This window comes from Apium graveolens, chromosome 3 (assembly GCF_009905375.1).
Source record: "Apium graveolens cultivar Ventura chromosome 3, ASM990537v1, whole genome shotgun sequence".
Classification (NCBI taxonomy): Eukaryota; Viridiplantae; Streptophyta; class Magnoliopsida; order Apiales; family Apiaceae; genus Apium; species Apium graveolens.
In genome coordinates this window covers 83,608,814-83,680,902 of record NC_133649.1, presented here as the reverse complement: position 1 = coordinate 83,680,902, position 72,089 = coordinate 83,608,814, and the positions used below count along the sequence as shown (strand labels likewise).

At 38.1% G+C, this 72,089-nt stretch overlaps 4 protein-coding genes across 6 annotated transcripts; 1 reads left to right on the top strand and 3 right to left on the bottom strand.

Moving 5' to 3' along the window:
• Positions 1–13,788: 13,788 nt before the first annotated feature.
• Positions 13,789–17,400, bottom strand: LOC141714403 (uncharacterized). Its single transcript, XM_074517924.1, has one exon. It carries the CDS (start codon positions 17,398–17,400, stop codon positions 13,789–13,791), a length of 3,612 nt encoding a protein of 1,203 aa, XP_074374025.1.
• A 19,090-nt stretch (positions 17,401–36,490) lies between these two features.
• On the bottom strand, positions 36,491–40,111 carry LOC141714402 (uncharacterized). Its single transcript, XM_074517923.1, has 2 exons — positions 37,299–40,111; positions 36,491–37,205 (listed from the first exon to the last, which is right to left on the bottom strand). The coding sequence occupies exons 1-2, from the start codon at positions 40,109–40,111 to the stop codon at positions 36,491–36,493; spliced, it is 3,528 nt and encodes a 1,175-aa protein (XP_074374024.1).
• Positions 40,112–40,972: 861 nt separating this feature from the next.
• LOC141712536 (remorin 4.1) lies at positions 40,973–42,663 on the bottom strand. The gene is made up of 2 exons (XM_074515506.1): positions 41,830–42,663; positions 40,973–41,423 (listed from the first exon to the last, which is right to left on the bottom strand). The coding sequence occupies exons 1-2, from the start codon at positions 42,463–42,465 to the stop codon at positions 41,232–41,234; spliced, it is 828 nt and encodes a 275-aa protein (XP_074371607.1). The 5' UTR covers positions 42,466–42,663; the 3' UTR covers positions 40,973–41,231.
• A 24,031-nt stretch (positions 42,664–66,694) lies between these two features.
• LOC141710805 (late embryogenesis abundant protein D-34-like) lies at positions 66,695–69,651 on the top strand. Of its 3 annotated transcripts, none has more exons than XM_074513335.1 (5): positions 66,695–66,825; positions 66,918–66,972; positions 67,184–67,319; positions 67,754–68,015; positions 69,108–69,651. In XM_074513335.1, the coding sequence occupies exons 2-4, from the start codon at positions 66,947–66,949 to the stop codon at positions 68,003–68,005; spliced, it is 414 nt and encodes a 137-aa protein (XP_074369436.1). In that variant the 5' UTR covers positions 66,695–66,825; positions 66,918–66,946; the 3' UTR covers positions 68,006–68,015; positions 69,108–69,651. The 3 variants fall into 3 exon arrangements, with proteins under 3 accessions (XP_074369436.1, XP_074369435.1, XP_074369434.1); XM_074513334.1 differs by having other exon boundaries at positions 69,186–69,648; XM_074513333.1 differs by having other exon boundaries at positions 69,189–69,646.
• The last annotated feature ends 2,438 nt before the right edge of the window (positions 69,652–72,089 follow it).

The window sequence follows — 72,089 nt, the reverse complement described above, 5'->3', positions numbered from 1 at the left end:
ACGCGCCTACCTTAGCAAGGATGTGTCGTTGAAGGTGAAATGTTGTGCATGATGGTTTAGAGGAGACGGTGCAAGTCTAATAAGGTTAAGGACGCGCCCTATATTTAGGACGTGTCATGTGACTTTACATGTTATAAGGAACGATTAAAGCAGGGTTGGATTTGTGGAGGTTAGGACGCGCCCAATTGGTTAGGACGCGTCCTGTGTTTGATCTGTATACTTTTGATGTTGAATTCAGGACAAAGCTTGCATGGAGAGGAGCAATGGAGGATTATTTTTACTAATGTATTTGTTGCAGGTACTCTTTGAAGAATTCCCTCCTTGAGACGGTCAAGGAGGGGGATGTCCGTGAAAAGCTTGAAGGCCTCCGGGGGTATGCTTGATGATTGAAGGCCTCCTCCTGTATTCAACGGGTGTCCTCGTTGGGGATGTGGGGTTTACTTTGGTGTGTGCTTTGGGAGCTCTGTTCTTGTATTCAACGGGTGTCCTCGTTGGAGAACTTTGGAGTCATCCTGCACTTTGCACCCAAGAGCTTGGGATCACCTGTCCTGCTATCTTGTGGGTTATCCTCATTCGGGGGACAGGGACGCGTCTGGCATTTGGGGTGAACCGTGGCTATACCTGCGTTCGTAAATCAAGGGAGATAGCTGTAGCGGAGTGTTATCCTTGCGCAGGGAGATGCACTATCCGTGAAGTCCTACGATTACGGACGAGCCTTGGGCCTTTGCGGTTGGGCCTCATAGTTGGACATTCCTAAAGCTAGCGGAAGATGGATATCGGATGAGCTTCTACTGGGCTTAGGAGTAGGAAGTCTAAATTCATTAGACTTCCTGTTCTACGAGAACTACGTCAGGCTTGATCCCTATATAAAGGGTACGTAGGCACATTGAGAGGGTAAGAAGTTGAGAGCTGAAAAGGGAGCCACCACTTACTCTGATCAATCTCAGCCTAAAACAACCACAATCAACCACACACCACTTAAGTTTCCGGTAAAGAACCACCGTCACAGATCTTAGTTCCGGCGAGAAACCTCCGTCAACAAATTGGCGCTAGAAGGAGGGGTGCTAATTAAGGTCGCAATCTTAGGAGGAAAAGATGTCTTACAATCGTGATGGAAGTTCTTATGATGGAAGTGACAGCAGGTCTGAAGGAGAAGGCGGGGGGCGCTCTACTCGCCACGAACCTTACGTTCCCAGAAACATGGCGGATCCACCGAGGGCTCCGGATGTGGGGGGGACACCTCCAGTTCTCATCAGCAACGCTGATATATTGGAGCAATTGTATCGCATGGGGGATACTCTTAACAGTTTTAACTCAAGACTGAACACGGTGGAGCGCCGAAAGACGAGGAGAGGTCGTCGTTTCCCCCGTCATGGTCATGCCTTGGGGAAAGCCCCTGTAGTTGAGGGAGATACCCAGGGGAGCGGGGATAACCCGCGAATCACTCCGCGGCGTTTGCAGTATTCTGATGATGTAGAACCCATTGTGGAGCTTGCGGATGAGGACACTGAAGGCAGAGAAAGGCCTCGCCTGGGCAACCAGGTAGTGCCGCACCCGCATAGGTCTGGGCGTACGATGGCTGAGCGTCGTCGTGCGGAGAACGCTCAAACCAAGATGAGGGAGGAATGGATCTTTCAGCCTTGAAAAGGAGGCTTGGCATAAGGTTGGAGGACGACGATTTGAGGATGTTGCTGGTAGAATGTCAAAAGGAAGGAAACGCCGGAGAAGTGAGGCTCCGTGATACGACGCGTGTGCCCCCCGCATTCCAAAGGGATGACGGGGTGCGGCACTGCGAGCACGAGCGTTCCCCTCCGCGAGGAAGGCCCGGGAATTACTACCGGGGATATCAAAGGAATGGACGAGGAAGAATGGGATATCAATACGGAAGAGCCCCTTACAATGGTAGAATAGGTGGAGCACATTCCGCTGGAGAAGCCCCCGCCGTTATTCCCATAGCTTCCCACAGCGTTACTGGTAATGGGTCTGGGGCGCGTCCTCATGACCAGGACGGCGGGCGGATTCAAGTAAGAATGCAGAACAATGATGAAATTCCGCAACGCGGTCAAGATGAACCTCGCGTATGGGAAAATATACAGGACCAAAATGGTAACATGCCACCGCTGCAGCCTCAGGGCGAGGGGCGGCGAGATCCTCCGCCACACCCGGGGGGTAATCAAGGGGAATTTCAGCAAGTCGCAGAGCAACCCCAACAGCCTAATGTTCAAACCATTCCTGGGGTAGGGACGTTTAATGTGAACGACCTCAAGAGATTGCTCAACCATCTTGAGGGAGGAAGAGTAACGGCGACTGCGCAAGCTCCTTCTCCTTTTGCTGCTGTTGTGAGGGAGGCGCAATTGCCCGCGGGATACAGGAACACAACCAATGACTTGCGTTTCCACGGGAACTCTGATCCTGTGGAGTTCTTGGGGCGTTTTAACATTGAAATGGATGTATATCAAGTACCTGATTTGGCTCGATGCCGTCTCATGGCAACTACTTTTAGAGAGGGCGCTCAGCATGGTTCCAAAAACTTGGTCCGGGTGTGATTTCATCCTGGGAACAGATGAAAACTTTGTTTTTGACACAATTCCAAGCCGCGGTGAAGTATACACCACCTGTTACTACGCTGGCTAATGTGAAACAAAAGGAAAGAGAAAGTTTGACTTCGTATTTCAAGAGGTTTAATGCAGAATCTACTTTGGTGAGGGGTGCCACTGATGAAACATTAAAAATATTGCTTATAGCTGGGTTGCGTGTGGGGACGGATTTCTGGAAGCACCTGCAAGGGAAGGACCCAGTGTCGCTAGCTGATGTGCTTGCGCAGGCGGAGTCGTTCAAAGCGATCGAGCAGTCGCTTGCAGAAACAAAAAAGAATGACAATACCCATAACTCCAAGGGGCGATCCAAGAGAAGGGACAGATCCTTGAGCCCAGATTATCGGCGAAACTCCAGAAGCCCTAACAGGGTAAATACTGTGAGCTCGCGGAGAGAATGGAGCCCACCATTAAATTACGAGAGAAGAGTTAGCAATTATACACCGCTGACGGCGTCCATTGATCATATCTTCGAGGTAAATAAGGATAGAGGAATCTTCAAGAAGCCCGACCGTTTAACTTCATGGCAGAGCAGAGACAAGAAGAAGTATTGTGACTACCATGAGTCTACTGGCCATGACACCCATGAGTGTCGCCACTTACGGGATGAGATTGAGGAATTGATCAAGGCAGGATACCTAGGAGAATGGATTGACAAGGTGAAACGACGCAGGGGACTTGACGACAAAGGTAAGGATGAAAAACTGACCCCGCGGGCGGAGGATGTCGAAAAAATGGCAGAGGTCAAATTTCAGAGGGCTGGTAGTATCAGGGCAATTTTTGGAGGACACCCTTTTGTTGGTGATAGTAATCGAGCACTGGAGAAAAACGCGACATCCACCGCTCACCAACATCCATAGCTTGGAAGATTGACCCCCGAAGGTCTTTAAGGGGGAGTCCGCTGATATTACGTTCAAGGAAAAAGAATCTAGGTGGGTGCATCATCCCCACAACGATGCGCTGGTAATTACCATGCTCATTGGGGCGATGAACGTACATCGAGTCTTCTTGGATAATGGGAGTTCTACAAACATCTTGTACTACAGCACCTACAAAAAGCTGGGTTTTCCAGATAGTGACATGTATTTCGAAGATGCGCACGTCTATGGCTTTACTGGGGAAGCAGTGAGAGTCATGGGTTCTGTCAGGCTTCCCGTCACACTCGGGGAAGGGGCCTTGTCGGTTACCCAAATGATAGATTTCAAGGTGCTAGATCAGGATTCCGTGCACAATGTGCTAGTTGGCAGACCTTGGTTGCGAGCATTCAGGGTGATAACCTCGATACACCACCTGATGATAAAGTTCCCAACGCCAAACGGGGTTGGCAGTCTGAGAAGGTCACAGTATGAGTCACGCGACTGCTATCATAAGGCTGTCAAGGAATTTCGTAGAAGAAGGTATGAAGGGAAAGGTCTCCCATTTGAGGATGCAGAAGATATTCATGTCAAACCAAGTGGAGAGGTTCATGCCCACTATTTCGTTGAAAGCCCCGGGAAGGAAGAAACCAATGTCTCTGGTAATTCTTTTTTGACGCGGGGGCGTATTTCGAGGATCCGTAGCGTAGAGGAAGTGGTGGTGAACCATATCGAGGCAATCATACAGAAAGAGGTTAACGGGGAAAAGTTGGAAGGAAGAAGTGAGATTTTGTAAGGTCTCGGGAATAACCTCAAGGTGGATGCTCCTCAAAATAAGGACGCGCCCTTGAATGAAATTGAGGTTGATGCTCCTCCAAACAAGGACGTGCCCTCAGATGAAAAAGTGGAAGTCGAAGACCCCCGAGACTTTGATTTCGATTTGGATCCCAGGATCCCTATGTCCACCGGAAAAATGGGACCGGCCGAAGACACAATATTTATTCCAGTTGATAAAAATGACCCGAGCAAGATTTTGAAAGTGGGATCTCAGTTGGATGATGAGATGAGAGGAAGTCTTGCCCGCTTTCTAATTGCAAATCTTGATGTTTTCGCATGGAGTCATTCAGATATGATAGGAATCGACCCGGGAGTAATGTGTCACCGTTTAAATATCCTCCCGAATTGCAAGGGCATACGTCAGAAACGCCACCCAGTAAGTGGAGAAAGGGCGATAGCATTAAAAGAAGAAGTAGACCGGTTGTTGGAGGTGGGGTTGATCAAAGAATCGTTCTACCCCGAATGGCTCACAAATCCAGTGCTGGTGAAGAAACCGAATGGGAAGTGGAGGACATATGTAGATTTCACGGATCTCAATAAGGCCTGTCCAAAGGATAGCTTCCCGCTGCCAAGAATCGATCAGTTGGTTGACGCGACGGCGGGGCATGCGTTGTTGAGTTTTATGGATGCATACTCCGATTACAATCAAATTCCGATGTATGGCCCCGATCAAGAACATACATCCTTTATTACGGACAGGGGGTTATACTGTTACATAGGAATGTCGTTTGGTTTGATTAATGTTGGCGCAACCTACCAGCGGTTGGTAAACATGATGTTCAAAGATCAAATCGGGAGAACTATGGAAGTGTATGTGGACGATATGCTGGTGAAATCTGAGGTGACGAGTGACCACATCAAGCACCTGATGGAGATGTTTAATATTCTGAGGAGGTTTCGTATGAAATTAAATCCGCAAAAATGTGTGTTCGGCGTGGAGTCGGGCAAGTTTCTCGGGTTCATTGTCAACCACAGGGGAATTGATGCCAACCCCGCAAAGATCAAGGCATTATTGGATATGAAGTCACCCACCAATGTGAAACAGGTACAGAGTTTGACTGTGAGAATCGCCGCGTTAAATCGATTTGTTTCCAAGTCGTCTGATAGATGCAAGGAGTTTTTCAAGGCGATTAAATTAGCTGGGAAAGACTTTGTATGGATGTCCGAATGTGAAGAGGCTTTCAAAAGAATCAAGGAGCAACTGGGACATCCTCCCATGTTGTCAAAGCCGTTGGATGGGGAAAATCTAATACTGTACCTCGCAGTGTATGAATATTCGATCAGTGCAGTTCTGGTAAGAGAGGAAGATGGGCATCAATCACCAGTGTACTACGTGAGCAAGCGGTTACACGACGCTGAAACTCGCTACACAAATATGGAGAAACTGGTTTACGCCCTGATTCTTGCGTCAAGAAAATTGCGGCCGTATTTTCAAGCCCATAGAGTTGAAGTTCGTACAGCGTACCCGCTGCGACAGGTCCTGCACAAACCAGAGTCATCAGGCAGAATGCTGAAATGGGCTGTGGAGTTGGGACAGTTTGATTTGGAATATGTGCCTCGAACGGCGATAAAAGGGCAAGCCTTAGCCGATTTCTTGTTGGAATTTGATTCTGAAATTGATGATAAAGCTTTGGTAATGCTACATCCACCTCATGTCGAGGAGTCTTTGGAGGAGTTTCCGCATCCTTGGTGGATCTTGCATGTGGATGGGGCGGTTAACAATGGAGGAGCAGGTGCGGGTATAGTACTTGTATCTCCGGAAGGCCATCACCTGATGAGCGTAATTCATTTCAAGTTTTATGCAACTAATAATGATGCGGAGTATGAGGCGCTGATTAATGGCCTGAAAATCGCTTTGGAAATGGGGGTGCGAAACTTAATTGCAAGAAGTGACTCAGAGTTGGTAGTGAATCAGGTGAATGGGGGATTTCAAGCGCGAGGCCCGCGAACAGAATTATACTTGAGATGTACACAGTGCCTGATTGGAATGTTCAAAGAAGTTAGATTGGAATGCGTTCCGCGGGAGAAAAACAGTAATGCGGATGCTCTGGCAAAAATGGGGTCGCAACAAGAGGCTGTATTGTTAGGATCCATCCCTCTTGAAATCCAGGAGGTTCCTAGTATCCCAGAGATAGAAACTATGCAAGTGGATGAGGCTCCCAAGGAAACATGGATGACGCCCATTCTAGCTTACATTCGCAAGGGAACACTCCCCGAGGATAAGTTTATGGCTCGTCGACTCCGTTATCAAACCGCAAGATATGTGATATACGATGAAGTCCTATACAAGAGAGGGTTCAACCAACCTCTGCTCAGGTGTGTTGAAGAAGAAGAAGGAAATTACATCCTAAGAGAGGTGCATGAAGGAATCTATGGCAATCACTCGGGGGGTAGCTCGTTGGCAATGAAAGTGTTGCGCCAAGGGTATTATTGGCCCACAATGAGAGAAGATGCTACAAATTTCGTCAAGGCATGTGATCGCTGCCAGCGCTTTGCAAACTACTCGTCTATGCCGGCTACACTCTTGACGCCTATGGCAAGCCCATGGCCGTTCGCCATGTGGGGAATTGATCTTATCGGAGAATTGCCGAAAGCTAAAGGAGACGTCAAGTATGCAGTGGTTGCGGTCGATTACTTTACTAAATGGGCGAAAGCTATGCCACTGGCTACTATCACCGCAAAGAAAATCAGGGATTTCGTTTTCAACTCAATCGTATGCAGGTTTGGAATCCCTTACAAGCTTGTTTCTGACAATGGAAAGCAGTTTGATAGCAAGGAGTTGCGACAATTATGTGAGGAATTGAAAATCAAGAAGGAGTTTGCAGCGGTTTATCATCCTCAAAGTAATGGACAAACAGAAGCTGTTAACAAGATAATAGAGCATACCCTCAAAACCAAGCTGGAGGAATGTAAAGGGAATTGGCCTGAAGAACTCCCGAAGGTGATGTGGTCATACAACACTACGCCACGATCTACTACGGGAGAAGCGCCGTTTATGCTGACTTACGGCTATGAAGCTATGGTCCCCGTGGAAGTTGGATCGGGATCACTTCGCAGAGATTGTTACAGGAAAGAAGATGCTGAGGTTAATCAAAGGCTTCATTTAGATCTCTTAGAGGAGACGAGGGAAAATTCTCAGCTAAGGCTAGCGGCGTATCAGCAACGCGCCGCAAGGTATTATAACAAGAAGGTAAAGGGACAATTGCTGAAGGTGGGAGATTTGGTACTTAGGAAAGTGATGCCCAACACAAAGAACCCCCAACATGGAGTGTTTGGAGCTAATTGGGAAGGACCGTACAGAATAAAGTCCATTCTGTGGAAGGGGACTTATCACCTTGAAGATATTGAAGGAAAACTGGTTCCGCGAGCTTGGAATGCGGAACATCTCCGAAAGTATTACCAGTAAGGCGCGGTTTTGGCCCCTTACGTATTTCTTTTATTATTTTAGGTTATGCCCGGATTATAGGCTAGAATTAAATAAATTCCTCCTAGCCTAGGGGGGTAGTGCATGTACTACTTACCTTGGAACTAGTTGAAGGATCATTTTTAGAAATAATTTCCCCACAGAGCATAGTAGTCGTGGGACTGGTGCACTTTTGACACCAGAGCGCATTATGAATAAAATTTTGAAAATTTCCAAAAGGATATTTGCTCAGTTTGTTTGGTTTCATAACGCGTCCTAAACGTAGGGCGCGCCCTAAGCTAGGGTTTTATATGAACGATAACTGTAGTGGTTGTCAAAAAGGAACAATGAAACTCAAGTAAAATGTACTATTTTCAAGGATGCGCCCAAGTTATCTTGGTTGATGCTCCTTTAGACTGAATGTTACTGTAATATTGATAACATAATTAAAAAAAGAAAAAGTCCTTGTTAAGGACACGTCCTGCTTGAAGAATGATGTAAGGCGCGTAAAAACCATAGGACGCGCCCACTTGTGCCTTATGCCTTGGTTAAACACACAAGATGCGTCTAGCTGGAGAGGACGCGCCCACAGTGAAATTTGCTTAATGGAGTGAAAAATAATAACGATGAGTCAAAGGTGACAAGCCCTTAACACAAGGCGCGCCCATATAAATGACCAATTGAGTAAAAAAAAAGTGCAAGTGAATGTTCAAAAATAGTCTTTACAACTTGCAAGGCTTCAAGGGGCCCGCACCCTTAAATAGTTCAAGTACATAAAAGATAAAAGACGCGTCCTAAGTAGGAGGCGCGTCATGTGGCTTGTCTTGGCCTTCTGCAGGGGGAGGCTGAGTCTGAAGTGGAGCAGGATCAGGGGACGCGTCCTCTGCCTCTAAGCCCAGAAAAATCCTCTTGTTCTTGATGGATTCTGCGGCCCTGACCCTGAAATCATTTACCCATATCTGAGTATCTGCATCAAACTTAGAGAATGTATACTCTGGGTCGTTGGCAATGAACCCAGAGCACCATTCTTCAAATCCAGCCTGGAAGTCGTGCTGATAAACCAGTTTTTTCTCCTCTGTCCATCCATGCAGCCTATCATCATTCAGGGTGTCAAGCTCCAGTTGCATGGTGGAATTCAGGGTGATGACGTTGTCCATTTGCTTCTCTATTGCGGAGACATTGCCTTCCAACACAGCTTTTTCCGTTTCTAGACGCGTCCTCTCCCCCTCTAGGCGTCTGATTTCAGCATCTTTTTCTTGAGTAAGCAGGGCAATGTGTTTTTCCAGAGATTTGACCTTGTCTTCGGCCTGGCTCTTTATAGTGTCAGTAACGGCAAGACGCGCCCTAAGCCTTGCAGCCATATTGGCACTCTGCCTGGCATGAAGGTGAAGCTCGGCTGCAGCCCTGGCCATAGCCTCCTCTGTTTGTTGCTCAGTCCTGAAGGTCCAACCTCTCACTTCGTCCTCAGAAAAGTCACCCACTGAGGACGCGCCCAGATATCTGAGGACAAAGGACTGGTCATCAGGGACAGTTTTTTAACGCTTTGAGGGCGCGTCCTCTACCTCCTCAGGAATGTCAAACACGGTAGTGTCTATTATCTTTGGTGGAGGAGAAGGAGTTGCAACAGGAGGTGGGGTTTTTGCCTTTGGATCAACTTTTGTAGGAGCCTGTTTCCTTGCCCTTAGTTTTTTGGAAGCCCCAATTGCGAATCCTTTGGGGAGTGAGGCCATATCTGCGATATAAACATAAAAGGGGATTAGTTATGTACAAAAAGACGCGTCCTGAAAGTAGGACGCGCCCATAACATAATATAAAGGTCTACGTGCATGACAGATATAGATGAATGCAAAGATGTATAAATGGGTGTGAGAATGGCGCGTCTTAAAGATGTGATACGTCTTACCTAAGAGACACGCCGGGGGGGTAGGACGCGTCCAAGGTGATAATGCATATATAAGGTAACGCTTATAGGTCAGGCTAAACTAAAGGGAAAAAGTGAGCATAAATATGACGCGTCCTAAAGCCGTGACGCGTCTTATGTATAATAATTTCTTACCTTGCTCTAAATCCACCTTCTTGTTGACGTCTGGCTGAATAATTTCTGTGGCTTGGAGCCCTTTGGATTTTTCGGAAGCGGTGAGGATGGGTTTCCCATTGTGGAAATCACGAAATTGGCAGAGAGAACCCACTCGTGGGGACAAAGCTCATATTTTCTTCAAATTCTCCTCGGTAATCATGTCTTTGAGGTTGAAATGTTTTTCAGGATACTGCAGAACCTTCTCTGCTCTCTTCTTCTTCTTTCCTGTAAGCTCTTTCTGGGTCCTTTTATCTAAGAGAAGGGAGGATAGGTTACAACAAGGAAAATAAAAAAAGGATTATAAAAGAGAAGGCGCGTCCTGAAAAAGAGGACGCGTCCAGAGCATTGAACTCACTTGGTTCCAAATTGAAGCGAACGCGCGTCCTTTTGACGTCATAAATGTACAAAAATGGTTCCTTCCAGTCTCTCTCGTGGCTGATTTTGCCTTCATTAAATACCTTGTTGTTCAACCATTTGTTGACAACCAGAAAATGGTATCCGGGAATTGATTTGCTGATGCTGTAAAAAAGCTGAATTCTTTCATCGAAGGCACGCCCAGCCTCAAGTTATGGTACATAATGTACAAAGCCCATGCTAGTTTGTATGAATTTGGTGATAGTTGGACTGGAGCCACGTCGTACCATTTCAAAATTCTCTTAATGTATGGATGCAAGGGCGCGCCCACGCCTAGGGAAATCAGCTTTGGAGTAAGCACCATTCGGGGGATCCTTTGATTCCCAATGTTAAAAATATGTGGCCTCATGGTTCGAAGAGGGCGCGCCCAGATGCCCTCCATGTCATAGTACTTCATGTGCCATTGAATTTCCCAGTCGGTTGCAGTTGAGTCAAGGGCAACACATGCTAGCTTACTTTCTTTCTTCCTTCTGGCATTTTTCTCTGCCTCAGTTAAGGTGCCAAGCCTGGCCCAGTCACAATCCACTTCAACATCTGAAGGATCCCAATGATCCAGAGGAGAATCAGATTTCTGAGGGGATACAGGATATGTCTCGGGGTCAGGAACCCTCCTTTCGAATTCACTTACGCTAAGAGGTGACGCGTCCTGAGAGTAGGACACGTCCTCATCTGAAATAGCTGTTCCTCGGGGTTTTTGTCCTGTGGTAGGAACAATTTCATCGTCCGTCCAATCTTCAATGGCGGCCCTAGTATAGAGAACCGGAGTTCTTTGCCTCTTAACTCCCTTCTTTTCCATTCTTGAGCTTATGGGAACATGGTCCATGGAGTCGGAGCTGGAATCAGACATTATAGAGTTTTTTGATTTGAGGGAACGAAAGACGCGTCTTTCTGCTCTAAGGAAGGAATTTGTCCTGTGGATGTTGGGAAAGTCGGGTTTAAAAGCTATCAGATGTGGGGAGTAGATTCCGAGGTGTTTGTTGAGGGCTTTGAATGGATGAAATGGTGAGAAGGAGGACGCGTCCTCCAGCTGCAAAAGAATGAATAAAAGTTTGAGGACGCGTCCATTTATGTAAAAAAAAAAAGAGAAAAAGAAAGATGGAAAAAAGGATACAGGAAGGGCGCGTCCTAAAAATCTACCGCAGGGGGTGTGCTACAATGACGCGTCCTAATAAACCTTTGGCCCTATATTACCTTTGTTTGGGACAACTTAAACATGTCTTAAATTAGGAGATACAGGACGCGCCCTATCGGGAAGACGCGTCCAACATGATTACAATGGTGGAATGTTAATCGACTGTTAACAATTTGGGGGAAATATGATGAAATCCTAGAAACATGTAGTTGGGAGATCAGGGAAGCAAAACATGTTATAGTTACAGATATATACACATATACATATAAGGAGAGCTAAGAATGGTGCATGGAAACTCGAAGCATATAAACGGGTTTTTGCTCATTAAACTTGATTTACTTAATTAAATAAGAAAGTAAAGGAAGATTTGTATACCTTGTGAGTTGGCGGTTGGATTGAGCTAAAGAAACAGGGAAATGGCTGGATAGATCACCGGAATTTGGACCTCGAAACTCCTGCTTGAAAAGGCGGCAATGGCGGTTGTGTGAGAGAGAAAAAGAGATGGTGGTGGTGGTATGGTGCAACTAGGGTATTTATAGAAGAAGGACGACCCTAAGGACGACAGCTGTACACCACATGCAGAAGGTGAAAGTAAGACGCGTCTTCCTGTCATGACGCGTCCACATATTTTGAGCCAAATTTCGTTTGGAAAGAAATTCCAATTTTGTTTTTAACTGCAAATAGAATTTGGGGGGTAGTTTTTATATCCAAAATTTGGCATTAAATTGACTCGGGTCAAACACGGGCTAGTTACAGTCACACTCGGCATTGAGTTGTGGGAGTTAGGACGCGTCCAAGCCTACAGGGCGCGCCTACTTGAGAAGGGATATGTTACGAGGTGGGGAGAGTGCATGGTCAAGAAAGGACGCGCCCAGGCGTTATGAACGCGTCAATGTTTATGAAAGTGCTTGGCAGATGAAATCTTATGGTGATGGACGCTCTAGGACGCGCCTACCTTAGCAAGGATGTGTCGTTGAAGGTGAAATATTGTGCATGATGGTTTAGAGGAGACGGTGCAAGTCTAATAAGGTTAAGGACGTGCCCTATATTTTAGGACGTGTCCTGTGACTTTACATGTTATAAGGAACGATTAAAGCAGGGTTGGATTTGTGGAGGTTAGGACGCGCCCAATTGGTTAGGACGCGTCCTGTGTTTGATCTGTATACTTTTGATGTTGAATTCAGGACAAAGCTTGCATGGAGAGGAGCAATGGAGGATTATTTTTACTAATGTATTTGTTGCAGGTACTCTTTGAAGAATTCCCTCCTTGAGACGGTCAAGGAGGGGGATGTCCGTGAAAAGCTTGAAGGCCTCCAGGGGTATGCTTGATGATTGAAGGCCTCCTCCTGTATTCAACGGGTGTCCTCGTTGGGGATGTGGGGTTTACTTTGGTGTGTGCTTTGGGAGCTCTGTTCTTGTATTCAACGGGTGTCCTCGTTGGAGAACTTTGGAGTCATCCTGCACTTTGCACCCAAGAGCTTGGGATCACCTGTCATGCTATCTGGTGGGTTATCCTCATTCGGGGGACAGGGACGCGTCTGGCATTTGGGGTGAACTGTGGCTATACCTGCGTTCGTAAATCAATGGAGATAGCTGTAGCGGAGTGTTATCCTTGCGCAGGGAGATGCACTATCCGTGAAGTCCTATGATTACGGACGAGCCTTGGGTCTTTGCGGTTGGGCCTCATAGTTGGACATTCCTAAAGCTAGCGGAAGATGGATATCGGATGGGCTTCTACTGGGCTTAGGAGTAGGAAGTCTAAATTCATTAGACTTCCTGTTATACGAGAACTACGTCAGGCTTGATCCCTATATAAAGGGTACGTAGGCACATTGAGAGGGTAAGAAGTTGAGAGCTGAAAAGGGAGCCACCACTTACTCTGATCAATCTCAGCCTAAAACAACCACAATCAACCACACACCACTTAAGTTTCCGGTAAAGAACCACCGTCACAGATCTTAGTTCCGGCGAGAAACCTCAATCTTTGTTGTTACCAGATTCCTCCGTCAACACTTTGATTTATGGATGTGAGAGGAAAAGGACTGCATGCAGTACTGCATCTTTATATATTATCATGGAAGTATGACTATAAGCTCTAAAATTAGTTGTGTAACTGTGTATGTGTGGGTGAGAGAAAGACTTCTCTTCGCTCCTGATTAGTAAGGCAAAGATAACTACTGCACTGATTATATCTTAATTTAAAGGCCAGGTGATGATCCAATAATATTATTAGACTCTAATTATAGGAGATTGTCTTTTTGTTATAATTTGTCAATCCCTTCAAATGGGATTGTTCTCTTTTTTTTTTTTTTTTTTTTTTGCTAAATTTATGTATATATCAACAGAAAGGAAAAAAGGAAACAGAAGGGATCAACCCAATGCTCTATGACAAGCCATAGAGAGACTATCTATAACCAATCTAAACAAAGATTGGAGATAGAAAGCAAAGAAAATAAAACCAAAAAATAAAAGGCCTACTACAATCTAGTGCAATGAATTAAATCAGGTCTACTCTCTATGGCTTTAGAAAACCAAATGGAGCTGTCGAGTCTAGCAACAAAATCCTTTTTAATGCCTTCTAGCAGTTTCCTCGGACCAAAGATGCCCATCTCATGAGCTCTCGCATTACGCTCACGCCATATATGGTAGCAGAAAATCTGAGTAACACAGAGTGCCAAAGTGCTTTTGGTTGTATCCTGAAGATGGATAATAGAGCTAATAAAATTGTTCCAGGATTCCCCCTGAATGGTGATATCAAAGGAAGACAAGAGGCTTCGAAGCACCCAATTGCTGTATGAGCAGTGTAAGAAGATGTGGGACTCTGTTTCTCGGCCACAAATACACAGAAAACATTGTTGGGATTCCACCAGGCCAAATCTGTGAAGACGAGCCAAGGTATGAAGTCTTCCGTGGCAGGCAATCCACTGATGGTGAGCATACCTATTTATTCGAAGTTTATGCCAAACTCCCTGATACCAAGGAACTCTTTCTGCTCTAAAGCGAATGGAATCCCAAATGTGCCATGTTTTGATTTTCTTAACATCAAGACCATTCCATAGAAGTAAGTCTGGACCTGAATGCAACGATGGGTACTCAAAATTTTCCAGCCAAGACAAAAGCAGAGGATCAAGGTGGTGACTTCGAGAATTTGCTGTTGGAAGTGACCAAGTCCCATTTCGTATAAGAACATCTAGAGTATCTCTATGATGTAGGCCACTCTGAGAAATGATGGGCGAAGACACCGAGGAAGCTAGACAAGAGTGCTGCCACCAAGGATCGAACCATATGGAAATAGACTCACCATTTCCAATTCTGTAAGACAGAAAATTCATGGCTAAGGGACGAAGCTTTAACACTTTTCTCCAAATCCAGGAGCAGTCCGAAGGAATTTTAGTAACCCAGAAATGCTTACCTTTTAGCACTGTTTTGTTAACCCAAGAAGCCCACAGGGTGTTAGACTTCATTACTACCTTCAGAAGATGGCTAATAATCTGAGATTTGTTCCACTCGCACATATTCTTTAGACCGAGGCCTCCTTCCTCACGGGGAAGACTTACCGTTTGCCAGGAGATTTTAGCCCCACCTTTTTGGTTAATATTACCTCGCCATAGAAACCTTGTAAGGAGGGACTGAATATTAGCATGAACAGTGGTTGGGAGAAGGAAGTGATTACACCAGAAAGCTTCAAGGGACAGAATAATCGATTTAATAAGCAGGGCTCTCCCAGCCAGAGATAAGAGCAACGAAGTCCACGAGTTTAATTTGCTCGTTATTCTGTTGATAAGTGGCATACAATCATTTACACAAAGTTGTGTTGTGATTAAAGGAACTCCAAGGAATCGAACTGGGAACGTGCCTCGAGGAATTAACAGAGTATCGAACCAAGTTGTGAAGTTGCTGTCACAGTTACACAAGTAGCTGTTGCTCTTGTTGATACTTGGGGTTAAACCACTCCATGTTGAGAATTTCCTGATGGAATTCAAGATATGCATAACTGATTCCTGAGAGCCATGGCTAAAAAAGAGTACATCGTCAGCAAAAAACAGGTGAGTTAATCCCATTTCTTTACATCGCCAGTGATAGTGAAATTCCGGGGGAACTTTGTTCAGGAGACTGGATAAAATTTGCATGCAAAGAGCAAAAACATAGGGCGACAAGGGGTCACCTTGACGAATGCCTTGAGTCCCTTTGAAGTAACCATGAATAATTCCATTTAACTTAACCGAAAACCTGGTTGTAAACAAGCAAGCTTTTAACCATTTAATCACAATGTCCGGAAATCTGAAACGGATTAGAACAGCCAAAATGAAGTCCCAACGAAGTGAGTCAAAAGCCTTGTGAAGGTCGATTTTCAAAGCACATTTAGCAGTCCCCGTTTCCCTTTCATAGCCTCGGAATAATTCCTGAGCTAGTAAGATATTATCTGAAATAGATCTTCCAGGTATGAAGGCAGATTGTGCAATATCTATAACTGTGGGCATAATCAGCTTGAGGCGGGAAGCTAAAATCTTGGATATGCATTTATACATGACTGTGCAGAGAGATATAGGACGAAAGTCAGCCATAATAGAAGGGGAGCTCACTTTAGGGATAAGAGAGATGAGGGTAGAATTCACTCCTGAAGGAAGAAATCCTGTGTCAAAAAAGAATTTGATAGAATCACAGAAGTCCTTTCCAGTAATGCCCCAAGTTGCCAGAAAGAATTCTGCATTAACGCCATCAGGCCCAGGAGATTTGTTTTTCTTCATTTTCTTTAAAGTGTTGTAGATTAACTCATCATTAACAGATGCACTAAGAATGGACGCCTGCGAATCTGAAATGACTGTACAATCTACAGCTTCTAAATCAATAGTTGAGTGAGTAATTTGGGGACCAAGCAGTTGCTGAAAATATCGAACAGCTACATCAGCACATTGCTGTTGGCCATGCACCATAGTTCCCAACTCATCCTGAAGCACCAAAATTTTATTTCTATTCCAATGAGCTTTACATTGTTGGTGAAAGAAAGAGTTATTACCATCACCAAGACCCATCCATTTGACCCTCGACTTTTGCAAAAATAAAGATTCCTCCTCAGCCAAAGCAAGATTTAAATCTTTGATTAATTTGTTTTCCACAGAAAGGAGAGAAGCATCCGTAGTGTTATTCATGTTGAGTTGAAATTCTGCAAGGTTGGCTCGAGCATTTGAGACATTAGAAGAAACATTACCATGGTCCTTGTTAAATTGACGCAGAAGAACCTTCAACTCCTTGAGCTTACAAGAAAATTTAGCATAAGAGTTTCCTGTACAAGGCTTTGACCAGGCTTGAGCAACCAATTCAAAAAAGCCTGGAACTTCAACCATGAAGTTAAAAAATTGAAATGGTTTCCCGAATCTGTGAAGCTGCATAGGTTCAATAAAAAGAAGAGCATTGTGATCCATTATGCTGCGAGGCTTTATAAAAACATTCCCTTCAGTAAAAAGATTAAACCAGGCTCCATTCGCTACCATCCTATCCAAACATTTAAAAACAGGAGTAAGAAGACGTTTATTAGACCATGTAAAAATATCCCCCACAGTGCGTACCCTGCCCAAACCACAATTAGCAAGACAATCTTGGAAAACTTGCATGTCTGGAGTGAAATGCTCCCGACCCCCTGAAATTTCACTAAGATTAGTTACACAATTAAAGTCCCCAAGGAGGCACCAAGGAGAGGAAGTAGAGCTCAGATTAAAGCAATAATTCCACAGAGGAGCTCTATCAACAGCATCATTATGAGCATAAACAAAAGAGACTAACAAATTCATATTTTTTTCTAAAAAAACTGCATTGCAGGTAATAACTTGGCTAGTCATGGAATGCAATGAGATATCCCAAATATCAGGGTTCCATCCAACCCAAACTCGACCATTGTAATGGTGGGTATAGTTAAATAACCACTGCCACTCTTTTTTAATTTTCTTCGAAATTATTGAAGCTTTATCACTCTTAACTTTGGTTTCTAAGATTCCCATGAAGTGCACATTATTTACAGAAATAAAAGATTGCAACTCTTTTTGGTGAGGGGCTTTGTTGATGCCCCTGACATTCCATGCTGCAATATTCATTGCAACCTTCTGAGACTAACTGGCTGCATTGCCAGTTTGGGATTCCGTTTTGCAGGACTTTTCCTGTTGACCACCAAAGTAAATCCATCTTCATCCACTAAGTCTGCCTTAGAAGCTTTTAAAGCAATTACCACAGGATGGGGTTGTTGTTTGGTTGCAGCAGCCACAGTAGTAGATGCTGTAAGAGTATGGTTACGGGTAGAATCTTGGCTACGCCCACGTCTACGTTTCTGACCTGGGGATTTAACTGGCAAATCAACCTGATTATCAAAACCTGGCTGAGCTTGAGCTTCATCAGAGCATAAACTATCCAAATGTTCCACATTCTCCACTTGATCAGCCAAAACAGTCCTATCTAAAACCAAGTCGCCATCTTGATTCAAAGCATCAATTGGGACAGTGTTCAAATCTTTATTCAAAACATCATCACCATGATCCAAACCAACCTCATTGGCTGGCTGAAAATCTTCTATTATCTGGTCTTCATCTAACACCAAATGGACTTTTTTCTTACAAAGTGGGCCTTCTTGGGCTTTACATAATGTATTACAAATATTCTAACTATAATTCATTTGGGCCGTCTTGTCCTGGTCCAACATTTGCCCCCTCCTTGTTTTGCGCAATATCTTTAGATTTGCGTTTTCCTGCTTTTTCGCCCTTGCGTTTTGAATTTCGAGATTTTTGTTTCGATACCTGAATAAAGTTAGTGGCCGGATAGGATAATAAAATGAAGGGAAATAATAGAGAAAAAACGAATAAACAGAACAAAAGAGGAATAAGAAATAACTGTAAATTCGAGATAGGAGTCAACTGTGTGTGCCTGAAAAAAGAAAAGAATTAAACGTAATGCTTTCTTGTCTTGTTGCTGTTCTCTTTCTCTCTCTCTTATCTTTTTCCCTTTTTTTTGAAGACATATATATCCGTTCATGTGTGTTTTTGAATTTGTTTTCTCAGGTTTCTTTGCAGATTGGCGGGCTAACATCCTCGGCTTCCTCCCAGGATACCTAAAAAGCGTTTGTTGTACGTCCTTGGTTCACATTGTAAGTTATCCTCTCTCTCTCCCTTCTTTTTCCTTTTTTATCTGCGGGTCGGTCGTGTTTGTCTATAGTTTACGAATTTATAATGGCCGACTTTCCTTCATCGTCGTCATCGCATAGTGCCTCCAATCGAGACCCCGGGAAGCGACCATTAGAGGAGGGTGATGAAGAGTCTATTTTAAACTTGGATAATCTAGAGATCCCGGATCTAGGTCAGTGTGGACCTTTTGAATTCTTAGGGAGCGACGAGTTTTTGAAGGGGATTCCTACCGGACCCTTGCCTTCTCCTCCCCTAAGCCCTCGTACCCTGGAATTCAGAAACAGAACGGTCGAGGAAAGTCTTTGGTTAGGTATGATCGAATTTGAGAGCAAACCTAGTCTAAATTATCTTAGTTACTATATCACCGTCGACCCCCCGTGAGTAAGTTGGAGAGTTACATCGACTTATCTAACGGTTACCGATATCGAGTGCCGACAGCAGACGAGAGGGTTTGGATGATGCCCGAGTTCGGGATGCATGGGGTTGCGATGATTATGTTTCAGTTTGGTCTTCGTTTGCCGATACATCCTTTCTTCCTGACGATGTATAAGGCTATCGGTTGTGGCCTAGGGCAGTTGACACCGAATTCCATTGCTTAGTTTAGTGGTTTTGTGGCGTTGTGCTGTGATAAGGGTCGATCGTCGACTCTGAAATTGTTTTTCTCTATTTATGGTGTGCGGTATTATGGTGGTCAAGTATATTTCGACTCACGACATAGGAGGATGAAGATTGTTAGCGTTAGATCATCGAACTCCGGTTACCACTCCCAATGGTTGTTCGTTGGGGGTCCTGATTTAGAATTTGTAAAGCCTTGCGGGAAAGTTAGTCAGGACACGATTGATTATTTAAATAACTTGGAGAAGCACGACACTGCTTATCTCGATGAGTTTCATGGGTCGAGGACGTGGTATACGCATTTAGATTTGAAGGACTCTGGTTTTTTAGAGATGCACGATTGTAAGGGGGGTGTTTTATTTGTTATTGCCTTTATTTTGTTTATGCACTTTAGTTTTTGTAGCTGCCATTGTTGACTCTTGTCTATCTATTTTCGTATGTGTCTATATATAGGGTGACTGATTTGTTTTTTTTTTATCTTTGTGTTGTAGTGGGAGGCGCTTCTTTGAAAATGGTTTTAGACGGCGGGGTTCGAGGAGAGATGGATAAGGCAATGATGTTGTTGTTGTAACGTGCCTCGAGGAAGCCTTCTGATGCGGCCAGGCCTGGACCGTCGGGGGTCCCTCATTCGGTTTTAATTGAGTTGCTCGATGATCAGGGGAACAAGGTGATTGAAGACAATGAGAGGGTTGTGTCAGACCTCGTCCGCGTGGAAGGTAACCCTCGAAAGCGGCTTCGGGGGGAAGATGATGAGGTAGTTGTTGGTGGACGGGAGGCTGATGTCGAGGGAGTGAACAAGACTGTGACCGTTATTGGGAATAGGGTTTATATGGGAAACACTGTCGACCCTCGTTCTAAGAAAGAGGTGGTGAGGGTCGAGATTCAGCCTACGGAGCGATGGACGGGTGGATCCACCGTGCCCTTGAGAGCACTTAATCTTTTTAATTTACCTCAGGATTTAGTTGCTTACGATGGTCGGAGGCGTGAGGACCTTGTTGACCGGTGTAAAAGCCGGGCTGGGCGAGTATGTGCATTCTCTTCTCTCTCTTTTCTATGTGCATATATTTTTGCCTTCATGTTCATTCATCATCATTCATTCAACCCCCCCCCCATTTTTTTTTGAAGTTTCTTTCCGATTTTATGCACATATTGGAGGATTACAAGGCTGATGTCGATGGTGAGGCTTGTTCTAAGCTCGAAGCTGAGGTTGCTGCCCTGAAATGGGGAAAAGAAGAAAATCGCGGCGGGTTTTGCAGAACTCGAGCATAGAGTGGGTGATTTGGCTAAGGCAAATTCTGTGTTTTCAAGGAAGATTGCTGAGAAGGCATCGAGCGACAGGGTGCGAGAACTCGAGGGTCGACTTCTCGAGGTTCAAAAAGAGCTTGATGAGGAGAAGAGCAAGCGCCAAGGCTTGGATCGACAGGTCGAGGGTATGGATAGCTCTTACAAGTTGATAGTAAAGGAAAATGAAGACTTGAAAAAAGAAGTAGAGAAAGCTGTTGAAGATATCGCTGATGCTTTGGGCGACGGTTACGGACGATGTCTCCGAATGATGGAAGAGGCTGGTTTTGCCGTCGAGGGTCATGCCTTCGATGATTATCTTCAGGATCTAGCGTCGAAGGGTGATAATGCATGAAGGCGGGGTATGCCCTGTGGATCTTTGTAACTGGATTTGAACGTTTTTATGTACTTAAGAGTTTTATTGATAACACCGGATGATGGATTTGTAGCAAGTTTTGGATACGCGATTCATGGTCAAGTTTATTTCCATATTTTAAGTAGTTGCATATTGGCTGGTTTTATCATCTACTTGTCTCGAGTCTGAAATATTAAGTTGTTTATCAAGTTTGTGGTCGAGTGTTTACACTATGAGAGAGATTTTATAGCCCAGCTCGTCGACGTGGTGAGGCTGTATAAATATTTGCCTGGAGATGAATTGTAATAACCCCAAAATTTTCAACTTTTTGTAACCCTTGTGAATAGTGTTTTAGCTGAATGAGAAAACTTTTCACGCCACACTATGTAGGGGTTCTGTTATGGATATTCTGGGATATTATTAGTACTCTATGTAGTATATAAGTGTATGTAAAGATCGTCAGAATCCAATTCCGAACACTTTGGTTTTTCCCGGAAATCCACAAGATACGGAGAGAATTGAGTATAAGGTAACAGGATAAAAAAAAGGATTTAAATTAAAGGATTACAATAGAGGATCATAAAAAGGAATATAATGTATTGAGAAAGGTTAAGGGAACCTAAGTAATAAGATCCCGGGTATGATCCTTCAAACGATAAACGAGAACGAAAGTTAAGCGAACCGTATAACAGATCAGCGGTCATTAGGCAAACGATTAGGAAGTTAATCAAAGGGATTAGTGGGAATGATGTCATCCAACCAATAGAAAGAGGACAAGGAAGGGAGGATGACATCATGAGGATGACATAAGCATGATATGGGAAGGAAGGAGGTGTGGTAGCTTTGTAACCACACAATTTCAAGGGCAAGAAGGTAATTGACTAAATCAAATACAAAACAAGTCAACCAAGCCAAGTAAAATCATTTTCATCAAAAAATCAAAAAGCAACCAAGGCATTAGTTCTTCATTGCTCTCGGCTTTCTCACTTTTTAAAGGCAAGATTTTTCAAAATCCAAGATCCAAGCTTCCTAAATTGGTAAGATAATTCCCTAATCATCTTCATGCTTAGTTAGGACTATATCATGAGTTTAAGCCATTAATTCCTTCTCAATCTTCTTCATTTAATCAAAGAAGAAGACAATGAATAGTGTTTTCAAGTTTTTAACTTGAACTTTTTCTTGTTTTTCTTGAAGATCCAAGCTTTCCTAAGACTTCTCAAAGCTTCTTAAGGCTTCCTAGCTCCTCCCACCACTTCAAGGAAGGTATACCATCTCCAAACCCTAGATTCCTATATATTATAAGATGATTTTGATTAGTGGGATGATATTGTAGCTTGTTGTTATGATTTAGAGTTTGGGATTTGGAATGGTAGTGAAATGGAATGGTAATTGTTGTGGTTTTGATTTAAAAGAACTTAAGTATGATTAAAGTTAAGTTTAGGCATAAGTATGAATGATTAAATTGAATTGGTTGGGATTGTTATGATGTGATAAGGATGGGTGTTGGTTGTATGTTGGATTTGAGGTTGGTTTGTGGTTGGTTTTGAATGGTTTAAAATTTGGAAATCGCGTAAACATAGCCGTCGTAACGTCCGATTTTCTTTGGACTGTTTTTGTGCATAGCATTAGGACCCGAGAACCCCCTACTAGTTTATCACCACTGCCATGTTTAGATAGCTCATGTTACGAGCTTCGTTTTGATATGTAGTTCGTTCGATTCCGATGCACGGTTTAGGAGAAACGACCGTTTCAAGTAACGGCGTTTCGCGAACGAAACTTTTTCCCTCGCCTTACTTTGAAACATAGGTTAAAGACCAAAAAGGGTTAATTAATGTATGACACATTTATGGTAAGTGTGTTAGGCAGTTGGTAAGACACTCGCGAAGGAATCGCTTTAAAACTCGTAAAGGTTAAATTATTAAAAATGGTGGAGCCGAGGGTACCCGAGTGACTTAAGCAAATCAGTGAGCGCAAATCAAGCGTTAGAGTCTAAGTTAGTTAAAGTATAGATTTACAAGTGATTTTGGTTTAATTCCAACTTACTTGTTGTTTATAGGTTACCAGACTCGTCCCGAGCCTTTTATCACCCCGAGTCGCTCAGGCAAGTTTTCTACCCGTTATAACTGTTGTTGTGATGTATACATTTGTATATGCATGATCTTGCGATAAATGCATATTGGTTATTTAGCAAAATTCTTGCGATATATTGTAGCATGTGATATGGTATATATGCATGCCTGTTTCATATTCTTGAAATATATATCTGTTGGTTCAGTTGATAATACCTATGCTAGAGAATAGCGGTAACTTGCATATACCCTTGGTATAGGGACCCAAAGGTGAAATTATTTTCTAAAACCGGGAGTCGAGGATCCCGAGTAGATTTTGTATATATGGATATGGATATATATATATATATTTATATATATATATGGTCATAGTTTTCAAAACTATTAATCGAATAAGGTTTATTCGATAACTTTAACTTTATTTTATTTAATGAATATTATTATGAATAGTCATTCGAGGGCTTATGACTTCTTTATTTTATTAAATGAATATTATTTCGAATATTATTCGAGGGCTTATGACTCCTTTATATTATTATTGAATATTACTTGGATATTCAATCGAGGATGTATGACTCCTTTATTTTATGAATATTATTTATAATATTCATTCGAGGTATTATGCGCTTATTACTGAAAAATATTCTTTATTTTATTAAAGAATAAGGTGTCAATAATCAAACTTATTTTCGATTATTCAAATAAAGATAGTACTTTCATATAAGTATATCTTTGGTTATTTAATACTCGTTTCAAGTATAAGTTTTAATACTTCTACTTCAATTATTTTTATAAAGATTATTCCTTTATGGGAATATTATTTAAATAATAATATTCAGTCATTTTCTAAATATTCTGGGGACTGATTTACTTCATTAAATCAGCTTTACTCCAAACACTCTATAAAGTATTTTCGAGTCTTCAAAATGATTTTTTTGAAGTTAGAGCGGATCCCAAAACTCATTTTTATATTTAAGATCTTCCTTTTTAAGGGGATTTAAATACTCGCTCAAAACCTGGGGAATCCGGCTCTGTGGTGCATTTTATATTCGCAACGAGGTTGCAGTTTTGGTAAATGAATTGATTACTTGCCCAATGTTCGGGAAGTAAGCCCATCTAATTGAGTCGGCATAAGCGACAGGCCGGGGTACGGTCTATTATTTTGTAAGTGGCTGGGTGGCAAGTCCTATCAACGCGTAAGAGGCCGGGTGGCGGTCCAGCACAAGGTCCTTATGAGGCCAGGGTGATGACCGGTGGGGGATTCATCCATCTACTAGTAGAAAAGGTTACTTATTGGTATCTTTGCCTGATCAGCAAGATATCTGGTTTATGCCAAAATTCTTTTCCTTTCCAAAATTTATTGGATGTTTCAAACTCTGTTCATACTTTACATAACAGAGGTTCCAGGAAATGTTTAAAGAGATATATATGTGGATATATATATCGGGACTAAATAAAGTATCTCATAACTTTTTCATTCAATAATATTTCAAAGATTGAATCTATTCAAGTCTTAACTTGTGGTCTCATCTATGGGATGTTTTTCTTAAAACTTATAATACTTTGAACGGTGGTAGTTCAAGTAGCTTTATAAATGATATAAGTGTGGTGAAGTATTGGTAACTTCATTCCTTGTTTTTACTTATATCTAGTAAGTAATTATCTTACACATGATAGAGATTCTATTAAGTATCCATTTAGATACTTATATTATTGTTATCACTATGTATTATCTTGCGAGCTGTAAGGCTCACTCTTGCTTTATTTCTTCATCACACAATACCAGTTAGGAGAGATGGCCAGACTCCAGCAGACCCAGCGCAAGCGCGTGGGAAGCGTCCCGCGTCTTCCCGATGATGTTGTAGCTGCTATAGCTGCAGAGGTAGATCTATTGTAGATCAGACCATCTACTTTTGAGAATCAATTATGTATAATTATAACTTGTGGCAGATAATGGCAATTAACTGTAAATTTATCAAGTAATCATTTTGGGTTGTAATAACTTTTAAATTGTGGATTCAAAGACTTGTACTTATTTAAATTTCATCTCTGAGACTATAACGGGTTGTGGTGTGTGTTAGTGTGGGGTCACAGCATAAGGTTATTTATTATTAATTAAGTGAAGTGATATTGTGGAAAGAAAGACCGTGACGACCCGGATCCCCGATCCCGGATGTGGGGGTGTTACAGAAATGGTATCAGAGCTAAGCGTTATAAACCTCAGAGATGATGCGTCGATATAATAACAAACTCACAAAGATAATAAGAACTCTTGCCAAGTTCATGGTCGGACTACTTAAAGTAGTGTTGACAGTTAAAACCCTTACGGGAACCCTTATAAGTATCATGATAGTAACTTAGCTCGTTTAATGTGTAAGCGCCTGAGATAGAGGACCCTGAGATGTTCGAGCGTGAGCATGATGAGGCATTGCTAGATGTTGAGGATCAGGAGGAGCCTGAGATGGAGGAGGATGAGGAGGACCCCTCAGAGGAGCCTGAGACGGAGGTCATTGCTGTTTCAGATGAGGAGGACCCCTCAGAGGAGTCAGAGACAGAGGTTATTACTATTCCAGATGAGGAGGACCTGGATGAGGTCCCAATAGCTGAGGAGCGTGTTGGACCTATGGTAGTGTATGCTGGTACCCCATTACCCACACTTCCGGTGGTCAGAGCCCCTACCCCTCCACCACTATCTTGGATTCCTGATGATGACAGCTCAGAGACCCATACTTCCGAGCCTAGGCAGACCGAGGAGGCACCCTCAGCGGCTTCAGATTCACCACCTCTTGACCCTGCCCACAGGAAGTCTTCGTTAGCTCATGGATATGTTCAGGATGTATTGAGGACCCGAGTGGCTGTTGCCGAGGGTCGACTAGATGAGGCCAGGAGGGAGTTGGATGCAGAGAGGGCAGGGTAGGCGTACCCGAGCTTATGAGACTAGGGCTTCTATACCCCGATCCTTGAGGAGGGAGCTTACGGGGATAGAGCTCACATCCCGAGCGAGGCTCAGATCGCTCCAGGGGGACAGGCATGGTAGGATCTCCAGGCGGCAGGCCGACTATATCTTCCGTCATGTGATGGAAAGGGTTTGGGAGCTGACCCGCTCCGGTGTGTGATTCAGGATGGATGATGGAATAGTCTAGTTGTCTAGTTAGCCGAGGCCTTAGTAAGAGCCAATTTTCCAGGATAGTTGACTTGTATATAGCATCCCTTTTTCTGACTAGACAGATAGACTCTTGTGTATCACTTTTGGGACAGATGACTGTAGCACTGTTGTACTTTTGACCAGATCAAACTATGTATTTCTCGCATTATGTATATATTTGTTTCCTTTTGGTTCAGTTCCATAGTGACGGGATCACTGTTTTTATCGTTATTATTACTGCACTTCGTATTAGAACTTTCTTAAAATAATAGAATTGCGATATACGTTCTCCCCATTTTAAGAGCTGTGCAAGGCACAATGTTGTATATGATTGTGACCTAACGTTGAATTTTTCCCAATAATTTTTTATTATTATCAGAATCATGCCGCCAAGAAAGATTGGAACTAGGGCGAACCCTGGATCTGAAGACCAGGGAAGCCATAACCAGGATGATAGGAACCAGGAGCACAGTGAAGAGGAAGATGAGGATTATGTGGAACAGGATGACTCCCTGTATGAAGAGGAAGAGGAAACATATGATGTTGAGGGATTTGAGATAGAGGCTGAAGAAGGAGAAACCGAGGTTGAGCAACCAGTACCAAACCCAGGCATGGATCCCATGGGCCAGTTCATGCAACTCCTAAGGCAGAATTTGGAACGTCAACCCAACCCACCCCCTCAAGGAAGTAACAATGTTGTGGCAAACTCTTTCAGGGCTTTTAAGTCCCTTAAGCCCCCTGAGTTCCACGGATCAGCCGACCCAGTTGAGGCAAGGGCATGGTTAAAGGAAATGGAGAAATCTTTTGAGATTTTGAGTACCGAGGAGGCACAGAAGACTGTATTTGCTACCTACCTTCTGAAAGGAGAAGCTAACTACTGGTAGGAGGCCAAGAAAAACATGGAGACATATGCTATTATAACCTGGGAGAGATTTAGTCAGTTGTTTCTGGGAAAGTATTTCCCGAGGTTTATGGAAAACCAGATGGAGCTCAAGTTCTTGGAGCTAAAGCAGAATAACTTGTCTGTAGCAGAGTACGAGGCGAAATTTACTGAGTTATCAAGGTTTGTGCCGGAGTTTGTGAGCACCGAGGAAAAGAAAGCTAGGAGGTTTCAGCAGGGACTGAAACCGTGGATTCAGAATAGGGTGGCAATCCTTGAGCTTACGGACTATGCCACTCTGGTGCAAAAGGCAACGATTGTAGAAGTTGGAAGTGAACAGATGCAGAAGGAAAGAGAGAAGAAAGGAATAAAGAGGAAAAGTATGAGCATGGGTGGAGGTTCCGCAGGAAGGAGCTTCCCAACTAGATTTAATCGAGGAGCAGTGTCCCTACCAGGAAGGAACACTGGGTTTAAGCGTCCAATGAGTATGAGTGTGAGCCAGGGCGGCCAGAAGTCAAGAATGTCCTATTCCAACCAGTCTCGACCCCCATTGCCAGCCTGTAACATATGTGGAAGGAATCACACTGGGGAGTGTAAAGGAAAGCCAGTAACCTGTTTCAAGTGCGGTCGAGAAGGCCACTACTCAAATAAGTGCCCATCATCAACCCCTGCCGTCATTCCAACCGCCACTTGTCATCAGTGCGGACGCCCAGGTCATTGGAAGAGGGAATGCCCAATGAACAAACCAGCAGCTTCGGGAGCAAGCAGGGCTGCTTCCAATAAGCCACCTACTGCGAAGACTTTCAACATGACAGTCCAGGATGCTATGAAAGATTCAGATGTGATAGCAGGTACCCTTTCTCTAAATTCAGTCAGTGCAAATGTTTTATTTGATTCGGGAGCAACTAAATCTTTTATATCAAAGGACCTTGTGCGTAAGTTAAAACTTAAGGCTGAACCCTTGATAGAACCCTTACAAGTAGAAATAGCCAATCATGAAATTATTCCTGTTAACCAGATTCACCCCGCCTGTGAGATAGGCATAGGGGAGCAATCTTTCAGTGTTGATCTGATTCCTTTTAAATTAGGGGAGTTTGATGTGATTTTGGGAATGGATTGGCTATCTAGCAATGATGCTCAGATAGACTGTAAAGGGAAGAAAGTTAAGTTAAATATCCCCGGGAAGAAAGAAGTTATATTTAGAGGAAAGAGGCAGACGCAGAAATTTTTGACTATGGCCCAGGCCAAAAGGATGCTACGAAAAGGAAGTGAGGCTTACCTAGCCTATGTGGTGGACACGCAGAAGGAGGTGCCCAACTTACAAGATATTCCAGTAGTCAACGAATTTGAAGATGTATTCCCCCAAGACCTTCCGGGATTACCACCCGATAGAGTGATTGAATTTGCTATTGAGTTGGCCCCAGGGACGGCGCCAGTTTCAAAAGCACCTTACCGGTTAGCCCCATTAGAAATGAAGGAATTAGCTATCCAATTGCAGGAACTCTTGGATAAGGGTATGATAAGACCCAGTGTGTCTCCGTGGGGAGCACCAGTTTTATTTGTTAAGAAGAAAGATGGGAGCATGAGGTTGTGCATAGACTATCGAGAGTTGAACAAGCTAACCATAAAGAACAGGTACCCATTACCTAGAATAGACGATCTGTTCGACCAGCTAAAGGATGCTATTTATTTTTCCAAGATCGACCTGAGAACTGGATATCACCAACTAAAGATTAAACCCGAAGATATTTCCAAGACAGCGTTCCGTACCAGGTATGGGCATTATGAGTTCTTGGTAATGTCCTTTGGATTAACCAACGCCCCAACGGCTTTCATGGATTTAATGAATAGAGTATTTAAGAAGTACTTGGACAAGTGTGTGATAGTTTTTATCGATGATATTTTGATCTACTCAAGGACTGAGGCAGAACATGCAGAGCATTTGAGGATAGCTCTAGGAATACTCAGAGAGGAGCAGTTATATGCCAAATTCTCGAAGTGTGAATTCTGGCGGAATGAAGTACAGTTTTTAGGACATGTGATCAATAAAGAAGGAGTATTGGTCGACCCCTCCAAGATAGAGGCGGTCTCAAATTGGGAAAGGCCAACCACACTCACAGAGGTAAGGAGTTTCATAGGATTGGCCGGCTACTATCGTAGATTTGTTCAGGACTTTGCGAAGATCGCAGCCCCTTTGACACGACTTACTCGTAAGACAGAGAAGTTTGAATGGACGGAGAAATGCGAGAACAGTTTTCAGGAATTAAAGAAAAGGTTGATAACGGCTCCGGTATTAGCATTGCCGGACGGAAAAGGAGATTTTGTGATATATAGTGACGCGTCGCACAAAGGATTAGGATGTGTGCTTATGCAGCACGGTAAAGTTATTACGTATGCGTCGAGACAACTGAAGGAATACGAGGTTAGATATCCTACTCATGACCTTGAGCTCGCGGCAATAGTATTTGCTTTAAAAATTTGGAGGCACTACTTGTATGGAGAGAAGTGCGAGATTTTCACAGACCATAAGAGCCTCAAGTACATATTTACGCAGAAAGAGCTCAACATGCACCAGAGGAGATGGTTAGAACTAATCAAGGACTATGATTCTGAGATTTTCTATCATCCAGGGAAAGCCAATGTGGTGGCTGATGTCCTTAGTAGAAAGGAAAGACTCAGAATGATAACGACTTCGGAAGAGTTGATAAGGGATTTTGAGAGAATGGAAATAGAAGTAAAGGTAACCGGAACCGGAACTGAAAAGCTTTTTGAGATCTCAATGCAGCCAGAGTTATTGGAAAAGATCAGATTGTGCCAGGAGAAAATAATATATGAAGGCAGAGAGTCAATGACTGGAGAGGAGATCCATACTGAGAAAGATGATAAAGGGATAATGAGGTACTCCTATCGAATTTGGGTTCCGAATGTTCAAGAACTTAAAGATGAGATTTTGGATGAAAGCCATAGTTCAAGGTATTCCATTCACCCGGGAAGTACAAAGATGTATAGGGATTTGAAGGAATATTACTGGTGGCCCAACATGAAGAGGGACATAGCAGAATGGGTAAACAAGTGTTTGACTTGCCAAAGAGTAAAGGCAGAGCACCAGAGACCCAGTGGACTTTTGCGACCCCTGGAGATTCCCGAATGGAAATGGGAACAGATAGCGATGGATTTTGTTGTAGGCTTGCCAAGGACGAAAGCCAATCACGACGCCATTTGGGTAATTATAGACCGACTGACAAAGTCAGCTCATTTCATTCCTATCAATGAGAGATACACAGTCGATAGACTGGTGGACATTTACCTTAAGGAAATAGTGACGCGACATGGAGTCCCAGCGTCCATTGTCTCAGACCAAGACCCCAGGTTCAACTCCAGATTTTGGAGGAGCTTTCAGGAGTGTGCGGGGACCAAGTTAAATATGAGTACCGCGTACCATCCCCAGACGGATGGACAGAGTGAAAGGACCATCCAGACACTAGAGGATATGTTGAGAGTCTGTGCAATAGACCTTAAAGGAAGTTGGGATGATCACCTGCCGTTGATCGAGTTTTCTTATAACAATAGCTTTCATGCTAGCATCGGAATGTCGCCTTATGAGGCCCTGTACGGAAGAAGGTGTCGATCTCCCTTATACTGGGATGAAGTAGGAGAGCGGAAGATGCTCGGACCCGAAGTGGTCCAAAGGACCAAAGATATAGTGGATCTTATCAGAGGGCGACTTGTAGCAGCCCAAGACAGACAGAAGAAATATGCAGACCTAGCCCGAAAGGACAAGGAATATGAAGTAGGGGACTTAGTACTGTTGAAAGTATCCCCTTGGAAGGGATTAATGAGGTTCGGAAAGAAAGAAAAACTAAGCCCAAGATACATTGGACCTTTTGAGATATTAAGACGGATTGGAAAGTTAGCTTACGAGCTAGCCCTACCCCCTAATTTGCAACAAGTTCATAATGTGTTCCATGTGTCAATGCTAAGGAGGTATCATCGGGATGCCAGGCACATAGTGGAGTACGAGCAGGTGGATATGCAGCCAGATCTAACTTACGTGGAGAAGCCAGTAAGGATTATGGATAAGAAGGAGCAGGTGCTTCGGAACAAAGTGATCAAGCTAGTCAGAGTACTATGGCAGAATCACAACGTGGAAGAATCAACTTGGGAACTAGAGAGCACAATGCTAGAAAAGTACCCCCATTTATTTTCTGTTTGATTCCGGGACGGAATCCTTTTAAGGAGGGGAGACTGTAATAACCCCAAAATTTTCAACTTTTTGTAACCCTTGTGAATAGTGTTTTAGCTGAATGAGAAAACTTTTCACGCCACACTATGTAGGGGTTCTGTTATGGATATTCTGGGATATTATTAGTACTCTATGTAGTATATAAGTGTATGTAAAGATCGTCAGAATCCAATTCCGAACACTTTGGTTTTTCCCGGAAATCCACAAGATACGGAGAGAATTGAGTATAAGGTAACAGGATAAAAAAAAAGGATTTAAATTAAAGGATTACAATAGAGGATCATAAAAAGGAATATAATGTATTGAGAAAGGTTAAGGGAACCTAAGTAATAAGATCCCGGGTATGATCCTTCAAACGATAAACGAGAACGAAAGTTAAGCGAACCGTATAACAGATCAGCGGTCATTAGGCAAACGATTAGGAAGTTAATCAAAGGGATTAGTGGGAATGATGTCATCCAACCAATAGAAAGAGGACAAGGAAGGGAGGATGACATCATGAGGATGACATAAGCATGATATAGGAAGGAAGGAGGTGTGGTAGCTTTGTAACCACACAATTTCAAGGGCAAGAAGGTAATTGACTAAATCAAATACAAAACAAGTCAACCAAGCCAAGTAAAATCATTTTCATCAAAAAATCAAAAAGCAACCAAGGCATTAGTTCTTCATTGCTCTCGGCTTTCTCACTTTTTAAAGGCAAGATTTTTCAAAATCCAAGATCCAAGCTTCCTAAATTGGTAAGATAATTCCCTAATCATCTTCATGCTTAGTTAGGACTATATCATGAGTTTAATCCATTAATTCCTTCTCAATCTTCTTCATTTAATCAAAGAAGAAGATAATGAATAGTGTTTTCAAGTTTTTAACTTGAACTTTTTCTTGTTTTTCTTGAAGATCCAAGCTTTCCTAAGACTTCTCAAAGCTTCTTAAGGCTTCCTAGCTCCTCCCACCACTTCAAGGAAGGTATACCATCTCCAAACCCTAGATTCCTATATATTATAAGATGATTTTGATTAGTGGGATGATATTGTAGCTTGTTGTTATGATTTAGAGTTTGGGATTTGGAATGGTAGTGAAATGGAATGGTAATTATTGTGGTTTTGATTTAAAAGAACTTAAGTATGATTAAAGTTAAGTTTAGGCATAAGTATGAATGATTAAATTGAATTGGTTGGGATTGTTATGATGTGATAAGGATGGGTGTTGGTTGTATGTTGGATTTGAGGTTGGTTTGTGGTTGGTTTTGAATGGTTTAAAATTTGGAAATCGCGTAAACATAGCCGTCGTAACGTCCGATTTTCTTTGGACTGTTTTTGTGCATAGCATTAGGACCCGAGAACCCCCTACTAGTTTATGACCACTGCCATGTTTAGATAGCTCATGTTACGAGCTTCGTTTTGATATGTAGTTCGTTCGATTCCGATGCACGGTTTAGGAGAAACGACCGTTTCAAGTAACGGCGTTTCGCGAACGAAACTTTTTCCCTCGCCTAACTTTGAAACATAGGTTAAAGACCAAAAAGGGTTAATTAATGTATGAAACATTTATGGTAAGTGTGTTAGGCAGTTGGTAAGACACTCGCGAAGGAATCGCTTTAAAACTCGTAAAGGTTAAATTATTAAAAATGGTGGAGCCGAGGGTACCCGAGTGACTTAAGCAAATCAGTGAGCGCAAATCAAGCGTTAGAGTCTAAGTTAGTTAAAGTATAGATTTACAAGTGATTTTGGTTTAATTCCAACTTACTTGTTGTTTATAGGTTACCAGACTCGTCCCGAGCCTTTTATCACCCCGAGTCGCTCAGGCAAGTTTTCTACCCGTTATAACTGTTGTTGTGATGTATACATTTGTATATGCATGATCTTGCGATAAATGCATATTGGTTATTTAGCAAAATTCTTGCGATATATTGTAGCATGTGATATGGTATATATGCATGCCTATTTCATATTCTTGAAATATATATCTGTTGGTTCAGTTGATAATACATATGCTAGAGAATAGCGGTAACTTGCATATACCCTTGGTATAGGGACCCAAAGGTGAAATTATTTTCTAAAACCGGGAGTCGAGGATCCCGAGTAGATTTTGTATATATGGATATGGATATATATATATATATATATATTTATATATATATGGTCATAGTTTTCAAAACTATTAATCGAATAAGGTTTATTCGATAACTTTAACTTTATTTTATTTAATGAATATTATTATGAATAGTCATTCGAGGGCTTATGACTTCTTTATTTTATTAAATGAATATTATTTCGAATATTATTCGAGGGCTTATGACTCCTTTATATTATTATTGAATATTACTTAGATATTCAATCGAGGATGTATGACTCCTTTATTTTATGAATATTATTTATAATATTCATTCGAGGTATTATGACTCCGCTTATTACTGAAAAATATTCTTTATTTTATTAAAGAATAAGGTGTCAATAATCGAACTTATTTTCGATTATTCAAATAAAGATAGTACTTTCATATAAGTATATCTTTGGTTATTTAATACTCGTTTCAAGTATAAGTTTTAATACTTCTACTTCAATTATTTTTATAAAGATTATCCTTTATGGGAATATTATTTAAATAATAATATTCAGTCATTTTCTAAATATTCTGGGGACTGATTTACTTCATTAAATCAGCTTTACTCCAAACACTCTATAAAGTGTTTTCGAGTCTTCAAAATGATTTTTAAAGTTAGAGCGGATCCCAAAACTCATTTTTATATTTAAGATCTTCCTTTTTAAGGGGATTTAAATACTCGCTCAAAACCTGGGGAATCCGGCTCTGTGGTGTATTTTATATTCGCAACGAGGTTGCAGTTTTGGTAAATGAATTGATTACTTGCCCAATGTTCGGGAAGTAAGCCCGTCTAATTGAGTCGGCATAAGCGACAGGCCGGGGTACGGTCTATTATTTTGTAAGTGGCTGGGTGGCAGTCCATCAACGCGTAAGAGGCCGGGTGGCGGTCCAGCACAAGGTCCTTATGAGGCCAGGGTGATGACCGGTGGGGAATTCATCCATCTACTAGTAGAAAAGGTTACTTATTGGTATCTTTGCCTGATCAGCAAGATATCTGGTTTATGCCAAAATTCTTTTCCTTTCCAAAATTTATTGGATGTTTCAAACTCTGTTCATACTTTACATAACAGAGGTTCCAGGAAATGTTTAAAGAGATATATATGTGGATATATATATATCGGAACTAAATAAAGTATCTCATAACTTTTTCATTCAATAATATTTCAAAGATTGAATCTATTCAAGTCTTAACTTGTGGTCTCATCTATGAGATGTTTTTCTTAAAACTTATAATACTTTGAACGGTGGAAGTTCAAGTAGCTTTATAAATGATATAAGTGTGGTGAAGTATTGGTAACTTCATTCCTTGTTTTTACTTATATCTAGTAAGTAATTATCTTACACATGATAGAGATTCTATTAAGTATCCATTTAGATACTTATATTATTGTTATCACTATGTATTATCTTGCGAGCTGTAAGGCTCACTCTTGCTTTATTTCTTCATCACACAACAACAGTTAGGAGAGATGGCCAGACTCCAGCAGACCCAGCGCAAGCGCATGGGAAGCGTCCCGCGTCTTCCCGATGATGTTGTAGCTGCTATAGCTGCAGAGGTAGATCCATTGTAGTTCAGACCATCTACTTTTGAGAATCAAATTATGTATAATTATAACTTGTGGCAGATAATGGCAATTAACTGTAAATTTATCAAGTAATCGTTTTGGGTTGTAATAACTTTTAAATTGTGGACTCAAAGACTTGTACTTATTTCAATTTCATCTCTGAGACTATAACGGGTTGTGGTGTGTGTTAGTATGGGGTCACAGCATGAGGTTATTTATTATTAATTAAGTGAAGTGATATTGTGGAAAGAAAGACCGTGACAACCCGGATCCCCGACCCCGGATCTGGGGGTGTTACATGAATGGTTTCGAGTCTCCGATTGTTTGTTTGGGTATTTTCAGATTAATCTGTGAGCCAAAGCTTATTTTTAATCTCTTTTTTGAAATGTTTATGTCGATTAAAGTTTTTGAAGGTTATCCTTTTGTTTTTGCCGATTATGTAAGGAATGAATAAAACGAAAGTCTATGTTCCTTACTTGGACTAAATTAAAGAAATTTGTTCATCATAACTTAATCACCCCTCGGTGGGGGTCTCATAACGACCATCATTGCATCGAGGGTTTGTCTTTGGTATGGCATTTGCTGCCTCAAGATAACAGGTTACAACTGAGATCAAACTACTGATAGAACTTTTTGAGATGAATCCCATTCCAGGCATTTTTGATGGGTTTCCCGTCGAGGTGTGCAAGCTCATAGGTCCCCGCACTTACAAGTCTCGAGATCCGATAAGGGCCTTCCCATGCTGGTTTGAATTTTCCTGAAACATTGGGTTGCGATGCCACGGAATCCCTTAAGACGAGGTCGTTGACCTTGAAGTTTTTGGGTTTGACCTTTTTGTTGAAGTACCTTGCGGTTTTCTCTTGCTGGGTGATCACCCGCATTCAGGCTTCTTCCCTTATTTCTTCTAACAAATCATTGTGAAGGCGAAGGCCTTCGAGAGATAGAGCAGGATCGAATACATCGACACGTGGTGAGGTGAGACTTACCTCAACAGGTATGACAACATCAACCCCATAAGCCAGACGAAAAGGAGTTTCACCCGTCGCGCTTCGGGGAGTCGTCCTATATGACCACAACACGTTCGGGAGTTCATCAACCCAGCACCGGGGTATTTCTTCAATTCTTTTCTTCAAGCCTTGTAGGATGGTTCTATTTGTTACTTCTGCTAGACCATTAGCTTGGGGGTATGCTACAGATGCTTTGATATGCTGGACTTTTAATTCAAGCAGGGTTTCCTCAAACCGTTTCCCTACGAACTGAGTGTCGTTATCAGAAACTAAGATTATGGGGATCCCAAAGCGAAAGACGATAAATTCCATAAAGAATTCTATCATCTCTTTTTCTCAAATTTTAGCAAGGGGTTTTGCTTCGACCCATTTGGTTGCGTAATCCACGGCGACTACGATGTATTGGCACTGATTCTTGGATTTTGGAAAGGGACCCACAATATCTATTCCCCATTGGAAAAAGGGGCACGGGCTGAGAATAGAGTTTAGTTCAGTCGTGGGTCGACGGTTTACATTTCCATGAAGCTGACATGCTTGACATTTTTTGACGTATTCTTCACAATCCTTTCGAATTGTGGGCCAGAATAGACCTTGTCAGATAATTTTGAGGGCTAAGGTTTTCCCTCCTAGATGCTCACCACAGATTCCCGTATGTATTTTTACGATCGCTTGGAGGGCCTCTTCTGGAGACAAGCAACGGAGTAGAGGCTCAGAGAGGGCGCGTCGATATAACTCCGAACCCACAACACATTAGTTCCTGGCTTTGAACATAAGAGTGCAGGCTTCGGACTTATGCTCAGGCAACTTATTGTCGATAATGTATTCAAGGAAGGGTTGGCGCCAATCGAGCCTAGCCTGGATTTGATTAACTGACACTTCGTCGATGGAGGGGGTCTCCAAAATGTCGACGTATGTTGGGCTGAGATTAGTAGGGAGGTTGGAAGAGGCCAGTTTGGCTAGAGAGTTGGCCCACTGGTTCTCCTCCCTGTCGACGTTTGACATTTTCCATGAAGGAAATTTACTAAGAAGCTCTTGTGTTCTTGTTAAATATCGGGCCATCCTTTCATTATGCGTCTTAAATTCGCCACTTATCTGTTTGGAAACCAACTGAGAATCCCCAAATATGTCAATGACCTCTGCCTCGAGATCGGATGCGAGCTTTAGTCCGGCGATGAGTGCCTCGTACTCGGCCACGTTGTTTGTGGTGGAAAACCCGAACTTGAGAGCCTGTTGAATTTTGAATCCTCCTGGACTGATTAGTATGACCCCTGCTCCTCCAGAGTTGGATGTCGAGGAGCCATCAACAAACAAAAGCCACGGGCGAGACTGGTCATCTTCAGGTTTATGTGTCTTGGATTTAAACTGGCATTCAGCGACGAAATCCGAGAGAACTTGGGCCTTGATCGCCGTTCGAGGTTTGTACTCGATGTAGAATTGGCTTAACTCGATGGTCCAAGCTGTGAGCCTGCCAGTTATGTCGGGCTTGTGCAGGATTCTTTTCAGAGGTAATTGGTTAGAACATGAATTTCTCTCGCTTGAAAATAATGACGGAGCTTACTGACTCGCGACAACGAGAGCGTATACGAGTTTCTCGACTTGTGGGTATCTTGTTTCCGCATCTCGGAGTGAGTGGCTGATGTAATATACAGGGACATTATTTCCCTCATCGACACGGACCAACACTGCCGCGACAGTTTCATCGGAAGCTGAGAGATATACTCGTAGCGGTTCGCCTGTTAAGGGCCGAGTTAAAACTGGAGGATTTGTCAAAAATATCTTTAACTCCGTGAATTTTTTTTCACAATCTTCGTTCCATTCAAACTGTGATGATTTGGAAGCTTTCTTCATTGCAGAGAAAAATGGGAGGCTTCTCTTTGAAGATTGAGGAATGAACCTTCGAAGAGCGGCTATACACCCTATGAGCTTTTGTAAGTCTTTAATGGATCTAAATTTGCTCATTTCTAGAATAGCTTTTGTCTGAGCTGGATCGGCCTCGATGCCTTTCTGGGTGACCAGGAACCCCAAGAATTTACCTGTAGTAAGGCCGAATGAACACTTTGCAGGGTTCAGTCGCATGTTATTTGCCCTTGCGTTGGTGAACGTTTCTCGAAGGTCTGTCACATGGTCGGAGGCAACTTTTGACTTTGTAATCATGTCATCGACGTATATTAGCATGTTTCTTCCTATATGCGAGGAGAATATTTTATCCATCGTCTGCTGAAAAGTAGCGCCCGCATTGATTACTCCGAAGGATATTACTTTATAACCAAAGACTCCCCTGTGTGTGATGAAAGCGGTTTGTTGCCAGTCATGAGAATCCATTTTAATTTGATTATACCCCGAAAAGGCGTCCATAAAGGACAGGAGTTCATTTCCCGTTGTGGCGTCGATGAGTTGGTCGATATTGGGTAAAGGGTAAAAATCTTTGGGGCACGCCCTATTAACATCTGAATAATCAATGCACATTCTCCACTTTCCATTGCTTTTCTTAACCAGAACCACGTTCGATATCCAGGTGGGGAATTGCACAGGATCGATGAAGCCGGCGTCGAGGAGTCTGTCGACCTCTTGGTCGATGGCTGCTCTTTTCTCAGCCGAGAATAAGCGTTGTTTCTGTCGCACAGGCCTGGTGTCCTTACTGATGTGCAGCGAATGTCGAGCAATGGCCTCTGGGATGTCGGGCATGTCCCTCGGGACCCAAGCAAAAATATCGGAGAATTCCCGGATGAGGTTCATGATTTCTTTTTTGAGATCTGATGAGAGATTCTTGCCAATTCTTGTTGTTTTATCGGGGTTTCCTTCAAATACTTCTATATCTTCTGTTTCCTCGAGAGGGGAGCATGAATTGCTTGTGGATGTGTCGATCAATTCTCTTGGGTCGATGTCAAGTACTTGATTGACTTCTAACTCTTCATCTGTCTTTTTCCTTGGAGAAACAGTGGTTAGATAACACTGCCTAGCCGTCGCTTGATCACCAATCATTTCTCCTACACCAAAGTCTGTGGGGAACTTCATTTTCAAATGGGAGATGGAAGTAATGGCCCGAAGGGCAGTGATCGTTGTTCGTCCCAATATGGCGTTGAAACTCGAAGATGCACTGATCACATGAAACTTGACCATCTTCCAAATCTGACATGGGGGAGAACCAAAAAGCACCGGCATGTCGACTGTCCCCACTACATGTACCTCGTTCCTAGTAAAACCATACAGAGGCGTTCGGGCATTCTCCAGGCGTCGATCTCCGAGGTTCATTCGGGAGAAGGCATGATGGTATAGGACGTCGACGGAGCTGCCATTATCGACCAGCATTTTTTTTACCATATTGTTTCCCACCCGGGTCGTGATGACAAGGGCGTCCTGATGGCCTTCGATGAGACCAGGAAGGTAGTCATCATCTGAGAAGGAAATGACAGGGGACAGATTTGTCCGGGTACGTTTGGATGTCGGTGGGTTGACATTAAAAACTTCACGAGCATAGCTTTTTCGGGAGTTATGAGAGAGTCCCCCGGCTGCCACACCACCAAAAATAACGTCAATTACCCGATCTTCTTCAACTCGTCTATGGCGTCGAGGAGAATCCTCCCGCTGTACATAATGCACTAGCTGTCCTCGGCGATTTTTGCCCTCGATAAGGTTGCTTAGTTGAAAGCATTGTTCAGTTGTGTGGCCTGTATCCTCATGGTAATCGCAGTATCTAGAGCTTGGAGGACGACCCGGTTTCATGGGTCTTGGAGGACGATAGTCCAGCTCTGTCTTTAGGACCGCTAAGATGGTCGTTTTCTCGGTGTTAAGCATAGTAAATTCTTTTTCTAGACGACTGCGGGGTTGCCAGTCTCTCTCTCTTCTGTCCCTTGGTTGACGCTCGACGGTATGACTAGGCGGTGAACGGCGACGTTCCTGACGTCTGTCACGCGCGGGAGATCGCGGACTGTAGCTGCGTCGTCGTTCATACCTGGAGGAGCGTTTGGGAGACTGTATGCAGCTTACTGCCTCTTGGAGCATCATGCGATGTTCTATAATTTGGAATGCTGCTTGTAAGGTTTTAGGTCTTTTCTCAAAGATCTCCTCTAAGAGCAAACCATGGCGAGATTTATCAATGCCTGCTGTCTGAAAATTGACTGCCATTTGCTCAATTAAATCCGGAATCTCTGCTATTTTTTCTCTGAATCGTGTTAGAAAACTTCGGAGACTTTCTCCTAAGCGTTGGTGCATTGTCATAAGGGAAGCTGTGACCTTTATTCCTTTGTAGTTAATGGAAAAACGAGCTTGAAACTTGCTTTTTAGGGCCGCCCATGAGTCGATAGACCGGGGGGCAAGTTGTTGTACCATCGAAGGGCGGTACCCTGGAGGCAAGTAGAGAAGAATTGACATCGAGCGACCTCTGAGTGGCCGAAGAAGGTCATACGTCCGTCGAAGGTATTGAGGAATGCTAACGGGTCCGAGGATCCGTCGAAATGATCGAGGGCCGGAGTTTTTAGTGTCCTGTCGATGCGTGCCTTTTCAAGCACCAATGATAGGGGGCTCCCGGAAACGGTTTCAAACCCTGCCTGGTTTCTCATCAAGATACGCATCTGGACGATTTCCAAATGATGATCCAATAATATTATTAGACTCTAATTATAGGAGATTGTCTCTTTCCTATAATTTGCCAACCCCTTCAAATGAGATTGTTCTCTTTTATTTATACTAAGTCCTAAATAGGCTTTTTTCTTACAAAGTGGGCCTTCTTGGGCTTTACATAATGTATTACAATTAATCTAACTGTAATTCATTTGGGCCGTTTTGTCCTGGTCCCACACCAGGTACACTTGTTTTCATCATTATAGAAAGTGTATGTGCCTAGTCAATCTTAATTTGGTATAGAAGTCTTTAAAACGTGTGATTATTACGTAATTAGTTTACAAACTCGCGATTTGGCAATTTGATCTTGTCAACTTCGCGTTATGTAAAGAATATGGAGAATGGCCTGATAGAGGTCACTGGTGGTAATTTTGGTTTCCTGAGGTTTTGTTGAGGTTCGGACCTGTTGCTTGATTGGCACACCAGATGATTGTATCTGTATTTCAATTTGGTACTTTGGGACCCTGTACTACAGGCAAACAGGTACTTAATGCTTTGAGTGTATACCCGACAAGAGAGGGAAACAGATCCTTTACGAGGTCTGCCCCAGTTTACCAACAAAAGTAAGCACTAAAGTGCGCTGAATAATGACCAGAAAACATAATCCAACTCTGATCAACAACTGAACATTTTAATAGCATACTGCATGTTTTACAAGGCAGAAACTGTTCAAGGGATTCATCGATCAGAATGGATGATATCTTCAATATGTTTACACACCCCAAACAAGTAGACGCATCACTCCGATTTCTGCATCAACGTTACCTCTAACAAGCGAAAGGACGACAGAAATCTAACATTACATATTTAGTATGCTTTTGTATTGTCCATTACAAACTCCTTGTTAAAAAATACCTTGCAAATTTTGTATCTAGAAAAACTTTCGTTTGGATGGTGCTCGTCCCACAGCTTTCATCAAGTTTGCTATTTCGTAAACCTTGGCCACTTTTGTTCCTCTTCTTGCCTCTGCTGATGCTCTCCTTTCCTCTGCTTTTCGGTGTGCTTTTGCTGTGTCATTCTGCATCTTCTCCAGGGCTCTTGCTCTTTTCTCCTCTAGCTTTCTCTACAGGAATAAATACATTATTTCATGACGGATCTTAGCATAAGCTTCAGGTTTCCGGAAAGAATATTATCTCCATTCTGGAAGGTTTACATGGATATGCAATTTATCATACTCTAAAATAATTCCAATTAAGTTAAGACATAGTTCATTTCATAATTTGCAGTTTTCAAACAATTAAAGGAGCCTATTATCTCACATCCTAGTCCTTGGATAATGTAAAACCAAAAATCTATTTTGTTTGGCTGGAAATGACAAGGCAGAGTTCAGCTCAGCTCTCACAAAAGGACATAAGAATAACATTGCCTTACGGAACACACTAAATTGAAATAGCAAGAATAAAATTATATATTTCTGTTAAAATTTATGAACCTGCAAATTATATAAGTTTGGAAAAAACAATTAGTACCTCAATTTTCTTCATCCAAGAAGAGGATTTCTGAATCTGCTCATTTTCCCATCCATTAATAATTGCATCTTCGCGCTTAAACCTATTATTAATCTTAGCAATCTTAGCATTTTGCCATGCAGTAATCTTGGTCTCCACCTCCTCTTTCTTCACCCTCTGTACCGACACTTCACTATGATTATTATTCATGGAAGACGAAGCACCTGTAACAGTAGTTGCACTCTGACGTCTAGGAGATGCCATGGGATTAGTATCCGGGACAATTGCCAAAGGGTTCATTTCCTCTTCTTCCCCGATCATTCCCAAGTTATAATTTCCATTATTACCACCACCATGATCATTTTCATTGCGGTTATTTTCCGCAGCTGATCCTGCAAGAACTAGTGCATTAAATTCCCTACTAATAGTAGTGAAATTCTCACTGCCTTCACTGCTAGCCATCGATAAAGACGACTGGTGGCTACTTGTTTCCCAAGTTTCCCTGCGACGAGGAGGAGGAGGACGTGGAGGAGTCAGAGCATGAATGTCTCTGATACTCATGATTTGCTCATCATCATCTTCATGCTCTTGGTCTGCAGGTTGAGTAGTAGTACTAGTACTACTAGTGGTAGCTGCTATGTGATCACTTAACATCATTATACTTTAATTTTGTAAGTGCCTGTGGTGGAATAGTATGATAATTGATAAATGAAGATGACAACCAGGGAATAGAAAGAAAAGAAGTAAAGGGATCAAGCATGTTCACAATCTTGTAATATAATATGTGAGATTAAAATTGCGCATAGTTCTTCCTTTTCGAGAATCCACCAGTGCGAATTAGTCATGTCTTGGTAGATGATAATTTAGTTTATAATAATTAATTAATTAAGACGAAAGTAAAGCAATATGAGCCGTACACATCTCTTCTATTATATCATTTTTTTTATTAAAACTTATATATGATATCACGTTATGTCATAATAAAATATATATAAAATATCGATGTATCCTATCCAACCATCTTAAATTCACATGAAAAATTGTAAATTAATTGTTTGATTAACTTGGTGTAGAGTTCAAAAGGTGATAAAAGATGGGCGGTCTCAAATTTTAAAGGAAAAAATTCTTGACAACTATAAAACGATCCAAAAATGATTTAATCATCACGCAGTCGGCTAATCAAAATTGAATAGAATTAAACCTCAATTAAGTAATACCCGATAAAGTAATAACCTTGATTAAGTAATAAATTTCGTCGGTTTCAACTGGGATCAATGTTGTAAAGTAATATTCTCGATAAAAACATAAGATAATAAAAAATTTGAAAATTATTAAGGGTCCAGGTAATATGTAAAGTAATAATTATATATTTAACGTAATGAGTTACAAAATTCAATTCTTTTAAAATATGAATCGAGAGTAGCTTGTTTTCTATTTCCTCCAAAGCCAAAACTAATATCATTTTTGACTTTATGTAAAGCATAAATAACTCTCGATATATTTTACTCGTGTTGTTACAAATATTTTTCACAGTATTGATGTCTTGAAATATTTCTTTGGATTTCTTCATAAATATTCGTTACCGATAAATGATTTCTTCATCCGTATGGTTTCATAACCGCATCATTGTCGCTTGGATATACAAACGATGCTCAACATCCATCACGTTCCCGTATCGTAAATTAGAGATAGTTTCATTTATTTATTTGACCAAGTTCTTATTCATCATTTCATTCTGAACAAATCTTGTAATGCCGAAAATAATTTATAATTCTGGTTGTTTTTACATCAATCTATAATAAAGTAATAAAAGATTACTTTATTGATAAAGTAATAAAATATTATTATATCGATAAAGTAATAAATTCGGTAAAATAATATATTTTTTCCGGTCTCAGTGGTATTATTTTAAAGAAATTTAACTGCAAGTTTTTTTTAAAAGTGTTAAGTAATCAGTCGCACTAAAACCTTAAAGTGATAGAAGAAGACCCGAACAAGATCTTATACTCTTTAACATTTCCCTCGATAGTACTATATTTTTCGTACCAATTGACCAACAACATACATACCAATTGACCAACAACATACATAAACAATATCAATAACCAATACCAATACAAATATTTAAATTAAATAAATGGGGTTGGAATAACTCGAATCCGAGTCCCACCCTAAACCGAATTCTAATACCATGTTAAGTAAGCAGTCGCACTAAAACCTCGAGGGGATGGAGGAAGATCCGAATATGATCTTTTACTTTTTAACAAAAATAACGAGTAACATCACTACAAGTAATATCGTCCTTTCCAATCATTTTAAATTCGATCGAAGAAAATCAGCCAATAAAATCAATCCTTTGTCAAATAACCAATTTTAAATAATTTCAACCAAAAATATCTGATAAAAATTTATTATGCGCCCACTTTGAAATAAATTTACTATAGATCCACTTTTAAGAGAATTTATTTAATTTTTATGACGTCAACTAAAACTGGCCGTTCAATCCAATCTTTAAAATCGACTTGACGCTGTATAGCATATTAAGTGCAATTTAACTTTCCCAAAAAAAAAAAAGAAGAGCAATTTAACTTGATCGTGGACTTGTGACAAGTGAGCGGTTCAAAATATTAAAGTTAAGATAGTATGAATCCGTAACTTAATTTGTGAAAATCAGCTTTAAAACACTTCAAAAAAATATGCGAAAATGATGACTCTCCCATAATACTTGTCTGAACGCAAGAAGACAAAGAAGGTATGTAGTGGTAGCCTTTGAAGATAGACCAGAGATGAAATGTGACATTGATTACTTGATAATAGCATCTCCAAGGCTAATAGCTAAAATGGTTAGTTAAATTATCATTATCTAAAAATTTGTTAAATCTGTAAGAGCTTTTACTCCAGTGGTACTAGGTATAATGGTTAGCTATTTTCAATAAAATTATTTTTTTATTATATATATATATATATGAAAATTTTATATGTTAAAATAATTTTAGTATATATTTAGTTAAATACAAGTGAAAATATAAATAATATATTTAATGAAAATATATTAAATATAATAGCAATTTAATATTATTTCAATTAAAATATAATAACATATTTAAATATAATCAAACATAATGAATAAACATTACTTATATATATTATAAAATATATAATTATATTATATTATATTATTTCTATTTGTATTCATAAAAATATGCATTGTATATTAAAATAAATATAATAAAGTTTAAAATATTAAATATAAAATAAGAATTTTAATATATTTTGATTTATATATATATATATATATATTAAGTGTAATATAAATATATGTATATATTAATGTGTAGAGTAGGTTAAGTTTTAAATAAGGCACCAAAGCTTACGTGGATATTTTAGCTAATGGTTAAGGGATCAACAGATATAGAAGACGGGATGGAGGATATCTAAAATTATTGCTAACAGGTCTAATGGTTGGAGTGGTATATTTTTTAACTAATATCTAAATCATGTTGCCACGTAGACTTTTTACCTAACAGGTGAAAATGGTTGGAGATGCTCTAAGTAGCACAAGCAAATCGACAATTACAAGTTAACAAAAACCCTAGCTTTTTTTTCGTCAAAAAATAAACCCTAGCTTTTTTTAGATTCAGGTCTTTAACTTGGGGTTAAAATTCACAAAATGCAATAAAATCAAGATTTGCACAGTAACAAACTAATAATACACAGACTCTAATAATACACAGACTGTGATGCGTAACAAAGATTGGTTTTGGATTTTAATACCGCTTTGTGTCGGCCGTAAGAATCTTGACTATTGGCTGGCAACACAATAGTAGGTACAGTAACTCAAGTACTTAAACCAATTAGTACTACTACACATTATTATCACTAACGTGTCTTATGATCAGAACTAGAGACACGTATAATATACAACGTGGCACAAATCCACTAGATTAGGTCATAGTCAGCAGAAAATGACACGTGTGCGGTCACTTCTTGGCCCTAGCGATCATGTATTTAAGTATTTTCCAGATGCCCACGCGGCCACGCTTACGGTGAATACCACTATGATTAATAAATTGTTTTCGCTTTTGATATCGACAGTACATGTATTTCTTTAAAGATTATTATTTTATTTTCTATGCGGTGAAAATATGTTAATTAAATGCATTTTTTTGAAAGTTGAAGATGAGTAGTTACTTGTGTCCATTTGTTTGAAAATTAATATTCATTTATTAGTCACGAATTTCTTGACAACTCGGGCACTTTGAAAATGACATGCAGCTTTTGATGAATATTGGTTATAGATGACTATAAATTCGTTGATTATCCTATCCCTATGTTCTTAACATTTTTCATTTATTCTTTAAAAAAATTATTTTTAAATATCATAATTTTTTATACTAATATTAGTAAGTTTCACTTGATAATATGATTACAGACTTGGTAGAATATAATTTGTTATTCAACCAGATATTACAACACATTTATAATTAGCTTAACTCGTGCCCTTGTACGAACTTTTTCTTTAATGACCTAATATTATGCTGGTTTTTTATTAATTTTGTTAATTTCGTGTCCAGTAGCAATACTCGGCTAATTAACTATCGGATGAAAGGGGGTAAAAGTTTACATGAGGTGAGAAAAGTCAAATATCAAATTAGTCCAAATTTTATGTTAAAACCAAGAAGAAACCCAGATGGATTATCCAATTAACATAACATGTAGTAGATATTTAGGCTTAAAGAGTAAAGAAATAGGAGCAAACATGCTTAGGAACAAGATAACTAACTTTGTAATAATGGAGTAGGTGATAGGGACTTGTACTCTTATAATATTAAAAAAAAAGTAAATTAAAATAAAAAATATTTACATATGTTGTAGTGTGAAATCATGTGTCAATAAGTGCAAATACAAAATAGATTACTACTCCTAGTTGAGATGGCCAATCATGGATGTGATAATAGGTGGAGGAAAAGGTATCGGTAACCAAAACTTTACAAGATCAAGACCTTTATGAAATGAAAAAGATTGTTAGGTTCACAATTGGTGGTGACAGTATACAACACACATTACAAAGTAATTAACAAGTAGCAAAGTAAGTTAAACATGAGGTAATGGATGTGATGAAGATTGTTAGTAGGCCGTCACTTGTAGCCCAACATGAAGTTTTAACTTTCTTTTGGGTTCACTAATTATGTTCCAACTGCATTTGGGCTATTTGTATTTTTTAATTCCCCATATTACTCTCTTAATTTATATGAGCCGCCTCACTCTTTGGACAATAAGAAATTAAGAATATGAAACTAAAATGTATATAACATGTCAAAATATTATCTGAAAGTTATAAAATGAAAAACGAGTTTATAATCGGTAAAGGTTGACTCGGTTAAAAAGAGGATAATTATTCTCTTGATCACGGTTTGAATCTCATGGAGGAAAATTTATAATTATAACTCCTGAATCAGAGTATGTCGTTTAAGTGCGATTTATTTTGATTCACGTGATTTGTCCGGTGCGCACACGGCTGCGGATTGCAAAAAAAAACGAGTTTGTAACATTAAGTAATTACCAAACGACTTGGACTCATTTTCAGTGATTTATAAATTGAAAAATAGATGCAGTATCTAACTTATAATAAAAAAATACAAAACTATTTTGCAGATTAAACGAAAACCAGAGTAGATGCCTAAGCTCAGAAATAGCCAATCGCAAAGGGTTGATATATGTCTATTTTTGTGACAGGAGGGATGCTGATTTTCTTTATATATTTTATTTTCTTTTGTCACTTTCATAACATATATTATATGTACAATGTTTAATTACTATAATATGCAGAGCAGAAAATATAAGTTTTATGAATATATTTAGTCCAATTATTAGTTGGCAGTTTGTTGGTGGCGGTCCTTATACAAATATTATAAATTTATTTAGCCGAAAGGTGGTGGAGGGTATGACATATATAAAATGTGAAAATAAGGAACAAGCCCATGAATCTTGACATTTTATGGTATTTTTTTTTTTCAATTTTGGCCTGCGAACACACCCAGTTCTTAGCTGTGGTGGGATTGTTATTTATAACCAGTTCTAAACCTCAATAACATATTTGCTTTCAGGCCTGAAATTAATAAGAACTGCGCTTCCGATAGCATTTTTAATAAGAGTTGTTAAGAGATTGTAAAATTTAATTTGGCAACAAAATTTTGATTGTCTTGGAGTTGATAGTTTGTCATGAAATTGCCAATCATTATTGCTAATTTTTGGCAACTTTCCAAAATGTTTAAAATAAATATATAAGTGTAAAAATTATATATTATTAATTTTTTTACGAGTCATTTACAAATTAATTTAGAGTTCACATAAATAATTTTTAAAAATTTCTAGATATCGGAATAAAAGGTTATCAAGTTGATATGAAATTTGATTGAAAATAAAATATTAATATATATATATTGATTTGACAATAAATTTGACTAACTCGTTATTGGGAATACTCAATAAATTTTATACTCTTCTTCCTCTCTCATCTTACTTGCATTACATCCATCAATTCTTTAATTAATTTTGAGTACATTTACACATGCAATTTTTTATCGTTAAAATACTAAAAAAAAGGAATGAATAAATAAATAAATAAATAAATTTTTATTTGACAGGAAATAAAAAACGCTTTTAAGTTTTAAATATACTTGTTGGCGCGGTGCGGTACAGTTTCAAAGATCTGGCTAACACCCTTGCAAGTTGCAAAAACTATGCCATGCCCCTGAAAACGAAGGAATTGTAGATATTCGTATATATAATTATCGACTCAAATTCCTGAAAAGGAGCCACCGCAATTGAAACATACTATTTAAATGATTATCATCACCTGCTTCTAAACTACTGGGAGTCTTTACATTCACATACATATCTTCTTACCACTACTCCAAATTGTTACATTTGTTTTTAATCATACACACATAATATATGAGTGTCATAAACAATGACAATTTATTTAACTCTAAACATAATTACTTATTTTGTTTAAAGACCATAATTATTGGAATATTTGTAAAATTAGTTTTAAAGAATTGAATTTAAGATATAAAGTTAAACATAGTATATAATCTAATCATTACCTTATATATTAAATAATTTTTTGTTTAAAAAGTATGTCTCGTACATTTTTAATATATATATTTTAATAAAATAAATGAATTGTACATATAATTATTTTTTTAAAATGTTGAAAATAGATACACTTATATATAAAGAATATATATGTATATCACATATTTAGATAAGTTAAAGTCATAAATAATCAGTGTATTTCAATTTATTTCAAATTCGAAATCAGAACCTCACCCATTATGACTAAATGAATCGGTCGAAAATATAACGTCACTATCTATATTTAAATTAAATTACGAGTTAGACAAGAAAATCTTACCAATAAGGGAAATTTTGTAATATCTTATGTCAATAAAAATTAATATTTTTGAGGTTTCTATCGAATCAAGTCAATTGATAATATGTATAAAAATTACTTTACCCATTTTCAATAAATACTCGAAATTTGACTACATGACCCGGCCGATCGGAAAATACATCGCTGCTGTCTAGGTTTAGTAAATTTGAATTATTTTGTAAAATCTCATATTAATAAAAATTAATTTTTTGATGTCTTTCTACGATCAATTCAATTGATAATATGTTTCAAAATTATCAACTGACCGGTTGTACATTATTATTTTTAGGACTTGACCCAATATTTAAATATATTGGGAATTTGACATCATATGTCACGAGATCCGTTAAAATTACAACGTCTACTAAATCGATTTATTTTTTAACGTTTTACTTAAAAAAAGAATTATGTTCATGAAATTATTCAACGATGGTGAATTTATAAAAAGTCGACCTTAATGTCCTATTTTTTTCATTATCTTTAGAAAAAAAAATCAAATTACACAACTAAATAGTAAAAAATAGATTTTCCATTAACGTGTTATTTGAAAAATGATAAGACATTTGATATTTCTTCATCAAATATAGATTATTTATTACATTATTTAATTAAACATATATTTGTATTCAGATAATTGTGAAAAAGATCTTAAATAAATTGTTAAATTTGATACGGTTGTTATAAGTAATCTTATCCATGGAGTCTCTTTTTCTTTCTTAGAGTCCTCGAGTCCAAAATCCTAACTTATTATTACAATCCAATCTAATGGTTCATGTTTAATGTTGTTATTAATTTAAAAACTAAAATAATAAACTTCAGGATATGAACGTGTATTATGGTGTTGTATAATTAATGTTAAAAAAGTTGAACACGTACGTGTTCTACAACGTAAAGATGTATGTTCCACAAACTAATCATGTTCTATAGAATTATACGTTCTGCAATGTTCAACTTGTCAAATGTATTAGATTTGCAATACTTCATTAAAATAGTGATGTTTGTAGCACATGATCCACATTATAATACGTTTTACAATATTTTATGTACTATTTAATTGCAGAACATATGTGGACTCCCGTACTCAACAAATAAAAAGGATTTAATAGAATTTAACTCATATATATTTATATAAGAAACTTTAAAAATTATAAATCCAATATTTCGAGAAAAAAAATTAAGACGAGCAGTAATAATTTTATGAAAATAATATTTAATGCTGGAAAACATCATACAACTATTTAAAATTACTTTAATATTTTGAACTATTAGAAAAGAGGTTAAAACTATAATGTATTGTAACATTTGATTTAATCCATATTATGTTATCTACAGAAAACTAATAATATTAGTCGATAATTTAAAAGGATTAATAAGTTCAACTAATATATTTTTTTCTTTTTCTCCACGAGTTCAACTAATATTAAAAAAAATTAACAAGTTCAAAAATCTTTAATTTTAGAAAAACAATATATAATGGTATCAAGTTATTATAAAAAAAATATTAGAATCATATACGAAATTAACTTGAAAATAATTTCAATAATGATATTAGTACAAATTTCTCTTCGAATTTTTGAAAAAAAAACATGTGAATATGAGTAGTTAGTGTTTGTGATATATGAATTATTTTTAGCATCAAAGATTGATGCTTTGTTGAGTAAAATTAGATATGGAATTATTATCAGTGCGACTATGATTACAATATATAAATAATTACAATTTACTTATTAGATAAATAAAATTTTTGAATAATTATAAATGCATGTTATTTGGGTAATTTATTGGCTAATGATTAGACATATACATAACTAAGATATCTAGCATATAAATAAATGAGGCTAGCATAATCTATTCAAAAGTATACCAAACAATAATTTATATAAATACACACGAACATATGACTTTATCTTTACTAATTTTAAAAGATTCAATTTTAATGTTCTATTCAGATTTATTGATACACTAGAAAGAGAATAACAAAAGTATTTTATGTAGTGAAAATGAGAATGATCAATTAAATTTTAGTGTTTTTCAATGTGTTGAAAACCAAGTGAATTATGCCAATTTTGAATTGATGAATTATGACATTGACAATAATCTGACATCTTATAAAATTACCTTTGTACAATAGATTTAAAACTGGGTCGTGTCCACTTTTGTTAATGAATTAATACATTAGCAATGACATAACATCAACATAGACGTTAAATCTAAAAAAATAACATTTTCCATCAAAAATCAACATATACTAACGGTAGTGTAAATTCTACGTTGTTGAATATACGATGCAGGTCTTGACGACTTAAGTTGTATATTAATAATCCTTTTAAAATTATGTAAAGTAGTCATAAATTAGTATTAACTTTATTAATAAAATAGCTTATTACTCATGATTTATTTTATCAAAACTCAAAAAATTTATTCGACTCTGCATTAAACATATATGTTACTTTTTAGTTTATTTTTTATGAACTGTTAGATATATTTGATAATGTCATGGCTAATATGTTTTATGTTTAGCTTTCAGATCTTGTGTGAACAGGATAGATCAGTACTTAACTATTGATCAGTACTTATACTGGAAGTCATGACTTAAGGATATCAGTACTTGTATTATCAGGAGATAATCATCAGAAGATAGATATCAGAACTTAAGTGCTGAAGGACAATCAGATAAGGATAGTAGCTGATTAAAGGAAAGAAGATCGAGATAAACATAAGAAGAGATATGCATGAAGAAAGAATTCCGTGAAGAATGGAATACTTGGAATAGAAGATATCTGATTGATATATTTTAGGAAGCAGAATTATATTCCATATCAATTAGCGATTATCTTGTAACTGTGTAGTATATAAACACAGACATAGGGTTTACACTATATGTGTTATCATTATCGAAGTTATTATTCTATATAACCCTAGAAGCTCTCGTGATATTTGTTCATCACTGAGAGGTAACAGTTCCATATTGTAACAGAGTTTATTGTTTCAATAAAGTTTGTTTTCTGTTACTTAAGTTCTTTAAGTTCGATTTGAGTGTACTATACACTGTATTCACCCCCCTCTACAGTGTGTGTGTGACCTAACAATTGGTATCAGAGCCTATCTGTTAACATACATACAGTTAAAGATCCAAACACAATCATGTCGGACACAGAAACTCCAACTAAGCCTACTAAAACTGAGTAACCACCGAAGACACAAATTCAGAGTCGGTATGAGACCATCAGAGTCCCCATACTGAGACCATCTGAATATCCCATATGGAAGGTAAGGATGACCATGTTCCTGGAAGCAACAGATCCAGAATACCTTGATAGAATCAAGGAAGGTCCTCACAAACCAACCAAACTCGCTGTTGCAGTTGCAGGTGAAGCAGCAATGACTGTACTAAAGGAGAAGAGTGATTATACTGCTGAGGACATAGCATCAATTGCTAAAGATGCTAAGGTACGACACTTACTGCATAGTGCCATTGATAATGTAATGTCAAACAGGGTAATCAACTGCAAGACTGCTAAGGAGATATGGGATGCTCTGGAAACAAGATGTCAGGGAACTGACACAATTAAGAAGAACAGGAAGACAATACTCACTCAAGAGTATGAACACTTTGACTCAAAGACTAATGAGTCATTGAATGATTTATATGATAGATTTGTCAAACTTTTGAATGATTTGTCATTGGTTGATAAAGAGTATGATCTTGAAGATTCAAACCTTAAGTTCCTGTTAGCTCTTCCTGAATGCTGGGATTTGAAGGCAACGACAATAAGAGACAACTACAATCTTGATGAAACAACTCTTGACGAAATCTATGGAATGCTCAAGACACACGAGCTGGAGATGGAACAAAGAAGCAAGAGGAAAGGAGGAAAGTTAAGGACAGTTGCTCTTAAGGCTGAAGAAGAATTCCCCAAAGCAGCTTCCTCAAAGAAAGACAAGGGTAAAGCTCTTTTCATAAAGTCTAATACTGAGTCATCAAGTTCTGAGAGTGATGATGGCTCAGATTCTGAAAGCTTGCCTGAGACTGATGCTGATGAGGAGATGATGAAGCTGTGTGCTCTTATGGTGAAAGAAATCACAAAGATTGCATACAGGAAGTTCAGGAAGGGAAAGAAGGTTTCCAGGAAAAGCATAAGTTCTGATAAGAAGAATTTCAGAAGATCTGAAGGCAGAGGAGGAAAGTCTGACAGAGGAGATTATACCAATGTTAAATGCTATAACTGTGGTGAGAAAGGCCACATATCTCCTGACTGCAAGAAGGTAAAGGGTGACAGAGGCAAGGCTCTTGTCACAAAGCAGAAAAGCTGGACAGACACTTCAGACTCTGAAAGTGAGGAGAACTATGCATTGATGGCAAATGCTGATAAAGAAAGTGCTGAGAGCAGTTCTGAAGCTGCTGAAATAAAGGTATCTCGGACTACTTATGCTTTTCATACTGATGATATTAATGAGTTGAGAAGATATCTTAAAACCATGTTTGTTAGTTATAGAGATCAAACCTTAACATGTGAAAGATTAACTTCTGAAAATCTTGTTTTTAAGAAAAGAAATGATTTCTTAGAAAAAGAGTTAGTTATATTCCATCAAACTCAGAAGGATAGAGATGATGCTTTTTATGTTAGGGATGAAGTGCTAAAAATGAATGAATCTCTAAAAACTGAGTTAGAAAAGGAAAGAGAGATAATCAGGACTTGGACTAACTCTGGCAGAACAACTCAAAATTTGCTAAGTAGTGAAAATTGGAAAGAGGGCTTAGGTTATGGAGAAAATAAGAATGATAAAGGAACTGAAGAAATTAAGCCTGTTGTTAAGCAAAAGCCAAAGTTAAAACCTGTTAAGTTTGTAACTGTAAAGTCTGATAATGAGAAATCAGAAGTTAAAGAGGAATTAACTTCTGACAAACTAAAACAGGAAAAGACAGCTGAAGTAAACATAGGCTTAATGACAAAGAAGCAGCTTAAGCATAAGCTGAAAGATGTCAAGAATGCAAACAAGGTAAAATCACCTAGGAAAAATAGGAATGGAAAGGAAGGTGTGAATAAAAGCAATGATTATAAACCTGTTCCTGATGCTCCTAGGAAAACATGTCATAACTGTGGAAGTTCTAACCATCTGGCTTCTTTTTGCAGGAAAAATAAGAATATTAACTCCTTACCTTCAAAATCAGGAGTTAAGAGTCAGTCAGTTAGATACAAACCACAAAATCCTTGTTTTCATTGTGGTAGTTTATGGCATTCCATTTATACTTGTAAGGAATATCATAGTTTGTACTATGATTATTATCAAATAAAACCTTCTTTGAAGAAAGTTTCCATTGTTCCTTCTAGTATAAATTCTGATTCAAAGTCTGATAATGTAAATTCTGATAAGAAAAATGTTAAAATAAACTCTGATGCTAAATCCGCTGCAAATGTTAACAAACTTAATAAGGCCAAAGGATCCAAGCAAGTCTGGATCCTTAAAACTAATAATTAGTGGTCTTTATGATTGCAGGGCAACAGGAAAAATATTCTAGTTCTGGACAGTGGATGTTCAGGTCATATGACTGGAAATAAGGCCCTGCTATCAGACTTTGTGGAGAAAGCTGGCCCAAGTGTTTCTTATGGAGATGGCAACATTGGAAAAACATTGGGATATGGCAATATCAATCTTGGGAATGTCATCATTAAAGAAGTAGCTCTGGTCTCAGGACTTAAACACAACCTTCTGAGTATAAGTCAAATCTGTGACAGAGGTTATCATGTTGATTTCTTTGAAGAACACTGTGAAATTGTGAGTAAATCTAAAGGCAAAGTTGTTCTGAAAGGATATAGACGTGGTAACATTTATGAAGCTAAGCTTTCAACAAGTACTGATGGCTCTGCAATCTGTCTGTTAAGTAGAGCATCAATTGAAGAAAGCTGGAATTGGCATAAGAAACTCTCTCATTTAAATTTCAACAATATAAATGAACTGGTCAAGAAAGATCTTGTGAGAGGATTGCCAAACATAATATTTGCTCCTGATGGTCTTTGTGATTCATGTCCAAAAGCCAAACAAAGAAAATCTTCATTCAAGAGCAAGACTGAATCATCAATTCTTGAGCCTTATCATCTTATACATGTTGATCTATTTGGTCCAGTAAATGTCATGTCTATTGCAAAGAAGAAGTATGCGTTGGTCATAGTGGATGAGTTCACCAGATACACATGGGTGTATTTCTTGCACACAAAAAGTGAAACTGCATCTATCTTGATTGATCATGTCAAACAGCTGGATAAAATGGTCAAAGATTCTGTGAAAATTTTAAGGAGTGATAATGGCACTGAGTTCAAGAATTTGATAATGGAAGAGTTCTGCAAAAGTCATGGAATAAAGCAGGAATTTTCTGCTCCTGGAACTCCACAACAAAATGGAGTTGTTGAAAGGAAGAATAGAACTCTCATTGAAGCTGCACGTACAATGCTTGAAGAAGCAAAGCTTCCAACCTATTTCTGGGCTGAAGCTGTGCAGACTGCTTGTTTTACTCAAAATGCAACACTCATTAACAAGCATGGAAAAACACCATATGAGATGGTGAAGAAAAAGAAGCCAAATCTGAAATATTTTCATGTATTTGGATGCAAGTGTTTTGTTCTCAAGACTCATCCTGAACAGCTATCAAAGTTTGATCTAAAAGCTGATGAAGGAATCTTTGTTGGATATCCACTTTCCACAAAAGCCTTCAGAGTCTATAATTTGAGAACAAAAGTGGTCATGGAATCTATCAATGTCTCTTTTGATGACAAGAAGATCACTGGTCTTAAAGATTTCGTTGACCATGATCAGCTGAGATTTGAAAATGAAGACTCATATTCTGATACTAAAAATCCTGACAGTCTAAGTCCTGATACTACAAACTCTGACGGATTAAACTCTGATGTTATTGAAACTATGGTGACTACGTTAAAGGAAGATGCACCTATGCAGGGTGAGCATACTCAAGATCCTGCCACATCTCAAGAAACATCAGAACATGCATCTGGCTCTTCAAGTTCTGATTCGTCAAGTTCTGATAAGCCAAGTTCTGATAGTGCTGAAAATCTTAATTCTAAAGAATCCAACTCAGAGAGCATAGTTTCAGGGGAGCATCAGAAAATGAAAATGAAGATAGCATGGATCATGGGGGAGCATCCAGTTCTAGAGAAAACATTCCATCTGCAAGGAAGTGGACAAAATCACATACACCTGATTTGATAATTAGAAATCCTGATGCAGGTGTCAGAACTAGAACAGGTACTTCAAATGAGTGTCTATACAATTCTTTTCTCTCTCAAACTGAGCCAAAGAAAGTAGAAGAAGCTCTTCAAGATGCTGATTGGGTGCAAGCAATGCAGGAAGAGTTGAATGAATTTGAAAGAAACAAAGTCTGGACCCTAGTGCCAAGACCAAAGAATAGATCTGTTGTTGGTACAAAGTGGGTATTCAGAAACAAAACTGACAGTGATGGCATAATTACAAGGAATAAGGCAAGGCTAGTTGCAAAAGGATATTCTCAACATGGGGGAATTGATTATGATGAAACATTTGCACCAGTTGCTAGGTTAGAAGCCATAAGGATATTTTTGGCTTATGCTGCTCACAAAAAGTTTACTGTCTTTCAAATGGATGTGAAAAGTGCTTTTCTCAATGGAGAATTGGAGGAAGAGGTATATGTTGAACAACCTCCAGGTTTTGTAGATACCAAACATCCAGATTATGTCTACAGGCTTGATAAAGCACTTTATGGACTTAAGCAAGCTCCTAGAGCATGGTATGAGACTTTAGCTCAGTTTCTTCTGGAAAGTGGATTCAACAGAGGGACAATAGACAAAACACTGTTTTACCTCAACCATGGAAAGGACTTACTTCTGGTCCAGATTTATGTTGATGATATCATTTTTGGATCTACAAATGACAAACTGTGCAAGAAGTTTGCCAAACTAATGCAGTCAAGATATCAGATGAGTATGATGGGGGAGCTTAGCTATTTTCTGGGCCTTCAAGTCAAGCAGAATGAGGAAGGCACTTTTATTTGTCAAACCAAGTACACCAGAAACTTGCTAAAGAAATTTGGAATGCAAGATTGTTCAAGTGCATCCACTCCAATGGCCACTGCAACAAAACTGGATAAGGATACCGGTAAATCAGTAGATATTACTGACTACAGAGGTATGATTGGCTCTCTACTCTATCTAACTGCTAGTAGACCTGATATCATGTATGCTACCTGTCTTTGTGCAATATTTCAAGCAGATCCAAGAGAACCTCACTTAACAGCTGTAAAAAGAATCTTTAAGTATCTTAAAGGGACAGTTGCTCTGGGATTATGGTATCCTAGAGAATCAGATTTTAAACTAATAGGTTACTCAGATGCAGATTTTGCAGGTTGCAAAATTGACAGGAAAAGCACAAGTGGAAGCTGCCAATTTCTTGGAGGCAGATTGGTTTCTTGGTACAGCAAGAAATAAAAGTCAATTTCCACATCAACTGCAGAAGCAGAGTATATTGCTGCAGGAAGCTATTGTGCACAGATTCTTTGGATGAAGAATTAGTTACTGGATTATGGGTTAACATATTTCAAAATCCCTATTTACTGTGATAATCAAAGTGCTATTACTATGACAGGTAATCCAGTTCAACACTCTATGACAAAGCACATCAGCATCAGGTACCACTTCATCAGGGAACATGTGGATGAAGGTACAGTGGAATTGCATTTTGTTCCCACGGATCAACAGTTGGCAGATATCTTCACAAAACCATTATGTGAATCTACTTTTACAAGATTGGTAAATGAACTTGGAATGGTTTCAGGTTCTTTCTCTAAATCTGCTTAGTCTTGTTCTGTGTTATCAGACTTTATGCTCATTATTTACATAATTAATCTCATTGTATATTCTGTGCTTAATTTATACATGTCTTTAAGTAATGACTGTTGTCTGATATATGTTTCTAAACTCTGATAAGTGATATGTCTGTTTAAGTAATTATTCAATCCTATGAGGATAACTGTGCTAGATACTGACCTAGTAGTCTTCAATAAACAAATGATTCCATGGAAGAAGTAATTATTTCAGTGGAAATCTTATGACACTAGCAAATTCTGATAATTGAGCTTAGTTAAGTTCACTTTGTATATCTTATTACTAAGTCACAAATTAGAATAATGCTCCTCATCTGCTAAGTTCTGATACTAGTAAAACTGCTGAATGTACTAAGTGCTGATAAACCTCCCTTATCAAAAGAAAAAGCAAAAAGATCAAAGAATTAAATCAGGTACTCCTTTGAGATCTAGAGTAAAAATGTGGAAGGGACGACCCAAGTGCATTGCTGGTATTAAGTAAATATGCATCAGAAAAGCAAAATATTTTCTTGGTGACTTTTCACACTCTATGATTACTGGAGAAATACTCTGAAAATAGCATAAATTCTGATAAACAGTCGTGACTCACTTACACTGAGAAGCCACTGTACAATAGAATTTCAAAAGATGCATAAAATTAGCACAAAATAGTTGAGGTGGACTCAAGCATAAACTCATTCTTCAGTCGGTTTCAGGACAATGACAGATCTTTAGCAAAATTTTAGTTATGCCTTATTTCTAAGATGTACTGCAGTGAATCAGACTTTACTCTTTGTCTGTTTTTAGCTTAATGCACACACTAATCACTCCATCTGAATGATGAAAATTTCTGTGGTGGTCTATGTTATTTTAGATAAAACAGTCAATATGTCATTATTGCACAAATTCTGAGGACAAGTTCTAAGTTACACGTTCTGATGATTAAGTTCTGACGTTCATAACTCAGAACTTGTATGAGGATTTACTAAGATGGGCATTCCTTTTTCGAGTTAAGAAATTATGTTCTGATGACTGTTAAGTTCTGGTATAGGTCTAAGTTCTGATTTCTCAGTCTAATCCTTTACTTGGCTTATCTTTGAATAAAATTTGATAACAGTCTCAGTCTTTACATCTTGCTGAGCACTTGACTAAAGCTGATGAAATGTTACATTCTGATGATTTTAAAACCCAGCTTAGAGTCACTGCATTTGAGTGTGGAACAAGTTTGGAAAATTGATAAGAAAAAGTTCTTCCAACCTACCATTGACAGGGTTGCTTATATTGAGAAAACTCAAGAGAAGCAACAAGCTCAGATTGATCAAATTCTGACAAATCAAGCTTCTCAGCAATCGCAACTTACTGAAATCCAGACCTCAGTGGAACTACTTATCTCTCTTTTATTACCTGCTAATGCCAAAAAGGGGGAGAAGGTAATTAAGTCCAAATGCAAAACCAACAAGACACTGCAAGGAAAGGATGATGGAAAAGATGACCAAGGAACCTCTGGAATGGGTAGTGGTCATAGTCAAGGTAGAAGGTTTACATCAAGACAAGCTAGTCACAGAACAAGTTCAGATACTGGGAAAAGAATAAGTTCTGCTGCTGGTAAAAGGATAAGTTCTGATGAATTTCTAGATCTTGATGAGGAAATGTCAAGACAGTTATTTTTTCAAGAAAATCCAGGGATGGACTTGGAAAGTTTAAAGGAAGAAGAAGCCAGACTTAAATCAGAGACAGTCACATCTAAATCTGAAGCTTCTGGTAAAAAGTTACTTCCAAAACCTAAAGGCATTGTGATCAAAGAAAGGATACATACTGAAGAAACTTTGGCTAGATCACAACCACAGATAGATCCAAGATCCAAGGGTAAAGAAAAGATTGGTGAACCTATCAAGCCTTATGTACCTCCTGAGGAAGAAGAAATTACTGATGGAAAAGATGATCTTGCTCTGACTTCAAGAAAAGTTCTTAAAATAACCTATGACATGGCTCAAGTTGTTCAGAGTCAAGAAATTGTAAGTTCTGATATTCAGAAGAAGCAAGTAACCTCTGACAGTGCTCAAGTTAACTTGATATCAGAAAATAGATCTAAAACACTCCTACCAGGATTCACTAAAGCAAAACAGACTCAATCTTTGAAGACTACTCCAAGTGGTTTTGAAGCAAGAGTAGTTACTGGAAAGGAAGCTAGAGATAAAACTGGATTGGGAAGTGCTGATGAAAGAAGAGTACACAATACTACCGATGATCCAACTTCCTTGAGTGAACCAGGTATTGGAGCAACTCCTGAGAGATTGAATTAACTGGAATCTGTACAGATGGTTTACCATACCTACTTGAAAGAATACATCATGTTGTATTTCATGACAGATGGTAGGGTTTATCATATAAGACAAAATGCCATTCCTTTGAAGTACTTTGAAGAATTGGAGCATGTACTTTTCTTACTTCAAGTGGATGACAGAATAACAGAGACTGCTGCAAACTACTTAAAAGGACAGATTCAGAGACAGAAAAGACTTTATTCTGTTAAGTCTGACAGCAGATATGTTCCAAAGTACAGAGATCACAATGGTGATATTGTTGATATGAAGCCTAATACTGCACAGATCAGAACGTATCTTGGTATTAAGGGACTTGAATTCAATCTTGAATCTGACAAAGCTTATGTTATAAGACTAGATCAGGAGTTAAGGAAAGCAAAGATTAATGATCTCAGAGCTGCAATCTTTCAAACTGGTGAAGATACTGTAGAGCTTAAAGGTGTTAAAAGGAGAATGATTGATGAACTAAGATATGCTGAGAAATGTTTGTTGAAGAACTATCTCAGAACAACTCCTGACATCATAGAGATCAGAAGATGATGAAGCCAAGTCGAAGATCTACAACTGCTTAAATTCTGATATTTATACAGATTGAAGTTGTTATCAGAAGTTGAAATTGGTAAAACTTTAAGGACTGTAAGTTGTAGTTATCTAGTCTATTTCTCATGCATTTGTACTTAATGTTTTTGACATCATCAAATATTTGTTTAACTTGTATATTTTGTTAATTTACAAGTTGGGGGAGATTGTTAGATATATTTGATAATGTCATGGTTAATATGTTTTATGTTTAGCTTTCAGATCTTGTGTGAACAGGATAGATCAGTACTTAACTGTTGATCAGTACTTATACTGGAAGTCAGGACTTAAGGATATCAGTACTTGTATTATCAGGAGATAATCATCAGAAGATAGATATCAGAACTTAAGTGCTGAAGGACAATCAGATAAGGACAGTAGCTGATTAAAGGAAAGAAGATCGAGATAAACATAAGAAGAGATATGCATGAAGAAGGAATTCTGTGAAGAATGGAATACTTGGAATAGAAGATATCTGATTGATATATTTTAGGAAGCAGAATTATATTCCATATCAATTAGCGATTATCTTGTAACTGTGTAGTATATAAACACAGGCATAGGGTTTACACTATATGTGTTATCATTATCGAAGTTATTATTCTATATAACCCTAGCAGCTCTCGTGATATTTGTTCATCACTGAGAGGTAACAGTTCCATATTGTAACAGAGTTTATTGTTTCAATAAAGTTTGTTTTCTGTTACTTAAGTTCTTTAAGTTCGATTTGAGTGTACTATACACTGTATTCACCCCCCTCTACAGTGTGTGTGTGACCTAACATGAACATACTGAAAAAATTCTTTGAACTAACTTTAAATCTTTTTTATTTAAGCATAAGCATACAGTGACTACCCTGCTTGTACTCATTCAGTATATATAAATTACATAACATAAATAAGAAAATATATAATTTGACTAATGAGCTATATTAGAAACGTTATGTACGTTGTTAATGTCTTACATGAAAATCATACACATTGATAAAAACTCAACATATATTTGATAAATCTTATACGTTAGAGAGTACTTACCAATAAGAAAATAATCAAGAATGTTGTTAATATAATTGTATGGTAGTACAAAAAAATCTAGAAAATGACCCGTGCCTCGCACGGGTTATTATGCTAGTTAAACTTATAATGTGACCCATCCTTTGCCTCGTTGTACAGTGGCTTCTACTCTGATGTACCATCCCCATTTGTCTTTCTATTTACGTTAATATTACAGAAAACGGCGCGAGGGGGTTCAAAATGTTTTTATCTAAACGCACAAGAACGTATTTATTATTGCATAACTTGATTTTAAAATTATAATTTTATCATTAAATTATAACATATATTGTAATAAATAACTCAATCTTTCGGATTATTAAATTTAAATAAAACTAATACATAATTCAATAATTAATTCAAAATCTTATTACAAACTTAACTATTATAAAATCAAAGTTAACAAAAGTCTAAAACTCAATTTACTCCAATATTAAGTTCTCAAACTTAGCACTATCCAACTTCAATTTTAGACTATACCTAAATATTACAAGGATGAGCGGCAAATTCAGAAAGCAACTACCTTACAACGGCTCAAAAAAAATATTTTATTTCTTTTTGAAAACACACTTTAACATATAATACATAAATGACATCACATAATAACATAACACATATATTCGATAACCATTATGCCAAATATGCAAATATAAACCCGATAATATCAAAAAGACACGCTCACATACTATAACCCACATAATCAAAATTCTCTTATTCGATAAATAAGTCTTACTCAAATTCTTATTTGAAAATCCCACCATTCTCAATCACAGTCACACTATGTTAGCGACATGGTTTTTATTAGATGATTCGGTGGGGCCAGTTTACGCCCTCGTTAAGATAACTCAACGAGGCATCAATTTATATGTTTTAAAACTTACGTAAACTAGTTATATGTGTCACATTATCTAGTGACCTGATTTTATGATTCAATACGTAACTAAAATTGATGGATTCTGAAAAATTATTATCTTATTAATCACATATCAATGTCGCACTTATAATAATTAAACAAATATCAGAGAACATGTAATCATAGAATATGGCACGTTAATTACACAATATATACAGAGCAACGAGTACTTATTTACCTCAATCGCGCAAATCAAAAGTTCAAATTAGAACACATAATCAATTCGTAGGAACCTATCACGAACTGCACATCTAAAATCTTGAACTTCTCAATAATTTCAATTCTGACCAGATCTGTTAGCCCTTTTAACCATCTAAACGATATTTTCTTGAAAACCTTAAAACAGAAAAGTCGTAGAGAACGATAACATCTTTCCAAAAACTCCAGAATCAAAAAGTTCCGACTTAAGACGAATTTTACAAGTTACCTGATTTTTATGTGAAAAAACCCCTATGAAATTTAATAATCAATACGAGGAACACAAATATGATATATTTATAGTGTTACAAAACACTAATTCTGAATCTACAAGTTATACATATTAAAATATAATCCAAGTTTTTGACATACTAGTCCAATTCAATTTTAAATTCTAATATTCATCCAATTTTAATCATCTTTTTCTATTATACTTATAATAATATTATCTCAAAAATTACGTGATATTACATACTACCCTCCTTAAAAACACTTTGGTCCCAAAATTCACAGCAGTCGTATATATTTATGCCTGGGTCAAACTTAAACTATAGTACACATGAACACATCCAAATGAATGTAATGGTACCATACCTAGTATACTCCAAAAGACAACCTGCTCTTGATACCAACTGTGATGACCCGCATTTTTCGAACTATTAAATCTAAATCAAAACTAAAGTAAGATACAATTTATTAAACAAAAAATTAATTACAAATGTGACTATTACAATAGCGCAGCTAACGTAAGTCCAAAACTCAATCTACTCCAACAATATGTCTGTGAAACTTGGGTGTTATCTCACTCCAATCTTAGACCGAACCTGAAATATTAAAAAGATGAGCGGCGAAACCCACCAAGCAACTATCGTACAAGGGCTCAAAAAAATATTTTTATCTCTTTTTTAAAAATATACTTTAATAAATAACACATAAACGATATCGTATAACATCACACATATATTCGATAACAATAATGGTAAAGATACACACGGCATATCAAAGAGATTCACTCACATACTATAACTCACATAGTCAAAATTCTCTTATTCGATAAATGAACTATATAATCAAATTCTTATTTCAAAATCCCACGGTTCTAAATTACTGTCACACTATGCCAGCGTCATGGCTTTATATTCGATGATTCGATGTGTCCAGTTTACGTCCTCGTTAAGACAAACTCAACGAGGCATCTGTGTGTTCCAAAACATGTGCAAACTAGTTCTATGTGTCACACTGTTCAGTGACCAGATTCCATTATTCGATACGTAACTAAAATTGAGGGATTCTAAAAATTATCATCTTATTAATCACATATCGATTGTTGGACCTGCTATTTCATCTTTCGTTTCTGGTATCACACTTATAATAACTAAATATTTATCAGAAAACATATAATCACATACAACATGGTGTTAGAAAATGGTAAGTTCAAGTCAATTTTAGATATTTTCTTGATAAAATTACCGGAAACTAATTATTGAAAGTTGTTTCTTATAATGAGAACTTAAACTTTTATGTTTGGATCTAACTTATTTTTGTGTGTAATCCATATAGAAATTGAGGTGAAACTAGAGATATCGACAAGTCAAAAACTTATGTAGAGAACTGAAGATATCGACAAGACATTTTACGTGTAGAGAACTAGAGATATTGACAAACATTAACACATGTAGAGAACTCAAGATATCGATAAGTCATTATATTCATCGACATATGACATCTCTACAGAACTAAAGAGATCTCGATATACTACTTCATAATTCAAAATGCAGACAAATTAAATATTCAAGATTATCAATCAACAAACAATTATATCACTCAATTGAAAAGACTACAAATACAGTTTGAAGAATACATGATCAAGGACCAAGATTTACTGGAAAAAGGAGGGTCACAGACCTGTTAGATTCTGCACAGATTTGCTAACACTGGAAATGGAAAATATACAAAGTAACCGTGTTAGTCCATTTTAGTGCAAGTTTTGTAATCCCGTGCATGTTGATCTATAAAGTATGTCACATGTCCTTTGTTTAGAAGTGACAAACAGATCTAAGAAAAATCTCGAATTCTCTCTCAAGAACTGTAGTCGAGTTCTTATCTTTAAGAACACAGATTTGTAGCAAAATAAATTTGATTTAATAAATTCAAGTGAGTTTTTGATATTTTCTTGTGTGTTTTGCATTAATACTTTATCTCTACAAATTCATACAAACTATTTTTTTCCATAAGTAAGAAAGACAATTCAAATTCAAGAAAATACATTCACCTCCTATGTTGAATTTCATACCTAACACTTACACCGAAAAGTATTTAAACTGCAATTATCTAAATATCTAATTTTTTTTTCTTGGAAATATGTAACGACACAAAGTTTAGGTGTGTACAAGTTACAACCCATTTTGTAAACTTCATCAGGACATCACTTTGTAAAACGTGAAAAAATAAACCTTTAAGACTCTCAACTCACATCTCATGCACACCAGTTCATCTTCGTGTATTTATACTTACATTTCTGTTATCATGGATAGATATTTCAAAAGACTACCAAATCCAAATAAAAAATCAACTGAAATTGGTTCTAAAAATTCACCAGAAAAATACTGAACTTTTAAAAAAACAAAGAAGAGTAGAAGTGAATTTGCTTGAGCTCCCAGCTGATCCTGGTCTGTGTTAGTCGCTAAACACGCGCTAATAATAGACGTAAGTATACGCGTTCACAAGTAATATAGAATCTTTTCTAGTTCATTCCCACAGAGACTGGCTTGGTTAACTAATTAATTTATGCACTTAAATAACAATGTATGGTTATTATTCAATGCTAAGACGATAACAAATTGATGTTGTTTATAACTAAGATTTAAACTAACAATTATAACTAAGGGAATAAGATGACTGAATTAATAGATATGACAAACATGAGATTCTAACTTCATTAAATAGCCTTATTGTTCTTAACCTTAGCATGTAATGGTGATGACACTAATCAGATAACACGAAACTGATAAACTGTTAACTTTCGTTGCACGAATACCACACTACGCCATACGTGTGCTACTGTAATGCAAGTGTTACAAGAAGCGTTACATTAGTTAAGAAATTTTTGTTATATTGTAACACCTCTGAATTAGTGTTACAACGGCTATAAACTAGTGTTACACAAAAATGTTGATGTTGCCGAACATGTAACACCATCACCTGGTGTTACATTAGTTACTTTTTTAATTTTTAAAAATATTAAAATAAAAATATCATCATAAAATTAGATTTAAAATTATATTATGTATTATTCATGATTATAAATATCATATATAATTAAAAAAATAAGTTTTTTTCTAAATACAAATACATAAGATATTACTTTAATTTTTATATATAATAAAAATATTTTTTAATAATTATATGAAAAACTAAAATCAAAAAGTTAAAAATTATGCACGTTCTACGAGGTGAAAAATAAGGCGGTAATCCCCCCCCCCCAAAAAAATAAAAATACAATCGATTTACATCCCCCTTTCTCTAATTCTATTTCCCCATTTTTCACTGTGATATTCTCTCGTCCCATTTTTCTTTCTCTAATATACAAGCCCTAATTGGAGAAAGGTAAAGGAGTAGCACTAAGATGGGCCGTTGATTTCATCGACAATCCACTACGCTATCAGGTACTCTTTTCAGTTAATCCCTATGCTATTAATATTTTTATTGTGTTTTTTTATTAATTAAATTGTGATTTTGTTATCTATTGTTGTTGTAGGATGATTCGACTTTGAGTGAGCAGAATAGATGCGGAAGCTAATTGGAAATGTGAGGTTTGCTTTTTCTTTCCGATTGTTTCGAAATTATTAAATTAGGTTTACTATGTTTGGATTAATAACAAGTAAAGGAGATTTGTTGCTAATTTTTGTTGCTAATTTTTCTATATTTTTTAACACTGGATAATGTAGTTTATGTAATCTGATTTTTTATGTCGGATTATGTTCTGATTAATGTGGTTTGGATTGGTTGGATGGATTTTTGTAGTGGTCCTCCGAGATTTGAGGGGGATCGACCTAGGTTTGGTGACAGAGATGGGTATCGTTCTGGCCCAAGAGGACCACCTGGAGAATTTGGCGGTGAGAAAGGTGAAGCTCCAGCAAATTATCAGCCTGCTTTTAGGGTAAATACTCTTTCTTTGTATGTTTTTGATTTATACTAGTTTACTCTTATATGTGATTTTTTGTCTGTTGTTAATTGTTATGAAGTTGTCTACTATTTTTAGATGTATGCATATAGAGCAGGAAGTTGTATTATATATACAGTGTGGTGTTATATTTATGCTTGAAACCTAATTTTGATTATGCGTCACTGTTTAACAGTCATAAACACCATTGTATATGCACTTCTATACAGCTTTTTTAATTTGTGTTTGTATTTTCGATTGAATCCGAGGCTTTAGTAATTTTAATACTCTGCTAGTAATAGTAATTAATCAAAAATTAATAATTTTAGTAGTCTCGATTGATCATCAAAAATTAATAATTAAGTTTTAGTTAATTTTAAGTTCTGGACTGATGTAGTGATGTATGAAAATTAATTGTACGTCATGTATAGGTGGTGGGACAATATGTTGAACTTAACATGACAAGCCCTGGTAATGATTCAGTTAGTATAAGTGAGGCTTTGGAGACCACTACTCTAACTACAGGAGATAAGCCAGTGGATCAAAGCGATGCAACTTCTATACAGGCATCTGAAGTTAGAGCTAGCGGCTACGCTAATCCTAGTGGTGTGGCTGCTGCTGCTCAATCCGTTGCGGATCTTAATGCTCCTACTATGAAGCTGAAAACAAAGCAAACTGGATGATGTCCTTGCTGTAAGTCATCAAGCTACTCTGTTAATTCACTTATATATATTGGTTTTGTTTACTTTGAGTGTGTAGGATGCTAATTAGAATGATAAGATCTATACTCTACATACCGCAAATTGAATCTCTTCTCTTTAATTCCACCTGATATGTTACCGTGGTAATTACGACACACGGTAGTTGCTAATAGAATTACTTATGTTGAGTCCTCAGGAAATAAATAATAATAAAGAGGAGCCATTTCACCTAAAAATGACAACATGTTGACTAAAAATGAAGGTGAAGCTACCAAATTATAATAAAAATTGAATAAAGTCCTACTTGCATAAGGCATCTCAGAGCATAAATTAAATCCCTATGAAAGACTGAAAAAAAGATGAGACTCATAGTAAAACTATCAAACTTACCTTGCTTTAGCAGTCTGTATATCTTTATCTACTTTCCAACTAATACATTTTTATAGGTTTTTATGTGATCCTTGAATGTGAACTATCCCACAGCCCCTGCATAAATTCAGAACAATCAAAGCTAAACGAGAGAAGGATAGAGACAACACAAGAGGTATCTAATATGAGTGAGAGTTACATGACTGAAGTAAATGCTTCTGTTCTCTTCACTATCACATACAGTAGTAGTATCAGATATATATACCATATAAGGAAATATGTACCAATAATCTTACATCATAATTTTGATACACTCAATACACTTTATGCATGCTATGTACCTATATTTTAATGCAATCACAAACACAAGGAGCTTCTAACACAAGTATAATACTCATAAAATATATTATATGGTGAATGTACCATTTTATTCTTAAACAAACTTCTATAAGAGGACCAAAGTGTAACATTCATTGTTAAATTACTTAAGAATAGTAAAGTGGATCTTACTTGTTTACTTTTAATTTTATGCATCCATTTCTTTGACTGCAATCGGAAGAGTGCTGTGTTTAGAGAATGATTTGAGAAGAAGTATTTTTACGAGCTGATGCAAAATGTATTCATATTTAGATTTTAGAGAAGTACTTTAATTTCAGTTTAGTTTATAATACTTCATCGGTCACCTCATACCTGTGCTTCTTCCTTTATCATACAGGATTTGCTTGAGTCTTTTCTGGTTTAATCTTGAATCTCAAATGTGCTACATTGTAATTTATATTTTGTCTAAATGAAGCAGCGACGCGAGCTGCATGTTATATGGAAAATGTGATATCAGTCTATAAAAGCTTGTGTTCAATTCCTCCAAGCCTCTCGATAAGCCGATAAATGGGAATCTAGTCGACATTGCAGTTAAGAAAATCAACATGGACCAAATGAAATCAGAGTCGTCATTAATGCCTTGTTCCTTTAGGAAGATCAATAAGGACTACAAGAAGCAAAAACAATCAGATTCTTCAGAAGCATGCGACCATAAGTGTGGCCTTTGTCATTCTTCTAAAGTGACTGATGTTAGTAGTGACTTCTGAACGTAAACAGATATTTGTATGTATGTGTTTGTGTAGAGACTCTATTCATTAGTATGGTTTGAAGATGAGACTCTTATGTATTAGTATGGTTTGGAGATTGAGACTATTATGTATGGCAACTATGATATTTTTGTTGCTAATGAGATTTATCTTTACAAAAAACATGTATTTCGAATTTATCTGCCTTTTCTAGTGAAATTTATGTTTATATATAGTATTTTAATATGAATGCTAGTGTTGTTTAATTACAAAAATTGTGTTACAATAGATAAAACAGAATGTTACAATAGGCTATGTGGGCCCCATATGTGGGGCCACTTATGCAGTCTTGATCAAGCTATTGTATCACTCAATTTATGTTACATTTGGGCCTTTTAGTGTTACAGTAGTTGCCTATTGTAACGTTTTCTTCTCTGTTACAATAGATCACTGAAGTGTTACATTATGGTGTCTATTGTAATGCTCATATACGTAAGGCCCCCTGGTGTTACAATATACCTAATGTAACATTTTTTGGGCCTATTGTAACACCATTTAGGCATTACAATAGCCCACTTATGGCGTAGTGCCATACTACCAGACATCCACAAAAGAGATAGAAGCTGAATAGACACCAATTATATTGAGACCTTATATGTCTATAGAATTTGACAACATAACGGTTTAAGCACAAGTTATCTATATTGATTACATAGGGCAAGTAAGATGGTTAAAATTACCCACAAATCATGCATAACAAATACATGAACCTATGCTAGCATGGCAAGTTCTAAATGTTTAAATTCACTTTCGCTTCATTAAGAATTAACACACTATCATATAAGTTCGCGACGCTCATAAGACGAATATGCACAACCAATACTAGGTTATCATATAATCACCACATACTAAGGCATCGAAATAAATTAACTAAAAAAATCCATAAATAAATCCGTTAGAACCCCACGATAACGATTAGCCCATATTCGGACTCATCATCAACGTGGGTTTCGATGAAAGCATGATATAATAAATGTAGTCCTTATACTTAAATAACATAACCTAGTACGAAACAAGAGTAAGATTCACAAATAAGAAAACTAGCATCCAAGTTACAAAAGGTTCACAAATAAGAAAACTAGCATCCAAGTTACAACTTAGAACAAAGATTCAAAAGTAAAACCAAGATCTTCTTCGTCTCCGTTGAATCGTGCTAACACGGACTTCTTACAGCTCTCCTTGATATGTCTCTAGCTTGATATATTATTAAAGACGACCTAAAGTTATTTATACAGCAGCCCTAATCAGCAGAGAAGTCCAGAAATTCGTCTTCTATTCAAAACAGGATTCTTGAAACCTGACCTGGCGCAGCCGTGCGCTTGATCAGCGCGGGTGCGCTGGCTCTCTGAAGTTCGGGCGCGGACGCGCACTTGATCAGCGCGGGCGTACTGGGCTTCTGCCAAAACTTTGACTTCTTTTTTTTCTTGCAGATTTGAGCCGGTTTTCGCGAGCTTTATTCCTTAGACACCGACCTAACACCATACTAGCATCAAATCAATGATAATTCGCCTAATTCTCAGATTAATGCCTGAAATGGCAAAACACTAGAAAACACATTAAAACACCAATAAATTGAGTACAATTACACCAATTCAAAGCTTTACGGAACATAATAAAGTGTCATAAATTTCCCTCAATATACCCCTAAACTTGAATCGATACTTGTTCTCAAGCATAAACAGACTAAAAAAACAAGAAATAAAAATGCATGAATGCAACTAAATGAATGCAACAATCCCCACAGAATAATTAAACCAATCAACAAGCAACACCTTAGAAAATGTAGTTATTCACATAAAGATCAATCAAATCTCACAAATCAACCTATAAACCAGAGACGTGCGTATGTGTAACTGCTTACAGACATACTATCGCAACTAGATCAACAATCATGACTCACTACTTATCAAAGAAATCGCAAGTTTATAAATATAATAAAAGCTAGACTCAAAATAACTTATAACACTTCAATTCTTATATCGGAGTTTAACATGGATTCACGCTTTTATTCACAACAAAACAACACAAGTATGCTTATTTGATCGTGCAATGAGTGAGGTCCACAAAAGACTTATACAATAGTACCCATGTAGCGAGCGTTGGGTTAGCTAATATTCACGCAAGTATACGCGTTCGCAAGTAGTATAAGATATAAATCAGATTCGTTCCCACAGAGACTAGTTTAGGTTAAGTTCAATTTATGCACCTATACAACAATGTATGGTTATCGCTCAATGCTAAGACAAATAATAAATTGGGTTTTTATTAAACTAGGAGATTATACTAAATAACATTAACTGAGAGAATTGAGGTTGAATTGCTATATATGACAAACATGGAAATCTAACTTCATTACTACTTCATTCCAAGTCATTGTTCTTAACCTTAACATGTGATGGTGATGACACTAATCAGATAACACGAAACTAGTAAACGCCAACTTTCGTTGTACGAATACCCTACTACCAAGCATCCACAAAAGAGATAGAAGTTGAATAGACACCAATTATGCTTAGTCCTTATATGTCTATAAGAATTGAAAACATAACGGTTTAATGCGCAAGTTATCTATC

Excerpts from the sequence above, each read along its gene's own strand:
- LOC141714403 (XM_074517924.1), bottom strand. The coding sequence starts at position 17,400 with ATGAATATTGCAGCATGGAATGTCAGGGGCATCAACAAAGCCCCTCAC.
- LOC141714402 (XM_074517923.1), bottom strand. The coding sequence starts at position 40,111 with ATGTCAATTCTTCTCTACTTGCCTCCAGGGTACCGCCCTTCGATGGTA. Across the intron at positions 37,206-37,298 it reads GCTCTCGTTGTCGCGAGTCA|GCTCACAGCTTGGACCATCG; the intron begins GTAAGCTCCGTC and ends CATAACTGGCAG.
- LOC141712536 (XM_074515506.1), bottom strand. The coding sequence starts at position 42,465 with ATGATGTTAAGTGATCACATAGCAGCTACCACTAGTAGTACTAGTACT. Across the intron at positions 41,424-41,829 it reads CTTGGATGAAGAAAATTGAG|AGAAAGCTAGAGGAGAAAAG; the intron begins GTACTAATTGTT and ends TTATTCCTGTAG.
- LOC141710805 (XM_074513335.1), top strand. The coding sequence starts at position 66,947 with ATGCGGAAGCTAATTGGAAATGTGAG. Across the intron at positions 66,973-67,183 it reads AAGCTAATTGGAAATGTGAG|TGGTCCTCCGAGATTTGAGG; the intron begins GTTTGCTTTTTC and ends GGATTTTTGTAG. Across the intron at positions 67,320-67,753 it reads ATTATCAGCCTGCTTTTAGG|GTGGTGGGACAATATGTTGA; the intron begins GTAAATACTCTT and ends CGTCATGTATAG.